At 38.2% G+C, this 72,089-nt stretch overlaps 3 protein-coding genes and 1 long non-coding RNA gene across 7 annotated transcripts; 2 read left to right on the top strand and 2 right to left on the bottom strand.

Annotated features, from left to right (window-relative positions):
- Positions 1–20,898: 20,898 nt before the first annotated feature.
- On the bottom strand, positions 20,899–28,776 carry LOC106171912 (AP-4 complex subunit mu-1). Of its 4 annotated transcripts, none has more exons than XM_087004586.1 (13): positions 28,626–28,776; positions 28,305–28,390; positions 27,538–27,647; positions 27,053–27,149; positions 25,853–25,963; positions 25,558–25,629; positions 24,474–24,539; positions 23,779–23,899; positions 23,057–23,160; positions 22,648–22,730; positions 22,350–22,454; positions 21,568–21,685; positions 20,899–21,294 (listed from the first exon to the last, which is right to left on the bottom strand). In XM_087004586.1, exons 3-13 carry the CDS (start codon positions 27,645–27,647, stop codon positions 21,088–21,090), a joined length of 1,194 nt encoding a protein of 397 aa, XP_086860712.1. In that variant the 5' UTR covers positions 28,305–28,390; positions 28,626–28,776; the 3' UTR covers positions 20,899–21,087. The 4 variants fall into 4 exon arrangements, with proteins under 4 accessions (XP_086860712.1, XP_086860710.1, XP_086860711.1 ...); XM_087004584.1 differs by having other exon boundaries at positions 28,609–28,773; XM_087004585.1 differs by lacking the exon at positions 28,305–28,390 and having other exon boundaries at positions 28,626–28,764.
- Positions 23,425–27,981, top strand: LOC147763398 (uncharacterized). Its single transcript, XR_015332844.1, has 3 exons — positions 23,425–23,626; positions 27,406–27,466; positions 27,936–27,981. It is a non-coding gene; the product is annotated as an uncharacterized LOC147763398 (long non-coding RNA).
- Positions 28,709–44,633, top strand: LOC106171911 (RAC-alpha serine/threonine-protein kinase). The gene is made up of 12 exons (XM_087004583.1): positions 28,709–28,872; positions 30,054–30,122; positions 32,854–32,976; positions 36,900–37,011; positions 37,385–37,487; positions 38,879–39,010; positions 39,880–39,945; positions 40,105–40,296; positions 40,737–40,865; positions 41,535–41,749; positions 41,998–42,085; positions 42,568–44,633. The coding sequence occupies exons 2-12, from the start codon at positions 30,062–30,064 to the stop codon at positions 42,793–42,795; spliced, it is 1,449 nt and encodes a 482-aa protein (XP_086860709.1). The 5' UTR covers positions 28,709–28,872; positions 30,054–30,061; the 3' UTR covers positions 42,796–44,633.
- A 10,744-nt stretch (positions 44,634–55,377) lies between these two features.
- LOC147763397 (uncharacterized) lies at positions 55,378–57,573 on the bottom strand. The gene has a single exon (XM_087007326.1). The coding sequence runs from the start codon at positions 57,571–57,573 to the stop codon at positions 55,378–55,380; it is 2,196 nt and encodes a 731-aa protein (XP_086863452.1).
- Positions 57,574–72,089: the final 14,516 nt, after the last annotated feature.

Raw genomic sequence — 72,089 nt, 5'->3', positions numbered from 1 at the left:
AATGAAATGTCTTTTTTAGCATTTGTGGCACTTTGAATCTCCGTGGATATTGTGGTATGTGGTTAGACAAGCAAAATCTCACATGGAGGGAAATTTTGCATAAACTTCAACTCCTGTATTGATTTTGGTAGACAACTTTCTTTTTCAGGCAACAGCCTAGATGAAATTCAATTTAGATTAGAGGAAAAGGTATGTTGGAAAGTGGAAAAAAAATTACAGAGTTGTTGGAACAATGTAAGTATTTGAAGTGTTGACAACTGCTTTACAGGTGAACGTGCTTCACTGTTGTTAAACAAATGTATATTTAAAGGTTATTATCTTTAGTTCATTTAAAAATAAATGGTTGCTTGTAAAAGGAATATTAGCCAATGTGTTCTAAAGTTAGGTCTGTGGGTGCTGGGACACCACCCACTGGATATTTTGGCTTTATCCAGTTTAAACATTCTTTGCTTTATTTGCATTGGACAGTGTTCCTTATAATTTGAGTCTTATAACAAATAATGTCCTTACTTATTATGGCATTTGTTAAATAGATTGTCTATTTGATAAGATATGGTGAAGAAATATTATTGAAAACTTGAGCAAAGCACGGTCTGTGGGTGTTGGGACACCACCCGCTGGATGTTTTGGCTTCATTCAGTTATTACATTCTTTGCTTTGTTTTTGGATTGAATAGTGTTTCTTAATGAAATGTCTTTTTTTAGCATTAGTGGCACTTTGAATCTCCGTGGATATTGTGGTATGTGGTAAGACAAGCAAAATGTCACATGGAGGGAAATTTTGCATAAACTTCAACTCCTGTATTGATTTTGGTAGACAACTTTCTTTTTCAGGCAACAGCCTAGATGAAATTCAATTTAGATTAGAGGAAAAGGTATGTTGGAAAGTGGAAAAAAATTACAGAGTTGTTGGAACAATGTAGGTATTTGAAGTGTTGACAACTGCTTTGCAGGTGAACGTGCTTCACTGTTGTTAAACAAATGTATATTTAAAGGTTATTATCTTTAGTACATTTAAAAATAAATGGTTGCTTGTAAAAGGAATATTAGCCAATGTGTTCTAAAGTAAGGTCTGTGGGTGCTGGGACACCACCCACTGGATATTTTGGCTTTATCCAGTTTAAACATTCTTTGCTTTATTTGCATTGGACAGTGTTCCTTATAATTTGAGTCTTATAACAAATAATGTCCCTACTAATTATGGCATTTGTTAAATAGATTGTCTATTTGATAAGATATGGTGAAGAAATATTATTGAAAACTTGAGCAAAGCACGGTCTGTGGGTGTTGGGACACCACCCGCTGGATGTTTTGGCTTCATTCAGTTATTACATTCTTTGCTTTGTTTTTGGATTGAATAGTGTTTCTTAATGAAATGTCTTTTTTAGCATTAATGGCACTTTGAATCTCCGTGGATATTGTGGTATGTGGTAAGACAAGCAAAATGTCACATGGAGGGAAATTTTGCATAAACTTCAACTCCTGTATTGATTTTGGTAGACAACTTTCTTTTTCAGGCAACAGCCTAGATGAAATTCAATTTAGATTAGAGGAAAAGGTATGTTGGAAAGTGGAAAAAAATTACAGAGTTGTTGGAACAATGTAAGTATTTGAAGTGTTGACAAATGCTTTGCAGGTGAACGTGCTTCACTGTTGTTAAACAAATGTATGTTTAAAGGTTATTATCTTTAGTTCATTTAAAAATAAATGGTTGCTTGTAAAAGGAATATTAGCCAATGTGTTCTAAAGTACGGTCTGTGGGTGCTGGGACACCACCCACTGGATATTTTGGCTTTATCCAGTTTAAACATTCTTTGCTTTATTTGCATTGGACAGTGTTCCTTATAATTTGAGTCTTATAACAAATAATGTCCTTACTAATTATGGCATTTGTTAAATAGATTGTCTATTTGATAAGATATGGTGAAGAAATATTATTGAAAACTTGAGCAAAGCACGGTCTGTGGGTGTTGGGACACCACCCGCTGGATGTTTTGGCTTCATTCAGTTATTACATTCTTTGCTTTGTTTTTGGATTGAATAGTGTTTCTTAATGAAATGTCTTTTTTAGCATTAATGGCACTTTGAATCTCCGTGGATATTGTGGTATGTGGTAAGACAAGCAAAACGTCACATGGAGGGAAATTTTGCATAAACTTCAACTCCTGTATTGATTTTGGTAGACAACTTTCTTTTTCAGGCAACAGCCTAGATGAAATTCAATTTAGATTAGAGGAAAAGGTATGTTGGAAAGTGGAAAAAAATTACAGAGTTGTTGGAACAATGTAAGTATTTGAAGTGTTGACAACTGCTTTGCAGGTGAACGTGCTTCACTGTTGTTAAAGAAATGTATATTTAAAGGTTATTATCTTTAGTTCATTTAAAAATAAATGGTTGCTTGTAAAAGGAATATTAGCCAATGTGTTCTAAAGTACGGTCTGTGGGTGCTGGGACACCACCCGCTGGATATTTTGGCTTTATCCAGTTTAAACATTCTTTGCTTTATTTGCATTGGACAGTGTTCCTTATAATTTGAGTCTTATAACAAATAATGTCCTTACTAATTATGGCATTTGTTAAATAGATTGTCTATTTGATAAGATATGGTGAAGAAATATTATTGAAAACTTGAGCAAAGCACGGTCTGTGGGTGTTGGGACACCACCCGCTGGATGTTTTGGCTTCATTCAGTTATTACATTCTTTGCTTTGTTTTTGGATTGAATAGTGTTTCTTAATGAAATGTCTTTTTTAGCATTAACGGCACTTTGAATCTCCATGGATATTGTGGTATGTGGTAAGACAAGCAAAACGTCACATGGAGGGAAATTTTGCATAAACTTCAACTCCTGTATTGATTTTGGTAGACAACTTTCTTTTTCAGGCAACAGCCTAGATGAAATTCAATTTAGATTAGAGGAAAAGGTATGTTGGAAAGTGGAAAAAAATTACAGAGTTGTTGGAACAATGTAAGTATTTGAAGTGTTGACAACTGCTTTGCAGGTGAACGTGCTTCACTGTTGTTAAACAAATATATTAAAGGTTATTATCTTTAGTTCATTTAAAAATAAATGGTTGCTTGTAAAAGGAATATTAGCCAATGTGTTCTAAAGTACGGTCTGTGGGTGCTGGGACACCACCCACTGGATATTTTGGCTTTATCCAGTTTAAACATTCTTTGCTTTATTTGCATTGGACAGTATTCCTTATAATTTGAGTCTTATAACAAATAATGTCCTTACTAATTATGGCATTTGTTAAATATATTGTCTATTTGATAAGATATGGTGAAGAAATATTATTGAAAACGTGAGCAAAGCACGGTCTGTGGGTGTTGGGACACCACCCGCTGGATGTTTTGGCTTCATTCAGTTATTACATTCTTTGCTTTGTTTTTGGATTGAATAGTGTTTCTTAATGAAATGTCTTTTTTAGCATTTGTGGCACTTTGAATCTCCGTGGATATTGTGGTATGTGGTTAGACAAGCAAAATCTCACATGGAGGGAAATTTTGCATAAACTTCAACTCCTGTATTGATTTTGGTAGACAACTTTCTTTTTCAGGCAACAGCCTAGATGAAATTCAATTTAGATTAGAGGAAAAGGTATGTTGGAAAGTGGAAAAAAAATTACAGAGTTGTTGGAACAATGTAAGTATTTGAAGTGTTGACAACTGCTTTGCAGGTGAACGTGCTTCACTGTTGTTAAACAAATGTATATTTAAAGGTTATTATCTTTAGTACATTTAAAAATAAATGGTTGCTTGTAAAAGGAATATTAGCCAATGTGTTCTAAAGTAAGGTCTGTGGGTGCTGGGACACCACCCACTGGATATTTTGGCTTTATCCAGTTTAAACATTCTTTGCTTTATTTGCATTGGACAGTGTTCCTTATAATTTGAGTCTTATAACAAATAATGTCCTTACTAATTATGGCATTTGTTAAATAGATTGTCTATTTGATAAGATATGGTGAAGAAATATTATTGAAAACTTGAGCAAAGCACGGTCTGTGGGTGTTGGGACACCACCCGCTGGATGTTTTGGCTTCATTCAGTTATTACATTCTTTGCTTTGTTTTTGGATTGAATAGTGTTTCTTAATGAAATGTCTTTTTTAGCATTAACGGCACTTTGAATCTCTGTGGATATTGTGGTATGTGGTAAGACAAGCAAAACGTCACATGGAGGGAAATTTTGCATAAACTTCAACTCCTGTATTGATTTTGGTAGACAACTTTCTTTTTCAGGCAACAGCCTAGATGAAATTCAATTTAGATTAGAGGAAAAGGTATGTTGGAAAGTGGAAAAAAATTACAGAGTTGTTGGAACAATGTAAGTATTTGAAGTGTTGACAACTGCTTTGCAGGTGAACGTGCTTCACTGTTGTTAAACAAATATATTAAAGGTTATTATCTTTAGTTCATTTAAAAATAAATGGTTGCTTGTAAAAGGAATATTAGCCAATGTGTTCTAAAGTACGGTCTGTGGGTGCTGGGACACCACCCACTGGATATTTTGGCTTTATCCAGTTTAAACATTCTTTGCTTTATTTGCATTGGACAGTATTCCTTATAATTTGAGTCTTATAACAAATAATGTCCTTACTAATTATGGCATTTGTTAAATATATTGTCTATTTGATAAGATATGGTGAAGAAATATTATTGAAAATGTGAGCAAAGCACGGTCTGTGGGTGTTTGGACACCACCCGCTGGATGTTTTGGCTTCATTCAGTTATTACATTCTTTGCTTTGTTTTTGGATTGAATAGTGTTTCTTAATGAAATGTCTTTTTTAGCATTAATGGCACTTTGAATCTCCGTGGATATTGTGGTATGTGGTAAGACAAGCAAAATGTCACATGGAGGGAAATTTTGCATAAACTTCAACTCCTGTATTGATTTTGGTAGACAACTTTCTTTTTCAGGCAACAGCCTAGATGAAATTCAATTTAGATTAGAGGAAAAGGTATGTTGGAAAGTGGAAAAAAAATTACAGAGTTGTTGGAACAATGTAAGTATTTGAAGTGTTGACAACTGCTTTGCAGGTGAACGTGCTTCACTGTTGTTAAAGAAATGTATATTTAAAGGTTATTATCTTTAGTTCATTTAAAAATAAATAGTTGCTTGTAAAAGGAATATTAGCCAATGTGTTCTAAAGTACGGTCTGTGGGTGCTGGGACACCACCCGCTGGATATTTTGGCTTTATCCAGTTTAAACATTCTTTGCTTTATTTGCATTGGACAGTGTTCCTTATAATTTGAGTCTTATAACAAATAATGTCCTTACTAATTATGGCATTTGTTAAATAGATTGTCTATTTTATAAGATATGGTGAAGAAATATTATTGAAAACTTGAGCAAAGCACGGTCTGTGGGTGTTGGGACACCACCCGCTGGATGTTTTGGCTTCATTCAGTTATTACATTCTTTGCTTTGTTTTTGGATTGAATAGTGTTTCTTAATGAAATGTCTTTTTTAGCATTAATGGCACTTTGAATCTCCGTGGATATTGTGGTATGTGGTAAGACAAGCAAAACATCACATGGAGGGAAATTTTGCATAAACTTCAACTCCTGTATTGATTTTGGTGGACAACTTTCTTTTTCAGGCAACAGCCTAGATAAAATTCAATTTAGATTAGAGGAAAAGGTATGTTGGAAAGTGGAAAAAAATTACAGAGTTGTTGGAACAATGTAAGTATTTGAAGTGTTGACAACTGCTTTGCAGGTGAACATGCTTAACTGTTGTTAAACAAATGTATATTTAAAGGTTATTATCTTTAGTTCATTTCAAAATAAATGGTTGTTTGTAAAAGGAATATTAGCCAATGTGTTCTAAAGTACGGTCTGTGGGTGCTGGGACACCACCCGCTGGATATTTTGGCTTTATCCAGTTTAAACATTCTTTGCTTTATTTGCATTGGACAGTGTTTCTTATAATTTGAGTCTTATAACAAATAATGTCCTTACTAAGTATGGCATTTGTTAAATAGATTGTCTATTTGATAAGATATGGTGAAGAAATATTATTGAAAACGTGAGCAAAGCACGGTCTGTGGGTGTTGGGACACCACCCGCTGGATGTTTTGGCTTCATTCAGTTATTACATTCTTTGCTTTGTTTTTGGATTGAATAGTGTTTCTTAATGAAATGTCTTTTTTAGCATTTGTGGCACTTTGAATCTCCGTGGATATTGTGGTATGTGGTAAGACAAGCAAAATCTCACATGGAGGGAAATTTTGCATAATCTTCAACTCCTGTATTGATTTTGGTAGACAACTTTCTTTTTCAGGCAACAGCCTAGATGAAATTCAATTTAGATTAGAGGAAAAGGTATGTTGGAAAGTGGAAAAAAAATTACAGAGTTGTTGGAACAATGTAAGTATTTGAAGTGTTGACAACTGCTTTGCAGGTGAACGTGCTTCACTGTTGTTAAACAAATGTATATTTAAAGGTTATTATCTTTAGTTCATTTAAAAATAAATGGTTGCTTGTAAAAGGAATATTAGCCAATGTGTTCTAAAGTACGGTCTGTGGGTGCTGGGACACCACCCGCTGGATATTTTGGCTTTATCCAGTTTAAACATTCTTTGCTTTATTTGCATTGGACAGTGTTCCTTATAATTTGAGTCTTATAACAAATAATGTCCCTACTAATTATGGCATTTGTTAAATAGATTGTCTATTTGATAAGATATGGTGAAGAAATATTATTGAAAACTTGAGCAAAGCACGGTCTGTGGGTGTTGGGACACCACCCGTTGGATGTTTTGGCTTCATTCAGTTATTACATTCTTTGCTTTGTTTTTGGATTGAATAGTGTTTCTTAATGAAATGTTTTTTTTTAGCATTAATGGCACTTTAAATCTCCATGGATATTGTGGTATGTGGTAAGACAAGCAAAATCTCACATGGAGGGAAATTTTGCATAAACTTCAACTCCTGTATTGATTTTGGTAGACAACTTTGTTTTTCAGGCAACAGCCTAGATGAAATTCAATTTAGATTGGAGGAAAAGGTATGTTGGAAAGTGGAAAAAAATTACAGAGTTGTTGGAACAATGTAAGTATTTGAAGTGTTGACAACTGCTTTGCAGGTGAACGTGCTTCACTGTTGTTAAACAAATGTATATTTAAAGGTTATTATCTTTAGTTCATTTAAAAATAAATGGTTGCTTGTAAAAGGAATATTAGCCAATGTGTTCTAAAGTACGGTCTGTGGGTGCTGGGACACCACCCGCTGGATATTTTGGCTTTATCCAGTTTAAACATTCTTTGCTTTATTTGCATTGGACAGTGTTCCTTATAATTTGAGTCTTATAACAAATAATGTCCTTACTAATTATGGCATTTGTTAAATAGATTGTCTATTTGATAAGATATGGTGAAGAAATATTATTGAAAACTTGAGCAAAGCACGGTCTGTGGGTGTTGGGACACCACCCGCTGGATGTTTTGGCTTCATTCAGTTATTACATTCTTTGCTTTGTTTTTGGATTGAATAGTGTTTCTTAATGAAATGTCTTTTTTAGCATTAATGGCACTTTGAATCTCCGTGGATATTGTGGTATGTGGTAAGACAAGCAAAACGTCACATGGAGGGAAATTTTGCATAAACTTCAACTCCTGTATTGATTTTGGTAGACAACTTTCTTTTTCAGGCAACAGCCTAGATGAAATTCAATTTAGATTAGAGGAAAATTTATGTTGGAAAGTGGAAAAAAATTACAGAGTTGTTGGAATAATGTAAGTATTTGAAGTGTTGACAACTGCTTTGCAGGTGAACGTGCTTCACTGTTGTTAAAGAAATGTATATTTAAAGGTTATTATCTTTAGTTCATTTAAAAATAAATGGTTGCTTGTAAAAGGAATATTATCCAATGTGTTCTAAAGTACTGTCTGTGGGTGCTGGGACACCACCCGCTGGATATTTTGGCTTTATCCAGTTTAAACATTCTTTGCTTTATTTGCATTGGACAGTGTTCCTTATAATTTGAGTCTTATAACAAATAATGTCCTTACTAATTATGGCATTTGTTAAATAGATTGTCTATTTGATAAGATATGGTGAAGAAATATTATTGAAAACTTGAGCAAAGCACGGTCTGTGGGTGTTGGGACACCACCCGCTGGATGATTTGGCTTCATTCAGTTATTACATTCTTTGCTTTGTTTTTGGATTGAACAGTGTTTCTTAATGAAATGTCTTTTTTTAGCATTAATGGCACTTTGAATCTCCGTGGATATTGTGGTATGTGGTAAGACAAGCAAAATGTCACATGGAGGGAAATTTTGCATAAACTTCAACTCCTGTATTGATTTTGGTGGACAACTTTCTTTTTCAGGCAACAGCCTAGATAAAATTCAATTTAGATTAGAGGAAAAGGTATGTTGGAAAGTGGAAAAAAATTACAGAGTTGTTGGAACAATGTAAGTATTTGAAGTGTTGACAACTGCTTTGCAGGTGAACGTGCTTCACTGTTGTTAGACAAATGTATATTTAAAGGTTATTATTTTTAGTTCATTTAAAAATAAATGGTTGCTTGTAAAAGGAATATTAGCCAATGTGTTCTAAAGTTAGGTCTGTGGGTGCTGGGACACCACCCACTGGATATTTTGGCTTTATCCAGTTTAAACATTCTTTGCTTTATTTGCATTGGACAGTGTTCCTTATAATTTGAGTCTTATAACAAATAATGTCCTTACTTATTATGGCATTTGTTAAATAGATTGTCTATTTCATAAGATATGGTGAAGAAATATTATTGAAAACTTGAGCAAAGCACGGTCTGTGGGCGTTGGGACACCACCCGCTGGATGTTTTGGCTTCATTCAGTTATTACATTCTTTGCTTTGTTTTTGGATTGAATAGTGTTTCTTAATGAAATGTCTTTTTTAGCATTAATGGCACTTTGAATCTCCGTGGATATTGTGGTATGTGGTAAGACAAGCAAAATGTCACATGGAGGGAAATTTTGCATAAACTTCAACTCCTGTATTGATTTTGGTAGACAACTTTCTTTTTCAGGCAACAGCCTAGATGAAATTCAATTTAGATTAGAGGAAAAGGTATGTTGGAAAGTGGAAAAAAATTACAGAGTTGTTGGAACAATGTAAGTATTTGAAGTGTTGACAACTGCTTTGCAGGTGAACGTGCTTCACTGTTGTTAAACAAATGTATATTTAAAGGTTATTATCTTTAGTTCATTTAAAAATAAATGGTTGCTTGTAAAAGGAATATTAGCCAATGTGTTCTAAAGTACGGTCTGTGGGTGCTGGGACACCACCCACTGGATATTTTGGCTTTATCCAGTTTAAACATTCTTTGCTTTATTTGCATTGGACAGTGTTCCTTATAATTTGAGTCTTATAACAAATAATGTCCTTACTAATTATGGCATTTGTTAAATAGATTGTCTATTTGATAAGATATGGTGAAGAAATATTATTGAAAACTTGAGCAAAGCACGGTCTGTGGGTGTTGGGACACCACCCGCTGGATGTTTTGGCTTCATTCAGTTATTATATTTTTTGGATTGAATAGTGTTTCTTAATGAAATGTCTTTTTTAGCATTAGTGGCACTTTGAATCTCCATGGATATTGTGGTATGTGGTAAGACAAGCAAAATGTCACATGGAGGGAAATTTTGCATAAACTTCAACTCATGTATTGATTTTGGTAGACAACTTTCTTTTTCAGGCAACAGCCTAGATGAAATTCAATTTAGATTAGAGGAAAAGGTATGTTGGAAAGTGGAAAAAAATTACAGAGTTGTTGGAACAATGTAAGTATTTGAAGTGTTGACAACTGCTTTGCAGGTGAACATGCTTCACTGTTGTTAAACAAATGTATATTTAAAGGTTATTATCTTTAGTTCATTTAAAAATAAATGGTTGCTTGTAAAAGGAATATTAGCCAATGTGTTGTAAAGTTAGGTCTGTGGGTGCTGGGACACCACCCACGGGATATTTTGGCTTTATCCAGTTTAAACATTCTTTGCTTTATTTGCATTGGACAGTGTTCCTTATAATTTGAGTCTTATAACAAATAATGTCCTTACTAAGTATGGCATTTGTTAAATAGATTGTCTATTTTATAAGATATGATGAAGAAATATTATTGAAAACTTGAGCAAAGCACGGTCTGTGGGGGTTAGGACACCACCCGCTGGATGTTTTGGCTTCATTCAGTTATTACATTCTTTGCTTTGTTTTTGGATTGAATAGTGTTTCTTAATGAAATGTCTTTTTTAGCATTAATGGCACTTTGAATCTCCGTGGATATTGTGGTATGTGGTAAGACAAGCAAAAAGTCACATGGAGGGAAATTTTGTATAAACTTCAACTCCTGTATTGATTTTGGTAGACAACTTTCTTTTTCAGGCAACAGCCTAGATGAAATTCAATTTAGATTAGAGGAAAAGGTATGTTGGAAAGTGGAAAAAAATTACAGAGTTGTTGGAACAATGTAAGTATTTGAAGTGTTGACAACTGCTTTGCAGGTGAACGTGCTTCACTGTTGTTAAAGAAATGTATATTTAAAGGTTATTATCTTTAGTTCATTTAAAAATAAATGGTTGCTTGTAAAAGGAATATTAGCCAATGTGTTCTAAAGTACGGTCTGTGGGTGCTGGGACACCACCCGCTGGATATTTTGGCTTTATCCAGTTTAAACATTCTTTTCTTTATTTGCATTGGACAGTGTTCCTTATAATTTGAGTCTTATAACAAATAATGTCCTTACTTATTATGGCATTTGTTTTGGCTTCATTCAGTTATTACATTCTTTGCTTTGTTTTTGGATTGAATAGTGTTTCTTAATGAAATGTCTATTTTAGCATTAGTGGCACTTTGAATCTCCGTGGATATTGTGGTATGTGGTAAGACAAGCAAAACGTCACATGGAGGGAAATTTTGCATAAACTTCAACTCCTGTATTGATTTTGGTAGAAAACTTTCTTTTTCAGGCAACAGCCTAGATAAAATTCAATTTAGATTAGAGGAAAAGGTATGTTGGAAAGTGGAAAAAAAATTACAGAGTTGTTGGAACAATGTAAGTATTTGAAGTGTTGACAACTGCTTTGCAGGTGAACGTGCTTCACTGTTGTTAAAGAAATGTATATTTAAAGGTTATTATCTTTAGTTCATTTAAAAATAAATGGTTGCTTGTAAAAGGAATATTAGCCAATGTGTTCTAAAGTACGGTCTGTGGGTGCTGGGACACCACCCGCTGGATATTTTGGCTTTATCCAGTTTAAACATTCTTTGCTTTATTTGCATTGGACAGTGTTCCTTATAATTTGAGTCTTATAACAAGTAATGTCCTTACTAATTATGGCATTTGTTAAATAGATTGTCTATTTTATAAGATATGGTGAAGAAATATTATTGAAAACTTGAGCAAAGCACGGTCTATGGGTGTTGGGACACCACCCGCTGGATGTTTTGGCTTCATTCAGTTATTACATTCTTTGCTTTGTTTTTGGATTGAATAGTGTTTCTTAATGAAATGTCTTTTTTAGCATTAGTGGCACTTTGAATCTCCGTGGATATTGTGGTATGTGGTAAGACAAGCAAAATCTCACATGGAGGGAAATTTTGCATAAACTTCAACTCCTGTATTGATTTTGTTAGACAACTTTCTTCTTCAGGCAACAGCCTAGATGAAATTCAATTTAGATTAGAGGAAAAGGTATGTTGGAAAGTGGAAAAAAAATTACAGAGTTGTTGGAACAATGTAAGTATTTGAAGTGTTGACAACTGCTTTGCAGGTGAATGTGCTTAACTGTTGTTAAACAAATGTACACCACCCGCTGGATATTTTGGCTTTATCCAGTTTAAACATTCTTTGCTTTATTTGCATTGGACAGTGTTTCTTATAATTTGAGTCTTATAACAAATAATGTCCTTACTAATTATGGCATTTGTTAAATAGATTGTCTATTTGATAAGATATGGTAAAGAAATATTATTGAAAACTTGAGCAAAGCACGGTCTGTGGGTGTTGGGACACCACCCGCTGGATGTTTTGGCTTCATTCAGTTATTACATTCTTTGCTTTGTTTTTGGATTGAATAGTGTTTCTTAATGAAATGTCTTTTTTAGCATTAGTGGCACTTTGAATCTTCGTGGATATTGTGGTATGTGGTAAGACAAGCAAAATGTCACATGGAGGGAAATTTTGCATAAACTTCAACTCCTGTATTGATTTTGGTAGACAACTTTCTTTTTCAGGCAACAGCCTAGATGAAATTCAATTTAGATTAGAGGAAAAGGTATGTTGGAAAGTGGAAAAAAAATTATAGAGTTGTTGGAACAATGTAAGTATTTGAAGTGTTGACAACTGCTTTGCAGGTGAACGTGCTTCACTGTTGTTAAACAAATGTATATTTAAAGGTTATTATCTTTAGTTCATTTAAAAATAAATGGTTGTTTGTAAAAGGAATATTAGCCAATGTGTTCTAAAGTACGGTCTGTGGGTGCTGGGACACCACCCGCTGGATATTTTGGCTTCATTCAGTTATTACATTCTTTGCTTTGTTTTTGGATTGAATAGTGTTTCTTAATGAAATGTCTTTTTTAGCATTAGTGGCACTTTGAATCTCCGTGGATATTGTGGTATGTGGTAAGACAAGCAAAATGTCACATGGAGGGAAATTTTGCATAAACTTCAACTCCTGTATTGATTTTGGTGGACAACTTTCTTTTTCAGGCAACAGCCTAGATAAAAATTCAATTTAGATTAGAGGAAAAGGTATGTTGGAAAGTGGAAAAAAATTACAGAGTTGTTGGAACAATGTAAGTATTTGAAGTGTTGACAACTGCTTTGCAGGTGAACGTGCTTCACTGTTGTTAAAGAAATGTATATTTAAAGGTTATTATCTTTAGTTCATTTAAAAATAAATGGTTGCTTGTAAAAGGAATATTAGCCAATGTGTTCTAAAGTACGGTCTGTGGGTGCTGGGACACCACCCGCTGGATATTTTGGCTTTATCCAGTTTAAACATTCTTTGCTTTATTTGCATTGGACAGTGTTCCTTATAATTTGAGTCTTATAACAAATAATGTCCTTACTAAGTATGGCATTTGTTAAATAGATTGTCTATTTTATAAGATATGGTGAAGAAATATTATTGAAAACTTGAGGGACACCACCCGCTGGATGTTTTGGCTTCATTCAGTTATTACATTCTTTGCTTTGTTTTTGGATTGAATAGTGTTTCTTAATGAAATGTCTATTTTAGCATTAGTGGCACTTTGAATCTCCGTGGATATTGTGGTATGTGGTAAGACAAGCAAAACGTCACATGGAGGGAAATTTTGCATAAACTTCAACTCCTGTATTGATTTTGGTAGAAAACTTTCTTTTTCAGGCAACAGCCTAGATGAAATTCAATTTAGATTAGAGGAAAAGGTATGTTGGAAAGTGGAAAAAAATTACAGAGTTGTTGGAACAATGTAAGTATTTGAAGTGTTGACAACTGCTTTGCAGGTGAACATGCTTCACTGTTGTTAAACAAATGTATATTTAAAGGTTTTTATCTTTAGTTCATTTAAAAATAAATGGTTGCTTGTAAAAGGAATATTAGCCATAGTGTTGTAAAGTACAGTCTGTGGGTGCTGGGACACCACCCGCTGGATATTTTGGCTTTATCCAGTTTAAACATTCTTTGCTTTATTTGCATTGGACAGTGTTCCTTATAATTTGAGTCTTATAACAAATAATGTCCTTACTAAGTATGGCATTTGTTAAATAGATTGTCTATTTTATAAGATATGATGAAGAAATATTATTGAAAACTTGAGCAAAGCACGGTCTGTGGGGGTTAGGACACCACCCGCTGGATGTTTTGGCTTCATTCAGTTATTACATTCTTTGCTTTGTTTTTGGATTGAATAGTGTTTCTTAATGAAATGTCTTTTTTAGCATTAATGGCACTTTGAATCTCCGTGGATATTGTGGTATGTGGTAAGACAAGCAAAAAGTCACATGGAGGGAAATTTTGTATAAACTTCAACTCCTGTATTGATTTTGGTAGACAACTTTCTTTTTCAGGCAACAGCCTAGATGAAATTCAATTTAGATTAGAGGAAAAGGTATGTTGGAAAGTGGAAAAAAATTACAGAGTTGTTGGAACAATGTAAGTATTTGAAGTGTTGACAACTGCTTTGCAGGTGAACGTGCTTCACTGTTGTTAAAGAAATGTATATTTAAAGGTTATTATCTTTAGTTCATTTAAAAATAAATGGTTGCTTGTAAAAGGAATATTAGCCAATGTGTTCTAAAGTACGGTCTGTGGGTGCTGGGACACCACCCGCTGGATATTTTGGCTTTATCCAGTTTAAACATTCTTTGCTTTATTTGCATTGGACAGTGTTCCTTATAATTTGAGTCTTATAACAAATAATGTCCTTACTAATTATGGCATTTGTTAAATAGATTGTCTATTTGATAAGATATGGTGAAGAAATATTATTGAAAACTTGAGCAAAGCACGGTCTGTGGGTGTTGGGACACCACCCGCTGGATGTTTTGGCTTCATTCAGTTATTATATTTTTTGGATTGAATAGTGTTTCTTAATGAAATGTCTTTTTTAGCATTAATGGCACTTTGAATCTCCGTGGATATTGTGGTATGTGGTAAGACAAGCAAAATCTCACATGGAGGGAAATTTTGCATAAACTTCAACTCATGTATTGATTTTGGTAGACAACTTTCTTTTTCAGGCAACAGCCTAGATGAAATTCAATTTAGATTAGAGGAAAAGGTATGTTGGAAAGTGGAAAAAAAATTACAGAGTTGTTGGAACAATGTAAGTATTTGAAGTGTTGACAACTGCTTTGCAGGTGAACGTGCTTCACTGTTGTTAAAGAAATGTATATTTAAAGGTTATTATCTTTAGTTCATTTAAAAATAAAAAGTTGCTTGTAAAAGGAATATTAGCCAATGTGTTCTAAAGTACGGTCTGTGGGTGCTGGGACACCACCCGCTGGATATTTTGGCTTTATCCAGTTTAAACATTCTTTGCTTTATTTGCATTGGACAGTGTTCCTTATAATTTGAGTCTTATAACAAATAATGTCCTTACTAAGTATGGCATTTGTTAAATAGATTGTCTATTTTATAAGATATGGTGAAGAAATATTATTGAAAACTTGAGGGACACCACCCGCTGGATGTTTTGGCTTCATTCAGTTATTACATTCTTTGCTTTGTTTTTGGATTGAATAGTGTTTCTTAATGAAATGTCTATTTTAGCATTAGTGGCACTTTGAATCTCCGTGGATATTGTGGTATGTGGTAAGACAAGCAAAACGTCACATGGAGGGAAATTTTGCATAAACTTCAACTCCTGTATTGATTTTGGTAGAAAACTTTCTTTTTCAGGCAACAGCCTAGATGAAATTCAATTTAGATTAGAGGAAAAGGTATGTTGGAAAGTGGAAAAAAAATTACAGAGTTGTTGGAACAATGTAAGTATTTGAAGTGTTGACAACTGCTTTGCAGGTGAACGTGCTTCACTGTTGTTAAAGAAATGTATATTTAAAGGTTATTATCTTTAGTTCATTTAAAAATAAATGGTTGCTTGTAAAAGGAATATTAGCCAATGTGTTCTAAAGTACGGTCTGTGGGTGCTGGGACACCACCCGCTGGATATTTTGGCTTTATCCAGTTTAAACATTCTTTGCTTTATTTGCATTGGACAGTGTTCCTTATAATTTGAGTCTTATAACAAATAATGTCCTTACTAAGTATGGCATTTGTTAAATAGATTGTCTATTTTATAAGATATGATGAAGAAATATTATTGAAAACTTGAGCAAAGCACGGTCTGTGGGGGTTAGGACACCACCCGCTGGATGTTTTGGCTTCATTCAGTTATTACATTCTTTGCTTTGTTTTTGGATTGAATAGTGTTTCTTAATGAAATGTCTTTTTTAGCATTAATGGCACTTTGAATCTCCGTGGATATTGTGGTATGTGGTAAGACAAGCAAAACGTCACATGGAGGGAAATTTTGCATAAACTTCAACTCCTGTATTGATTTTGGTAGACAACTTTCTTTTTCAGGCAACAGCCTAGATGAAATTCAATTTAGATTAGAGGAAAAGGTATGTTGGAAAGTTGAAAAAAATTACAGAGTTGTTGGAACAATGTAAGTATTTGAAGTGTTGACAACTGCTTTGCAGGTGAACGTGCTTCACTGTTGTTAGACAAATGTATATTTAAAGGTTATTATTTTTAGTTCATTTAAAAATAAATGGTTGCTTGTAAAAGGAATATTACAGTAGGCAATGTGTTCTAAAGTACGGTCTGTGGGTGCTGGGACACCACCCGCTGGATATTTTGGCTTTATCCAGTTTAAACATTCTTTGCTTTATTTGCATTGGACAGTGTTCCTTATAATTTGAGTCTTATAACAAATAATGTCCTTACTTATTATGGCATTTGTTAAATAGATTGTCTATTTCATAAGATATGGTGAAGAAATATTATTGAAAACTTGAGCAAAGCACGGTCTGTGGGTGTTGGGACACCACCCGCTGGATGTTTTGGCTTCATTCAGTTATTACATTCTTTGCTTTGTTTTTGGATTGAATAGTGTTTCTTAATGAAATGTCTTTTTTAGCATTAATGGCACTTTGAATCTCCGTGGATATTGTGGTATGTGGTAAGACAAGCAAAAAGTCACATGGAGGGAAATTTTGTATAAACTTCAACTCCTGTATTGATTTTGGTAGACAACTTTCTTTTTCAGGCAACAGCCTAGATGAAATTCAATTTAGATTAGAGGAAAAGGTATGTTGGAAAGTGGAAAAAAATTACAGAGTTGTTGGAACAATGTAAGTATTTGAAGTGTTGACAACTGCTTTGCAGGTGAACGTGCTTCACTGTTGTTAAAGAAATGTATATTTAAAGGTTATTATCTTTAGTTCATTTAAAAATAAATGGTTGCTTGTAAAAGGAATATTATCCAATGTGTTCTAAAGTACTGTCTGTGGGTGCTGGGACACCACCCGCTGGATATTTTGGCTTTATCCAGTTTAAACATTCTTTGCTTTATTTGCATTGGACAGTGTTCCTTATAATTTGAGTCTTATAACAAGTAATGTCCTTACTAATTATGGCATTTGTTAAATAGATTGTCTATTTCATAAGATATGGTGAAGAAATATTATTGAAAACTTGAGCAAAGCACGGTCTATGGGTGTTGGGACACCACCCGCTGGATGTTTTGGCTTCATTCAGTTATTACATTCTTTGCTTTGTTTTTGGATTGAATAGTGTTTCTTAATGAAATGTCTTTTTTAGCATTAGTGGCACTTTGAATCTCCGTGGATATTGTGGTATGTGGTAAGACAAGCAAAATCTCACATGGAGGGAAATTTTGCATAAACTTCAACTCCTGTATTGATTTTGTTAGACAACTTTCTTCTTCAGGCAACAGCCTAGATGAAATTCAATTTAGATTAGAGGAAAAGGTATGTTGGAAAGTGGAAAAAAAATTACAGAGTTGTTGGAACAATGTAAGTATTTGAAGTCTTGACAACTGCTTTGCAGGTGAACGTGCTTCACTGTTGTTAAACAAATGTACACCACCCACTGGATATTTTGGCTTTATCCAGTTTAAACATTCTTTGCTTTATTTGCATTGGACAGTGTTCCTTATAATTTGAGTCTTATAACAAATAATGTCCTTACTAATTATGGCATTTGTTAAATAGATTGTCTATTTGATAAGATATGGTAAAGAAATATTATTGAAAACTTGAGCAAAGCACGGTCTGTGGGTGTTGGGACACCACCCGCTGGATGTTTTGGCTTCATTCAGTTATTACATTCTTTGCTTTGTTTTTGGATTGAATAGTGTTTCTTAATGAAATGTCTTTTTTAGCATTAGTGGCACTTTGAATCTTCGTGGATATTGTGGTATGTGGTAAGACAAGCAAAATGTCACATGGAGGGAAATTTTGCATAAACTTCAACTCCTGTATTGATTTTGGTAGACAACTTTCTTTTTCAGGCAACAGCCTAGATGAAATTCAATTTAGATTAGAGGAAAAGGTATGTTGGAAAGTGGAAAAAAAATTATAGAGTTGTTGGAACAATGTAAGTATTTGAAGTGTTGACAACTGCTTTGCAGGTGAACGTGCTTCACTGTTGTTAAACAAATGTATATTTAAAGGTTATTATCTTTAGTTCATTTAAAAATAAATGGTTGCTTGTAAAAGGAATATTAGCCAATGTGTTCTAAAGTACGGTCTGTGGGTGTTGGGACACCACCCGCTGGATATTTTGGCTTCATTCAGTTATTACATTCTTTGCTTTGTTTTTGGATTGAATAGTGTTTCTTAAAGGGATAATAACTCTTCGTATGAGATCTATATTTCACAATAAAAACATTGTGAATAACTCATACAAATATAATATATTCTGTTTTACCACAAAAACGGCAGTTATAGCTATTATTCTGATATCTGAGCTTGTCTTTAGACCACGTGACCTCCATTGATGGCTATACTCTGCTAAAATCTCTTAAGAGATTTTAACAAAAAACCAAACTTTTTAGAAAAAAAACAGGGACTAACTTTGAATGTAAAAATGGATTCATTAACCATTGGTAAGTATGGGAAAATTGTTGTTTACTCCAGGAAAATTCATTTTTTGGCCGAAACGAAGAGTTATTATCACTTTAATGAAATGTCTTTTTTAGCATTAGTGGCACTTTGAATCTCCGTGGATATTGTGGTATGTGGTAAGACAAGCAAAATGTCACATGGAGGGAAATTTTGCATAAACTTCAACTCCTGTATTGATTTTGGTGGACAACTTTCTTTTTCAGGCAACAGCCTAGATAAAAATTCAATTTAGATTAGAGGAAAAGGTATGTTGGAAAGTGGAAAAAAATTACAGAGTTGTTGGAACAATGTAAGTATTTGAAGTGTTGACAACTGCTTTGCAGGTGAACATGCTTCACTGTTGTTAAACAAATGTATATTTAAAGGTTTTTATCTTTAGTTCATTTAAAAATAAATGGTTGCTTGTAAAAGGAATATTAGCCATAGTGTTGTAAAGTACAGTCTGTGGGTGCTGGGACACCACCCGCTGGATATTTTGGCTTTATCCAGTTTAAACATTCTTTGCTTTATTTGCATTGGACAGTGTTCCTTATAATTTGAGTCTTATAACAAATAATGCCCTTACTAATTATGGCATTTGTTAAATAGATTGTCTATTTCATAAGATATGGTGAAGAAATATTATTGAAAACTTGAGCAAAGCACGGTCTGTGGGTGTTGGGACACCACCCGCTGGATGTTTTGGCTTCATTCAGTTATTACATTCTTTGCTTTGTTTTTGGATTGAATAGTGTTTCTTAATGAAATGTCTTTTTTAGCATTAGTGGCACTTTGAATCTTCGTGGATATTGTGGTATGTGGTAAGACAAGCAAAATGTCACATGGAGGGAAATTTTGCATAAACTTCAACTCCTGTATTGATTTTGGTAGACAACTTTCTTTTTCAGGCAACAGCCTAGATGAAATTCAATTTAGATTAGAGGAAAAGGTATGTTGGAAAGTGGAAAAAAAATTACAGCGTTGTTGGAACAATGTAAGTATTTGAAGTGTTGACAACTGCTTTGCAGGTGAACGTGCTTCACTGTTGTTAAAGAAATGTATATTTAAAGGTTATTATCTTTAGTTCATTTAAAAATAAATGGTTGCTTGTAAAAGGAATATTAGCCAATGTGTTCTAAAGTACGGTCTGTGGGTGCTGGGACACCACCCGCTGGATATTTTGGCTTTATCCAGTTTAAACATTCTTTGCTTTATTTGCATTGGACAGTGTTCCTTATAATTTGAGTCTTATAACAAATAATGTCCTTACTAATTATGGCATTTGTTAAATAGATTGTCTATTTGATAAGATATGGTGAAGAAATATTATTGAAAACTTGAGCAAAGCAGTCTGTGGGTGTTGGGACACCACCCGCTGGATGTTTTGGCTTCATTCAGTTATTACATTCTTTGCTTTGTTTTTGGATTGAATAGTGTTTCTTAATGAAATGTCTTTTTTAGCATTAGTGGCAATTTGAATCTCCGTGGATATTGTGGTATGTGGTAAGACAAGCAAAATCTCACATGGAGGAAAATTTTGCATAAACTTCAACTCCTGTATTGATTTTGGTAGACAACTTTCTTTTTCAGGCAACAGCCTAGATAAAATTCAATTTAGATTAGAGGAAAAGGTATGTTGGAAAGTGGAAAAAAATTACAGAGTTGTTGGAACAATGTAAGTATTTGAAGTGTTGACAACTGCTTTGCAGGTGAACGTGCTTCACTGTTGTTAAACAAATGTATATTTAAAGGTTATTATCTTTAGTTCATTTAAAAATAAATGGTTGCTTGTAAAAGGAATATTAGCCAATGTGTTCTAAAGTACGGTCTGTGGGTGCTGGGACACCACCCGCTGGATATTTTGGCTTTATCCAGTTTAAACATTCTTTGCTTTATTTGCATTGGACAGTGTTCCTTATAATTTGAGTCTTATAACAAGTAATGTCCTTACTAATTATGGCATTTGTTAAATAGATTGTCTATTTCATAAGATATGGTGAAGAAATATTATTGAAAACTTGAGCAAAGCACGGTCTATGGGTGTTGGGACACCACCCGCTGGATGTTTTGGCTTCATTCAGTTATTACATTCTTTGCTTTGTTTTGGGATTGAATAGTGTTTCTTAATGAAATGTCTTTTTAGCATTAGTGTCTTTTTTAGTATTGTGGTATGTCACATTGCTTTATTTGCATTGGACAGTGTTTGACTTGTAATTATTTTCTTGACAGAAATAAAATTGAAATTCTGTTCTATATAAGACACACCAATGCAAGAATTAAAATCAATTTTTGTCATTTTAAAATCACAAAAGTAGTAAGGTAATTGAAGCACCATACAAATTCTAGCATTTCCCACCATTTGTATCAAAGAAAGACAAGGCTTAGCTTATCTTGCCATCAGTCTTTTACAATTGGAGTACAACATGACAGTTCACTGGAACTTTTTAGTTAAAAGAGTCTTACAGTTATTCTGTTGTAGCGAGTTTAAACAGATAGTTATCTGGGACTGTGATGTATCGAATCCATCTCTGAGGCAGATAGGAATGCTCGCGTTCAAACACTCGAAGGAATCGCACTTGAAGGCCTGAGCAAACATGATTGGATAACTCGAAGTCAAGTGTCGCTGGGCCAACCTCTTCACTGTTCAGCAATTTCTTGTCTTGGGAAATTAACTGTGAAAACAAACTTCAAAGTTTGAGAAATTCAGATTTTGAACAATTGTTTTAATAATAAATGGTTGGATTTAAATGATTTTATGACAAATGGATGGTTTTATTTTGGAAAAATACTAAAATTTTAAAAATCATTTAATTTAATAAGTGTTGGACACTAGTATGAAGAATCAGTATATAGAATGTAAGAGAGTCTACTCCACTCCCTCAACCTTTATTTATGCTTTGGAACTGTAATATCAGCCATAAAGCAATATTATTATGAGTACCTACCATAAATCTCGACGCAGCCTCTGAACCCCCTTCAATCCTTTTAATTTGCCAAAGCATGCATTTTTCCTCTTGTTTAAGTATGGCTGACTGACCTGGGCAACTGAACTGTTGAGTGATTCTGAAAATTATGGCAACCAGATTCTTACTTTTCCATTTTGTCTAACATTGTATAATTTTTCTTCAAAATTTCACACCTAGATTTGTAATACAAATGTGACATATTTTGTGTGATGTGATAAAAAATGTGTCACTGAAAAATGAGATTATCTTTGTATCCACATTCTTCAACATAGGGTGACTTTGTTTTTTTTTTTTTGGTTCAGTTTATTTAAATATAATATTTTCATCATTTGACTAAGATGCTATTATATCACGTAAATATAAGTTACTCTATCATTTCTGTCAATTCGGATACACTACACATAATTTACTGTTTTTAAAGGTCCTGTTTCTCCACATAAAATATATTAAACATACAAAACACAACATGCAACAATCAGCACCTAAACAAACAGGAAAAAAGTTGTTAAAACCAACTATTAAACTAAAAAAAAGTACCTATTCACTGGAAGAATGTTAGTAGAAAACTAGGTATGCTCAAAGTGCACAAATGAAATGAAAGCATAGAAATTGTGGCTATCAACCAGAACTTTTGCCACATGTTGATTAAGCATAGAGCACATGCTGCATGTAGTTGTCACCTTAATGTCAATCTTAGAACATCAAATGTAAAAGTGAGTGACAAAACATAATTCCCTTTCTTCTAGTTCACACATATTTACCTTCCTGTCTCCCGTGGCACATGAATTTTTAGTCCTACGTTAACAGCGTGGGCTGACGGAGCAAGCTCGCAGCGTAGCTTTAGATGTAGCTCAAGATTCCTAGTGCTACAAAAGGATAACACAATTCTTACATCCAGTCTATGTTATGTGTCTATAATACTGAAAAATAATGCCAATGAACATCCCAAAAATGACTGTATTATCTCCTTTCAGTAAAATAAAACAGATAATAGCTTTTTTGGTTCCAGATATCCAGAAAAGAGAGGGGGACAGGAGAAAGAAAGGATGTGACTTTTACCTTGAGAATTCAATGCGATGGGTAAGTCTGAATGGTAAATTTATCAGGTTTTCTCCACCAATGTGATAAGTCATTACCACAAGCTGTAAGGTACAAAACAAACATAATTCTCTTTATTATGTGTGACGCAGAATAAAATATCACTTCATATACTGTCAATCATTTGACATAATCCATGACATAGTTTAATTGTATTTTACCTTCATCTATTTTCTACAATAAAAACAATTATGACCCGACAATACTTTATTGCTTCACAATATTGTCTGGTGTAACCTTTATTCTCGGAGTGGAATAAATTTTCTTCTCCGCACAGATGTAATATATTGGTTATTTTCAATATCAAACTCCTTTCATCAATTATAAAATTTGTGAACTTATCAGTTTATTTAGACAGGAACATATATACCTCTCCTTCTGTGGGCTTGATTCCTAGCACTCGATTGTTATCAAATTCCTTGAGGTCTATACTTGGATGAAAGCTACAATCATCCATCTGAACTTTGTTATAACCTAGGTAAAAGAATATCCACATATGAACATCAAACAATCAGACATACAGATATAAGTATCAGACAATAAATAATTTGGCCACAAAGTAATTGTTAACAGACAGTGAAAGCAACAGACATTTGGCTAGCGAAGTCTCATGTAAATTACATTTGATGCTTACGGCTTTGCATTATAAATGGCAAAACTATTATAAGTTAGTATATGAGACTTAATTGAATCGGGCGTTAAGTTTTTGTTATACTTTCAAATGCCCATTCTGAACCTTGGTGCCACATAGCTGCAAACTTACACATGTTTTGAAAGAAGCATAAAACTTTTCAATTTTTTCCCTAGGCATCCTGTTCTATGGACATGCCTATACAGTACCACAATAAACAAGTCCAAAGAAGATGCAAGTCAAATTAAAACAATACAGCCCACATAAAAACCGTGTCCAATTCACAAGAGGCAATTCTTGCATAATAAGGTAAAAATATAAGAAGTGCTGAAATTATGGGAAAAATTCCTCAAGTCTAAATTTCAACATCTAAGGTGCCTTTTAAAATTACTGTTTAAACAAATCCATCATGAAAAACTCTGCTAAGAACTCGTGCAAATTTCATCCCTTACATTCCATACCTTTCTGCTTTCCCTTTGTTATTGTCAGATCTTCAGATAAACCCATCTTGATCACTGGAGCACCTGCTAAGAAACTTTTCATGTTAACTTGACCACTGACCTCAGCTCTAGACAGGGAGCCCTGAAATACATATAATGTAAATTGTCTATTTGGATGTGCAACATTATGCCCTAAAACCTTCACACACACTCTTTAGATAACATTTAATTGTTCAAAATACTTGCAACATGCAGATTCAAAAGATAATAACTGAAAGCAGATTAAGGGAGAGTATATGTCCTTCCCTTAGCTTCTGAGATCACACCTTTTCCTGCAGACAATATATATATATATATATATATATATATATATATATATATATATATATATATATTTTTTTTTTTTTTTTTTTTTTTCGTCCATGTGCCTTATTCATTATGGTAAAATGGTCCTCAACTACTGTCTGACATTTGCTAAGTGAGCAAAGCAAGTTTCCCACCCTCCATTCTCAGGAAAATCCTGAATCTACCATTTAAAATTTATTCTATGTGAATGAGTAAGATAGGTTTATGCTTAAGTATGTTTACCTTTCTTGATAGCAAAATTATTTTTAAATACATGTATATATATCATCTTGATTACAAATTCACGTTCAGAAGTGACACATATTTTGTCATTAGATCCCACAAAGACTATCCCAATGAACAGAACTTACATCAGCATCAACCACAGCTGTCACCCTTTCCACTATATCCACAAATATTTCATTGTTTCTCTTTTCCTGAAAAAGAAAATAAGATTAATTTGTGTATGGAATAACCTTTGTTGAAGCCTTTTTGGTGTTATTCAACTTATGGGATAATTGACCCTTATTGATGTGACTTACATATCTCAATGTACAAGCACCTGCAAGGCCCTAAGGTGTAGTGAATCAAAATAGTTGGATTGAAGCCATAATGGAGAGTTGAAAATGTCATAATGTAACAGAAATCACAACTGACATTCCTCTAAGGTTTTTATGTTTTTACATACAGATACTAAGTGTCTGTATATATTCTGATCGGTCAGCCATCCAACACATGCCCCATAACTGCCAAACCATATTTTTTTATTTTAAATTTACTGAGTTGCTTTGTTTGATAAAGAAGCAGGTTGCTTCTGAAATCTATGGTAGTTATTCTGTTTTTTTGCACAAATTTGGTGATGTTTGCCCCATAACTGCAAAACCATATTTTTGTTTTACATTAAATTTACTGACTGGCTTTGTTTGGCAAAGAAGCAGGTTCCCCAGCATTACCATATAATATAGAGTGCACTGTTTTGGAATAGGGACATCTCATCTTTTTTTCTTGCGCCATGATGCCACATTGTTTTTTAAAATTTGAAAAATGATAGTATTGTCTAAATAAAAATATTTAATTAATCCAATATGATAACATAAATGTGAGGTATGTAGGTTTCATATCATACTTTCTGGCCCCAAAAAATCAGAAATCTGCTGACAGTTGAAAAAATCCCATTACTGTCGTAAACATCAACACATCAACACCACCCAAAAAGTTGGAAATCTGGCGTGAGCATGTTATAAATAAATAAATATGTTTCAAATCACTCCGACATCTGCCTAGCATAGCTTAACCTGCATTAGGATTTGACTGACTAGGTAATTTAACAGGACTGCTTGTGAAAATTAAGTTATAAGAAAAATTTTCAGAAGATTAACACCATGTAGTTTTTGAATAATCTAAATGTTTCTTTTTAAAATAAAATTTCAATTCCTTCATTGATTTCTCAAATACCTGATCTTGTCTGCTCCGTATGACTGGTTTATCTGCTGCATGGCTGGGTGCTACTCTGCGTTCAAGACCAAACTGAAAAAGTTTGACCAAAACCCTCATCACACCATCCATGCAGGGTATCAACTCCAATGCTTCATACTCAGCTTAATTGTACAACAAATGTTCATTTTTACCAACTTTTCCATTCATTCTGGTCCCTGCCTTGCCTTGTTTCTAAAATTGTCTACTTCCTGAATGTAGTTGGTTAAAAACTATGTAATGTTGGATATGACTTTGAATGGAGACTTGCACTTACCAAACCTGGCACCATAACATCTTGTGTTCCTTCAGATTTTACCAGCACAGGTTCACTTTGTACATATGGCTTCAACTTACTGGCAGACATCAGTTGAGCATAGCCAAAATCCTGAGGGTTTAAAGAATAATAAATTTTGGTTTTGGATAGATTTAAGACAGGAGCTCTTTTAGTAGAGATACATGAGTAATACCAAAATACATGTAGGTATGCCCGCCTAAAAGAGAAATGTCTTGTCAAGAATGAAAAGCAGCAGATTTTGAGTTTGCTGAGCAAAGTTTTATATGAATGAATTTAGAAATAACAGTAATGGAGTAGTAAAAAACAAGGGGTGGTATGTGAAAGGTCTACATACATGTATATGTTACACTTATTAAATATGCAGTCATGCAAAAAGCTACAAAAAAGTCCATCAAAATTATCTTTAAGTCATAATATCTCTCAAATCTTTGTTGAAAAATTCAAATAATTTGTTTGTTCTCCCTTTCAAAATAATTTAGAATGAAGTTTAATTTTATATGGCAGTTATTAGTGGAAAACACATCTGAAATATACATGCAAGGCTTGACATTAAAGGTTGCGTGGTTGTGTTTTGCTCACAGGCAACCAAATCTTGATCAGCATTTGCCAGACTATGCAACTGATTCCATTTTGAATATTTTTCATTTATTGTATGTTTTATAGTATGTTTTATGCCACAGGCTGCTCTTGGTAACATGTACAGTAGTTTTTTGTGTTGATTATAAGATACCAATAAAATATATGCTACATTTTCTGTAATCTCTTTTAATCTCTTTTTGTAAAAATACAGAGAAACTGGCATAACCTTTTATTTGGACTTCTTTTTGATTCTGGAATATCAGTTAAAAATAAAGATTTTTACATTGCATGCTTGATAACCCCTCCACTGAGATATTAAAAAAAAAAAATTTAGTATAGCAACCAAACCAGCAGACCTGGTTTGCATTCCTAAGCAACCAAGTGAAAAAATTTAATGTCAACCCCTGTAATGCTTCAGCAACATACATAGTTTTGGAGGACACATGAATTAAAATTTTTGTTATATGTATGTTCTTCTTAAAAAATAGTCACTGCTATTATGCTTCTCAGTATTTTTTTTTAGTTGATGCATATACCACACATTTCATTATAAAATCATAAAAAACTAATTTTCAACATGTTCTTTTTTACTTAACTTACTAGAACTTCCCCCAGCAATTCATAGATAAGCACCATGTTAGCTTTGATTGTATCAGTGTTTATGACACCGCAGAAATCTTTGCAAAGATGATACACCCTGTAAGCAAATAAAAATAATATTCTGTTGCTAAAAAATTGCTTTACACATGTTTCAGTTCCACTTACATACAAATTTGATATCATATTTTTTAATAAAATATTAAAATATCACCACAAAACTGCCAGACATAATAAGTCAAATATTCATTGTATGAAAAAACAAATATATATACTAATTAATCTAATATGCCAATGCCCACCTCTTGTCCTTGTTGGTTTTTGTTGTTATTAATTTTAACTGATAATATTTTCAGTTACAGTATTGGTCCAGGACTTTTAAACCAATGTTGGTTTGCCAAACTAGTATGAACTGATGTAAGTACAAAATATCTGCTGTATATTAAACAACCATGTCACCAACAATCAAAATCCATTCCTATATGCACCTTGAAAGAATTTCAATTACTAATATAGAAGATACTTCAGTGCCCTTTGTTGTAGCCACAAAGTATACTCCACTTCTTTTGATATAATAATAATGGATATCCCCTTCCATCTGAAAGTAAAGCAATATTTGTAGCTTGATTATGTACACAAGAAAAAGTTGGGCTCAGTGCTGATACCTAGCAACAAATATGTACTCAGTACAAGTTCATTACCTGTAGTATGTGCATTTTACATGCAGTGGCGGACCTGGGAGGGGGGGGTCAGGGGGGTTCTGACCCCCCCCCCCCTTTTGATTTCTGGTCTTCTCCTATAATTAGAAATTTGACTAGCTGAATCATAGTTCTAAACCATACCAAATGGCACCATTCGCCCTCTAAAATACCAAAATTTTTTGCAGCCCTTCAGCAGGTCCTGAACTCCACGCCAAGTTGGGGGGGGGGGGGGATTCACATTAGGGGACCCCCCCCCCCTTCAAATAATCCTGGATCTGCCCCTGTATGTACTAGTAACACTGCTTACACTGGCAACTTCCAGTACAACATTGGCCTGACATGAAGATCACTGGTAGTGTATCCCACAATATGACTGGTTACAGGTATTAATTAGTACAAAATTAATCTTACTAAATGATGTCTACTAATGCATGAACTTTTCATGCCAGCATTCATACAGAAGATGGAGATACCGTTTCAAGGAGCAAATAATTACAGCAGAGTGTTAAGAATACACTGATGTTTCAACTCAGAAATTAAATAAAAACTCTTACAAAGTGAGGGGGTATCCTTGCTGCACTGTCTCCCTTGACTTTTGCAATGAATCCGCCACTAGACGACTTGCACACATCTTGTCTGACTAAGAATGTTAAGGTAAAAATGCTTCACCATTCCCTCTTATATCTACATTATCCAAGAGACCCTTTACACTAAAAGACCCATCCCACCTAAAAAAGATTTTTGGGGGAGTTGGCCAACTTGAGACCAAACTGCGGCTGTAGTGTACTGGTAGTACCGGAATATTTAAAAAAAATTACAACAGTTAAGCTGACAATAGCTATACATTAGTAAAGATACATTGTTTATCAACCAACACCTCGCCTTTCGATGAAACCAGTATGCATTCGGATAACATGTTCACTTATCAACGCCTGTTTTCATGTGTTTTTGGTTCAATAGCTCCCGTGCCCTCCCTTGTTTACATCCTGCAGGTGCTTGGGATCGAGTGCACCCAGACTCTCGCGATCCTGACGAGATCCAGCGCGAAACAGACAGCGTGACGTCATTTCTAGGATGAAATCAACAATTTCATTGCTGAATTGGAATACTGCAAAATAAGAGGTAGTTATTCTTTTTTCTGTTATATTTTGTGTTCCCTTTTCTCCGTTGAGCATCTTGTTGTGTGAATATATACACGAGTCTCATCTTTTAGGACTTAAAGCTTTGTAAATGTGCTGTCAAGAAGGAAATATTACTTCGTCCGGCGCTTTGTCGGCAACAACACTCGGCTTGGTTTGTGATTATGAATAACTTAGTGTTAAGATAACCATGATCTACAAGCCGGTCGTATTGTTAATTAGTTTACTTTGCTTTTGATGTATGCTGTTCCTTGTTGTTCGATTGCTTGTTGTACAGCATTGTGTTACGCGATCCAGACATATTTTGCCAACAGCTATTGTGAGAGAAATTGGGTCAATCAATCCAATCAAATGTTTTTTTCACGCACTTGTTATTTGGTAGCATAGAACAACAAAATGTGTATATTGATTTATTTTACAAGTCATACCGCTTTTTAAGGAATCGTTAAAGGTAAATTTTCTTTTACTTCGTCAGTTTTTTTATTTATTTCAAACTGAAATACCATCGCCCTTAGGTTTTTAGGCTTACGTGTTGCCCTAATTTAGAAAGGTCAACAACCTTTAGTTTGCCCTCTGGAATTCCTGTTGATTTAATAAACACTTTTTAGGTGAAGCATCAATTCTTAATGGCGCCCTTTTGTTATGGTATCAAAAGTTCTTTCCCCAGTTAGATTTATGGCTACTTGGATTTTTAAGAATTGTGCTAAAGAGTCAAAGCAGATGTCTCACATTGAATTAGTATTGCTGCTTGGTTATTGATACATTTGATTAAAAGTTTACCTCATTAAAGGTTTAATTCTTGGATTAAGCTCTTAAAAATAACATGTTCATTCCTTCCTCAGGTGCATCGTATGTCAAGACAGAGGTCATAAAGAGATTTGTTATATATGTGTATGTGTGTGTCAGTGTACAGATAGCAAGTAAATGAAATAAAACGTCTGAATATAAGATGCAACCTGGACCTGTACAGTATGTAGCACCTGGCATTTTTGCTTCATATGGTTGTGTCACATTGCATGATGTTATAAATGAAATGCATTCACCAAGGCTTCATTTTTGACAACCTTTTTTTCATAATTTGGGATATTTTAGATTTGCATCTTAGTCTTGCTACTCTGGTTGTTTATTTCATTCAGTGAGTATCAGAATTCATTATTATTTCAGCATGTACTATGGCTGACAACACAGGTGAAGAACCCAAAGTGATCAAGGAAGGATGGCTCTATAAAAGAGGTAATATATTCACAGTTTATATGTATTTACATGCACTACCATTAAATACAGACATTTATGTATCTGTGTATCTTTTTTGGGTTGTGCTAACTAGTTTTATCAACTAACCTTGTAGCACATGTCAGCTAGATGTTTTAAAATCAGATTGTTACTAGTAATGACATTTGAAAGAACTCATTAAGGCTTGGATGGAGAGCAGTAAGATAACAGACACTTAAATTGTTTTATATATAGCACATACATTCCTGTTATTTTTTTTTCTTAAATCATATTCTTCTATATCTCATAACACTAAGTTTTTAAAGACAGACAGTATGCCATAGAACTTCATATAACGAAAAATAAATCTGCCAGGAAACTAACTTCAACAATTTTCACCTAATCACCAAGGCATACCCTATTTAAAATCACTTAGAAAATAAAGAACCTTAACTCCATTTTTGAATATAGAACTTCTATATTATGATTAAGGTTGGCCTCTTCCAAAATATACAGTTTCCAGAGTGCAAGTGTTGTAATGTCTCACAAGTTACTCATGAATGAACTACAATAGCTGAGACCCAGATTTTGTACTATAAGGTGCAAGAGAAATCTGCCAAGCATGGTACTAAAAGAGGTAGAAAGAAAACTGTAGCCACTCTAGTTACAAAAACTCATAAAATGGTTAAAGACAGGAAAATGTACTAAAACAGTCTTTGTTGTAGGTGAGGTGGAAAAAGCTAAAAATTTTGTGAATATTAGTACCAAAAACCGTTTGCAAAGAAAAATTGAGCAAAAAATGTGCTGCATTCCTTATAAAAAGCATAATTGTGATCCCTGATTGCTTTTCAGTTAAATGTATACAAACAAATCATGGTATTAAATTACAATTATTTGAGATTTAGTTGTAATCTGAATTCACTATCTACATAACTTTACCTCTTTGTTCTGACTGTAACTTTGAGTCTGAATTTTCTCTTTCAGGTGAGTGTCAAAATGCTAAGTACTGTTGTTTTTAAAATTTTGTACATTCTAGAAGCCTTGTTTGAACAGAAATTAATATGAAATTCAGAATAATAAAAAATAATCTCCTGCAACAGAAATATTTTCAAAATTGCAGACAACCTAAATACTAAATACTGTCTACTGCACATTATCTGAATTTAAAACCTCTTTCAAATTATTATTACTAGTATCATTATTTTGGGAGAGAGTTGCATTCTAATACTTTCCATGACATCCTCTGTCATGACTCAGTGCATTCATTTCCTGTACTTGCCCATCATCAGAAATTATCTGCCTACTTCATCATAACCAACATACATCTATCTGATAATTAAGTACCAGACAAGAGGAAGTACAATGTCATAGGCTTAACTACTCATCCTAAAGGTGCATACATAACATGTCTCCCAGTCAGACCCTATTCACAACAGAACTAAGACAAGAAATAGTCTGGGCTCCGTAACTCGAAAGCATTGTGTATTGCGAATAGCGATATCACGTAGAGGCTACGATGTATTATATGGGGCGAGTACGGGCGAGTTACGGAATCGAGGCGCTTGTGCTCGGTCGCAATGCACGATGCTTTTGGGTTACGAGGCCCAGATGACGAGATTACGCAGAGACACAATAAGATCTCACAATTATCTTAATATGAACTAAACATTTCCTTATTTCATTATGCTACTAATGTATTTGTTTGGTCGTAGCCTTTGTAAAATGTGCTAGAACCAATAAAGATTATTATAATTTCAATTTGAAGTCTCCTGTTTAAAGCCTAGGGTATTCATTATTAACAATTGATAATCATAATAATAATAATAATAATAATAATAATAATAATAATAATAATAACAACAAAAAATAAATAAATAAATAAATAAATAAATAAATGAAAAATAATAATAGTAAAATTTCAGGTATTTTGTTGATTGATTGACTTGCCAAGTCAAATACCCCCCCCCCCCCCCTTCCCTACTGAAAAATGGATTTAATGAATGTTTTTTTTTTTTTTTTTTTGTCCTGAATTTGAGTTTGTAGACAAAACTGGAATGTACACTGATGCATGTTTGAGCAGAAATGTTTATTATCAGGCGAAGCTATTAAGATATGATATATGCTGCATATACTGAAACCTTTCAGATCAATTTTCAAATAAGTTGACAAGGTAGATCAATGAAATGTAACTAAAGTCTGACAAATTGTAAGCACCAATCACAGAATCCAGTCTAAGATTCCATGTAAATGATCCTTGTTTAATGAAGCATTGGTTATTTATAGTGCCTTCCACTCCCCCCACCTGCCCCCTCCACCCCCCTTTTCTACGCCTCACAGGTCTGTATGCCCTTGGGAGGACTGGGCTATATTTTACACACAGGAAGACAACTGTTTTTGAGTTGGTAAACATTAAGACAGTGCTACCAGTGGTACATTTATTGTTATATACATGCAGCAAGTTTAAACAGAAGGCTCCCGTAGAAAATAGTGTTTAAAAATCATTATCTGTATCTGAACTTGCTGTTAAAAAGATGTTCTGTGGTTTTGGTTGGATGATTTGTCAAGTAATAGTACAAGGTTGGGAAATTTTATCCATTTGAAGATTTTCTGTCTTTTTGTGCTCAACAGAGTTGAGAAATTTGCACATATTTCATATTGAAAGGCATTGTGAGGGTATATGATTTTGTGACTCTTCCTTGTACATTATGTTTTTTATTTTTTGTCATTTCGAAATTGTTTGTTTTTTTTTTAGGAGAACACATCAAGAATTGGCGACCTAGGTATTTTATTCTAAGGGAGGATGGCTCATTTTTGGGATTCAAGCAGAAGCCTGACCATAATCTAGCTGATCCACTTAACAATTTCACAGTCAAAGGTGAGTTCATCTTCATAGCACCTTTGTTGCACCTGGCATACAGTTACACCAAGCTATCATGTAAAACAGTCTTCCACAGCCGCCAGTCTCATCCAACATCCTGCCATGGGTGACACACTCGAGGATGTCTACGCCAGTCTAAGTCACCGGTCTACAGCAATTGACTGGTAGCTTTGATGTCAGACTTGCAAACGGATTAGATTTTCTTCAGGCATCTTGATAATAGGAAGTTTTGATTTCTAGTTTTTTTCAGGTCTACACAGGTGAACAGAAAGCACAAAGACCACTGCTTATATTTGTGCCTTTCATGCACGAGCAGGCACACACACACACACACACACACACACACACCATATTTATGTGTATGTCAGTATTTTAGAGAGAGAGAGAGAAGAACTCCCCTGATACTTGGGTTGATTAAGTGCAGATGATATCATGGGTAGTCCAGATATAAGACATGCTGAAGTTGACTGTTTCTCTGACAGTGACTCCCAAATATGACTGCATATTTTAAAGTTATTTTTGATTTAAAGTTATTTTACTGAACAAGAAAATATTTAACTGCAACAAGGGTATAAGAAATGTTAAAAAGGACATTAAGATATTAACTTGAATTGGACAAAATCTATAAAAAAGGTTGTATCTGTTGCAGGTGCTCACTCCCATTGCCCTCTGTTATCACAGGTCTGATAACAAGTTTACTTGACGACCTCATCAAGTCCAAGCCCGATATATTATGTGGTCAGCACTTCAATCCCTCTAACCCTTACACGTCAGAACTCTCTTCATTACTTTTTTCAAATATTTATTTCTGGCAGGCTGGTTATAATATATGCGACAGAATTCAGAGTAATTTGCATATCACTTATACAGTAGTTTGTAACAGTTGGCTAACTGCTTTGTAATTTAGTTTTATCTCTGAGCTTAAACACATAAATGAATATGTGAGTATTTGCACGTCACCAGTAAATAAATAGCTTTGTAATTTATTTTCATCCTGATTCCATATGCTAAAACATACAAGTGAATAATTATATATGTAAGTTAAACATCTTACCTTATAATTGCATATATGGGGACCCTGGAGTTTGAACAGGTTTGGAGACGCTGAAATAGAAAATACAGAATGCAATAAAGCCCAACAGTTCTCTGTTTTTCCCCTGTCACAGTGTTCTCCTTTGTGGTGTAATTATACCCAAGAGGGACGAAAACAATGTGGGAATGATGTTTTTTTTTGTTTTTTTTTTTTTTTTGGAAAGTTATATGTGAACAATTTCGAAGGAGATGATAATTTCACTATTTTCTCTTCAGGTAATTTTCCTCAAGGCTATTCACAGTAATCTTCTTCACTTATCAGTATAAAATCAATGGTCCTTTGCTAATTGATAAGCAACTGGCTCCATTTTAGGGATTTGACTATCATGTACACTAATAAACATGTCATGGAATTCAGTGGGGGTTATTTAAACTACCTCCACCTGAAGTTGTGTCTGCTACTGCATAACCCCATAACAGAAAAACATCAGCAGATTGTTGTTTTGCAGAAGATAAACAGCTTTGTGTGAAGTAGGTCACTGGATTTAAGGTCAAGCACATATTATATATTTATTAATGGCATCAAAATACAAGTTTGACCTTGGAATGTGACTTTGTACCACATAACCTTTTTGGATGTGAGGTATGGTCCAGTGGTGGTTTTGATAATGACATCAATTGGGTTTGTCTCGACCACATTTGCATGCGAAGTGCTTGGCCAGTGGTGATTACATGCAATATGTCTGGCCTTAGTTGAACTTGTTCAGATGTTTTTTTCCCCTTTCTGTGTGATTTTATTCATGTATTTATTTATTTATTTATTTATTTATTTATTTATTTATTTATTTTAGACTTGACACCTGGGAAATATGCTTTTCACATGAACTGTGCATCTATATTTTTAGTGAAGGTTTTAGTTTAGCGACTATTTTAAAAAGTTCTTCAGATGTCATTCAAATGTAATGTGTAAATGTTTTAGGATGGTTTGTATTGTTTTCCTACATGTAAGATTCATTGCATTGAAATAATATCTAATCCCAAAAGAACATGATGGAGATAATTCATTGTACGTACCACCGGTGTAAGACAGTAAACATGGGTTTTGTCTTGACCTATCTTGTCAGTCACCTCCTCAAGGTCCAGTGCTGGCTCTGCTGCACAGTCACCGATACTGCTTCTTCTCCTACACTACCTGGATCTATGGTCCCATCTCTTGGACATGGGTCACATGAACCCCCTAGATTTTGGTCACTGTCTGTGCATTGGCCTAATTGTGACACTCTTCGTAATGCACCCATGTCAAAATTTTTGTTAATTAAATGCTAAATATCTTCCAAATTGAAGGAACTATGGAAAAAGTTTCTACTGAAGTCTGACCATAAGTCATATGTGAAGTTTTCAAATATGCCCTTGGATTTACCTTTGACCTTAATTTCAGTGTCAAATGGGCCAAAATTTTGTAAATGTCTTCATTTTTTGCAAAAAGAAATATTTGTTTGTGACAATTTTCAACATCTACAAAAACCCATTTTTCTCCATTTTGTTTAGGAGATGTAATATTTCAAAAACTGCAATGTCGCAGTGTTCAATGGTGCAAGCAAAATGTTAAAAACCTCCAAAAATTGGTAGAGATACACCCATAGTTACTATTGAACATGAATAGGAAGTCATAACTTACTGATCTTGAACTTGACCTTAAACCTATTTTCCCTTGAACTGAACTTACTGAATTTTATACCTCCAAAACTGGTAGAGATAAATCCATAGTTACTGTTGAACTTGAATGGGAAGTCATATATTGGTAATCTTTATGTGACCTTGAATTTGACCTTTGACCTTCCTTTTACCATGAATTGAACTTTGCACATTTTCCACCCATAGTACTATTGAACTTGAATAGGGAATCATACATTGGTCATCTTAATGTGACCTTGAATTTTGCCTTGACCTACTTTCCCTTTTAAAATGCACTTTGCATATTTATCAGACCTTATTGCTCCACAGCTAAAACAGATGCATCCATAGCTACCATACTTGGCAGTGGTATTGAAACTCTCATCCTCTAGTTGGATTGTAGACAGAAAGGAAAACCAATGTTATGTTTTCTGACATCTTGACCCGCAAGATACAGATACCATCAATGGATATAGCATGAAATGCATTCTTAATTTTGCTAAAGTCATTCTTATAATAAGGAGCACTGTTCTTGTTTTTACTCTAATTAAAATAGGATTTTTTGCATAAAGTACTCGTGTTTACAAAAAGAAACACGCGGCAGAAGCCTTTGGGGCACTACTGCAGGTTATTTGAAAGGAAAACAGAAAGATTATTTAAAATGAAGAATCCACAAATAGCTATCTGAACTTCACAGAATTGCATAAGCCTGTCAGTGTGACTCAAGGTTATGTCAGGGTGACCAGAAGAACTTATTGGTATGTTTTCATGTTATGTTATGTTGTACACTGGTTGTCATAGGCTTAGTACACAAAATAAGCAATCATGTTGTAAGTGGTCTCACTTTAGCCTATAGCCTTTGATTGTGAATCAGCCTTCTTGTGTTTACTATTCCAGCTGTTTTAGATTAAAAACAGATTGGCTATTCATGTTTATCTGTTTTGCAATATATGTCAAATCCATGGTTTACTTTTTTAAAATCCTAAGTTACTTAGCTGTTTCTCTTGTTTTGCCCTTCATATCACTGAGAAATTTTGGTTTAGATAAAAATATACTTGAATGATCAGTTAACGCAATAAATAAAAATTTGACAAAAATTAAAAATAAAAATAAAATAAATTGTGCTTAATTGTTGTTTCAAAACAGTGTGGATTTCACATCTGCAGTAAGTATATTCAGTATCCTGCTTTACACACATGCTGTTGTTGTTACAGAATGCCAGTTATACAGGTCAGAAAAGCCCAAACCAAATACTATCCTCATACGTGGACTGCAGTGGACCACAGTGGTGGAGCGTATGTTTTATGTGGAAACTGCTGAGGAAAGGTAAGCAAAAATAAAGGGTAATTTTACAAAGGGTCCCTCCCCCCCCCTCCACTCACACACACGCGCGCACATCAGCTTGCAAATATTGCATATATATAGGAATAGCTATGACATAAAATTAGAAGATAATAAGTTCTTGCATTTAACTGTTGAATTTAAAAAAGGAAGGTGCAACTAAAATTTTGAATGTTTACATTTATTAGAAATTGAATGCTACCTATCAGTACAAGTCACAATATATATATTATATAATATTTCAGGTTACATATTGGTAAATATTTTTCTTTTTTATATTTTTTCTATAGGGCTTCACATTTAAAAAGCAGATATAAATGGTGCTGTGAAAATGTGTCATATATTCTGTTCATTTCAGGGAAGAATGGGTCCATGCCATTCAGTCAGTTTCTGCAGGACTTAAGACTAGTGAAAACCCAGGCTCTTCACAGCTGCATACCAAGAAACCTCAAAAGAAAGTGGTACGTCATGCAGTCATTTCTAAGAAATGGCTCTGTCAGTGATTTTTTTTTAACTTGAGCCTGACTACTTTGATTTATTCTGTGCCATATTTAGATATGTTGTCTTTGCCAAAATGTTGATTAGAAGTATGTTTAAAGAGTTTTTAAGTATATCCTTAATGATTAAATTAAGTTTTGTGGACAGACTTTTGCCAGCCAACAGGTGTTTGCAACTGCACAGCTACACTTTCATTTAGATAAGAACAATGGTGCGCATGTTTAAGGATACTATAAACGTTTGCCAAAAACTCCTTATTCACTGCCTTACATCCATTCTTTTGGATAACAGATAAATCTTCTTTGTTCAGTGACCAAATGAATTAACATTTATACACGTCATCTTACAGGTGACTTCATAATTGTGATTTTGGGGTAAAAATGGAGAAATTAATTTCTCAAATTTCTCCTTTACCTGAGAACCCATAAAACATAGTTTCAACGCCAATTTAATGACATCATTAAGTACTCCAAAACACGGCAGCAATTTTTCTTAAAAGCCTTAGTTCAGATTTTATTGTTGACAAAGAAAAATAATGCCTTTGTTTAAAGAAAATCTATAATAAGGGGCTCATAACTCCGTAACAAAAAATGTTTGAGCCAAAATGACATTACAGGATTGAAGCCCATAGTAGTCAACTATACCAATTATTTGTGATAAAATCTTGTTCTGGGATGAAGTTACGAGCCACATAGATTGCTATCTCACCTCAAAATAGAAAGGTGTTGAATTGATGATAAAAGCTTTGAGTGGCCTATGCCAACTTAAAGCATACGTCAGAATTTGTTAAATATTTGTCACTGAAAACACTTCATTTCTGTAACTACACAAACAATCTTTCTGTCTAGATTTTTTTTTTTGACTATTTACTTTTTCAGCCAGTATGGTATTTGGTAGGAAGTAAAGCACTCACAACAGGGTCAAAAGTAGAACATGTTTTCTGTGGTCACTAATTTGACAGACCCTATTACAAAGTGCAGTCTCTTTTACTCTAACACGGATTTATTACAACCTATTTGAGACTTACTTGGGAAGTAGCAAAAATGATATGTTTTGAATCACTAACTGTTTTATTTCTTGATACATTTAGTTGTGAAGCATCTGTTGACGGATAATACTTGTTAATAAAACCTCAAAATAATGAAAAAAGAATATTATTTACTTGCTACTTTAAATGATATCAAGTAAAAGGGAATTCCTTCAAAAAGTGAACAAATGAGTAAATAGATAAATAAAAAAAAAAATCACTGATTCCGAATAACTTGCATGAAAGTTTTAATGAATTCCTATTGTGAAAAAATGTTTAAAATCTGAATTTTGCATTTAATTTTTTTTATTTGTGATGATCTTTTAGGGCCTTGAAGACTTTGAGTTCTTGAAGGTGCTGGGAAAAGGAACATTTGGTAAAGTCATTTTGTGCAGAGAGCGTGCCACAAACAACCTGTTTGCAATCAAGATACTGAAGAAATCTGTTATAATTGCAAAGGTAATATTACTGCATTACTGTAAAATTGCATCATTATTTGCTTTAATGTCTGTACATTTACAGTTTTACCCCTTTTTTCGATTTCAAACATTTTACAAGTTATTTTTTGATTACACAGTCACATATTATTTTTTGTGTTGTGTGCAGTTGAATGAGAAACAACTGTACTACTTTATTTTGACATTCAGCAGAGCTGAATGATTACCCTTCAAAGGTGACATTGAGTGTGAAACCTATGCTTTCATATTGATTAATGCTGGATCTGATATTGTGATCTCCTGAGAAAAATATCTTTTCCAGTAATCATTTGCAACAGGCAATGTTATGAAAGCTTTTCAGTAATCAATTAAAACAGGCACATGTTACGAAAGCATCATGAATATCAGGAAGTGCATATGCGCCAATGTTTAGAAGTAGATCAGTTATATTTTGTGATGAAAACATGGTGTATTTTTTGTTTATCTTCCTTGTTTGATTTTGTGATTTTGTGAGAATTTAGCCCTCAGCTAACAGTTTTGTGACAGTTTAATCACTATTCAGACATGACTAATCTTCCTTTTTATGTACAGACACAGATGTGTCTGGACATATAGCTGCCGCCTGTGTCTGTCCTTGCTGCTGTTGCGGTCGTTGCTGTGCGCTTTCAGCAATAACACTGTAAATGGAAATCCATTTTACATTTTGTCTTCAAATATACGGAACTGATGAATATTATAAAATATAGGTCAAGTTTGAAAATCAGCATGATCGGGCCATTTTTTCAAAATTTGAACATTTGAGGATCACGTAGTCATTGTCTTTTGTTAATCAAAATGGCACATAGTGATTAGTCCATGTCATTTGTTTTTTTTTTTCTATCATTTTAACAGGATGAAGTAGCTCACACTTTAACTGAGAATCGAGTTTTACAGACCACAAGACATCCATTTCTCACTGTAAGTATATCAACAACATACTTTCATCTTTGATGTTTATGAAAATCTTAACCACTCAGATCAAATGGCATCATTTTGAATTATAAAATATGACTTCATAATTGTTAGTTGTTATATGAATGAATGTATGTATAACCTATTCATGCCTTTTCTCCCCAGCAACTAAAATATTCATTCCAAACCCAAGACAGGCTGTGTTTTGTAATGGAATATGTGAATGGTGGAGAGCTGTTTTTTCACCTGTCCAGAGAGAGGGTTTTCTCAGAGGAAAGAACTAGATTTTATGGTGCAGAAATTATATCTGCACTGGGATATTTACATGAGAATGACATAGTATACAGAGATCTAAAGGTTTGTATTTTTTTTTCATGCCACAGAAAATGTATAGGACACAAAATGTTTTTAAAGATTTTGGAATTATAATTATTAAATTACACAATATGATTTTACACTAATATATACCCAGGTTAAGATTTTGCTATCTTCATGAGGAAAAAAGGAAGGTTTTAATATTATTGTAGCTTCCACAATTATGAAATATATAAACATAATTTTTAAAAAAGTTCTTTTTTATGTTGGCAAAAAGGTAAAAAAACCATTTGAAATGACGTAGCAGAGTCATCCTCTCGCTACTGGAGGATCATCCTTTCATTACTTATTATTTTCATCACAACTAGCTTTTGAACATAATTTGCTTTAAATATTAAACTTGCCTTTTAGCAGCTGGTCTTGTGATGTTAACCATATACAAGAATGATTAACATTATCTTGATCTGTTTTTTCTCCATCAGTTAGAGAACCTATTGTTGGACAAGGATGGACACATTAAGATTGCAGACTTTGGGTTGTGCAAGGAAGAGATGTCATTTGGAGCCAGCACAAAGACATTTTGTGGGACCCCAGAATATTTGGCACCAGAGGTACAGACTTACTTGCATTCAGGGTTATCAGCTTTGGTCTACAAATGAGTGGTGTTGAAAACTAAGAATTTACTAGCAAGTTTCATTTTTTCTTTCTGTTTCATTATTAGTTGCATTTCACAGATGTGTCATACCGGAAGGAAAAGTTTGATTTTTGGACCATCCAAAAATGTAATAAATGGAAAATTTAGAGTTACTAGTACTAGACCAATTGGATTAATGAAAATTTTAGCAGTTGTTTTTACAACAATTTTATCAGTATCTGAGATTGTAGACATTGTTTATAAGCTAGTTGTTACCACTGGGTTTTCATATAGTTTAGAACACGTAAGTGTGCAAGGAAGAGATGTGCATAAAAAGTGTGCATAAAAAGTAAGTTTTAGATAATAGTTGTTATAGCATAAGAGAAATACTGGAGTAGGTATTTATTTTGATATGCAGGAGTACTGTCTATTTAAACTGTTCTTTGCAAGTGTAGAACAGTGCTTATTGCAATTTGTATTACAGAAGAGTGAGCTAAACTCCAGTGATGTCAGTAGCTATTGATAACCCCTCCTAAATGTGCAGAAATATTTAAAGTGACTGGTAAACATAATTTTATTCTTTTAGGCTCTAAGAAGTGATATTTTGTGTTAAGATTTGAATTGATCTGAAATCTTTCTTTGAAAGGTGTTAGAGGACAATGATTACGGTCGTGCAGTGGATTGGTGGGGTACAGGTGTGGTGATGTACGAGATGATGTGTGGAAGACTGCCCTTCTACCATCGTGACCATGAAGCACTATTTGAACAGATCTTAATGGATGACATTCGCTTTCCAAAAACTTTATCACCAGAAGCCAGATCATTGCTTGGAGGATTTTTAGTTAAAGATCCAGCAAGAAGGTATGTCGCATTATGGTTAGAATGGTCATTGATTTTTAGACAGATTTTAAATGGTGTCTCAAACTAATCTATTCTTCATATGGAAACACAACTTCTGTTTCTTTTACTTCACAGTATTCTTCAAGTCATACTTGATAAGTTAAATTGTTCTATGTATGGAATTTTAGTATAAGGTAAATTCATTGAAGTGAAAATGATTTTTTGAAAATGTTAGTGCACAAAACAAGTCATGTACTTTTTGTTTTCAGATTAGGGGGGAGTGAGGATGACATTAAAGAGATCATGGTACATCCATTTTTCAAGGACATCCCGTGGGAGGATCTTGTCAACAAAAAGGTAAGGTTACTGCAGATTAAGATGCTTTGCCTTGACCAATGTATTGCAATACCTTGAATGCTTCCATTGATCTCATGGTCTTGTCAGCTTGTTAAATTGTATTTGCATACTTTGTCTGGATTGTAAGTAAACAGCACTATTTTTGTTATGGCATTTCAAGTCTTCCCTTTAATAATTCATCCGATTTTCTCCATCCTTTATGTGGCACTCTGCCATAGCAACCCCTCCTAGACTGTGATGACAGTCAGATTTAGCTTTGGTTTGTAAACATGTGTTTTTGTTAAAGTTTAAGGTCTGATGTGATTTGTAGAAATTTTATTGTGTGTTTAAAATTCATTTCCCATCATTTGTAATTTCATAGTTGGATCTGTGAATTTTGATTGGGACTGGTAGTTTTCCTAGGTGTGCTAGTTAAATTGACCAGTGGGATGTAAAGTATTAGATGCAGACTGCTCAATTGTGTATGTGTTTATTTTCATCAGGTGGAGCCTCCATTCAAACCCCAGGTGACCTCCGAGACAGACACACGTTACTTCGAACAGCAGTTTACAGGAGAGGATGTCCAGCTTACGCCTCCAGAGCAAGGTGCTATGGACGCCGAGAACATGGAGGAGGATCTGCCATATTTTGAACAATTTAGCTTTCATGGAAGTCATGGTAGTTTATTTGCCTCTTCTGGTCATAGCTTAATGAGCCTGGCCAGGTCATGAATATTCAGTAGGGTCATGAATATTTTAAGTAGGGTTATGAACTCTGGTTGATTATTGACTGAACTAATGGCATTTCTATCCTGAAATGGATGGAATACAATTTTATTATTACTATTATTATTATAGTGTCCAATATGTTGTAGACCAATTAAGTGTTATGTGACAAGCTTGGCATACATTGCTGTAAAAGTTTACCATAATTTCTCTTCTGAATCTAGTAACAATATATTTGAATTGAAGAAGGATATGTTGTCACTGTCAATATCCTAAATAAATGGAGAAAGATGACCAAATTTTAGTTGTTGTCGGTATCACAAAGTTAGGTGTAATGTTTTGTATCAGATGAAATCTGGAGTCTCAGACTACACTAGGGTGAAGAATGATACCACAACAGTCGCACACACTTGTGCCTTGCTATTGTTGAATCTGTTTAAGAAAAAAGTGAAGATGTATCTTACCATTTTTACTTCTCTAAGTGTGTATTATTATAGGTATAAATATTACTACTGTATCCACTACCATCATGCTATCAGAATTGTAAATTTATCTCAAAACATTAACTGTTGTAAACAATACTGAAAGAGTTAACTGTAACACAAGTTCTGGTGTTTCAGATCCTCCCCCTTCCACAAAATTAGTATTGTAGCCAAACGTTGATCTTAACGTGTGGCCATTTCCTGTGAACCAGGACGAAATTAATGTAAAAGTAAGTGACTGATGTGAAGTGTTATTACATTTTAGTTACATTTTAACAATTTGTTAGGCAGGCTAAGTTGCTGCTTTAGTGGACTAGTGCCAAATTATCTGTGGTCAGAATAAACAATGTCTTAAAAGTTAAGACCAAAATTGAAAGCTCATTTGTGAAACGGGGCCTGGCACATTGAACATGTCGTGTTTTGATAAAAAGTGAAAAAAGGTATGGCTTTTAGAGTAACTGGTTAGTTAGGCTGAACTGCTTTTATTGAAATAGATTACAAAGCCACATCCATGTGGATGTTTAGGTGTGCCCTTCATGAGGAATACAAAATGTGTAAGGTGCATTTTTTTTTTTGGGGGGGGGGGCAAGGCTTAGGAAGTTCTTGTCCTGGCATGCTGGAAAGTTGCTTTTATTACCAGCATTATTGCACTGTTGGAAAACCTAATGTTAGTAAGAAAGAAGTAACTAATTATTATAACTCTGAAACCCTTTAGTAGCAGCACCATACTAGTATTCAAGAAAATAAGAGATGCCTAGAATTGAAAAACAAGAATTCTTCTTGGATATTAGGTAAATAAGAGAGGCCCAATTCCTGAAATGGGATACTGTCACTTAAAAGGAAAACCCATCCCTTATCTAGATACTGCCATTTTTCGACTTAATTTTAGTTGCGTAGACAGAACTCTTCTCCCGTATAAACAACATTCTCATAAGGAACTAATTTCCTGAAGGTCTGTGGGTTATCTTTACCACTTTGTCCTACATTAGATTTTCAGTGCAAATTTACTTATTAAAAGAACTGACTTGTGAAGTCCTTGCAAGGATTTGCTGCAAACAAGTTTGCTTACAGTTCCAATGGAGAGCAGGTTGGATACAGATTTCGACAAGCACATTCAGTGACATTGGCAATCTAACCCTACACTTTATGGTGTGTATGTCATCCACATCATTGCTTAACTATAATGTATGCCTCACACCATTTCTGTAGTTATTATTTCTGTAAAACAAAAACTGTGACTGATTTTAACAAGGGCAGTGTCTGTCTTGAAAGCTAAAATACCAGTAGAGCAGTTGCGAGACGGCAGTAGATAATGTAATGACAGCAAGTCTGTTCAATAAACATTCTGATATTTACTTTGTATATTGTGTTATTGACAGTTATTTATGTTTACAATAATATTTAAACATGTCAATTTAGACTGTTAAAAAACCTCCAAATACTTCGGATGAAACTAAAACACATCAACTCAGTATCATGAGTTTTACATGAGAGTACATTTCAAAGTCCCACTCTCCTTTCCCCTGTCCTTACACAGTTGTTCATTCATTAGTAAAACTGGACATGAAATCGATTTTACTCCCGTTTTCTCAAGAGGATCGTGCCGCAAACGAAATGAAATATATCAGTGACTTGACTCATTTTGTGTAATTGCATAATTTTGACCTCTCAAATTATTATCGTTTTTTCATGGTATAGTGCCCAACAGTATGGAAAGAAGTCGACAGTGTTTTTAAAGTTATATAAATATTGGTTGTGCAAGTATTACACAAAAATGTGTGTCAGCAACATGACTCAAATATCTACATTTTGTGGAATGACGCCAGAATTCGATCTAAGACCCATTCCCATAGACACCATCGGTCTTCGTGGATCGACCCTTACAATGCTCTCATGAGATATCCCAATCTGTGTTTTGATTGTGCTCTTGAAAAGGAGTTAAACATAATCTGGCTTATGCAGTCTGATTTACTAAACCTTTTATCTTTTATTTGCGGTTTTTTTTATCCGTCCAAATGAACCTGTCAATAGTTCTCGCGGCAGTTAGCAGGAAGGGTGGAGAGCAATAGATGTAACCGCCTGTGTTACACCATGGCGGTGTCAGACAACAGGGTTATACTGGTTTATGGCTTCAATCTGGGGCTTTTATTTTATGCTTTTCCTCTGGAAGGCCAACAGCTTACTACTGACGACCTGATCTGTGACTTTGGGCCCTAGGTGTTTAGTGGTTATACATTTTCTCCTCACCTGTCAGGTGTGGTAGGGCCTAGATTACCAGCGAAAAAACCGCCATAGGAGACGCTAGTTGAAGACACTATCGGTAAGCTAATTGTCACTGTAGCAAACGTTGTAAATATATAAAACAAATACTGCTTATTATCCACAAAACTTAGTTGCGCACTTCTGATACTTGTTTAAATCAGATCCACGGGTAGTAAACGCACGAAAATACGACGCACTGAGCAACAATAGTGAAAAGCAATGGTCATTGCCCAACAACCACAATACTAACGTAGTAGTTACTCGAAATGCGACAGTTGCGGGACGGGGCCTACACCGGTCACATTCAGGCGTCGGACAAATGCACTGCCTGTCTTTTAGCCAGACTATCCTCTCTACTTCTTATGTCTTTTCTAACACGTGTCGGTGTGTAAATAATGAACTAAATGTAGGTCGTATTTTGAAAAATATTAATATTTTAACCACTTCATAGATTTACTACAAATACCCACATTTTCATAACCCACGGACTTACGGTCACAAATCGGCAGTTTATTTGTTATACACATTTTTGAGATTAGCATTAGATATATAGCTCAGTAACAAATAATCGTTGCCAAATAGGCTTTCCATAAAATAAACTGATTTTGGTTGAGTTTTCGATCCTTATAGGCTTATATGTTTAATGATTAACGTTTACTTCTCCCTTTTTTCTCCTTTTTTTTTAGAATTGCGTTTAAAAGAAACATATTTCAGCAAGCTCCGATCTCTCGCAAGTGTAAGCCATCGTCTGTTATTTCGAATTTTGATATATTTTTTCAACTGCCAGTGGCGGATTTAGAGGGGGGGGGGTCGGAGGGGGGGAGCTGACCCCCCCTTTGGTTTCTGAAAAATATATCACACCAATATTCCCCTCTTGAAATTGGAATTTTGACTAGCTGGATCATAGTTCTAAACCGTATACCGTACCAAGAAAACCCAAGCCAACCCACGCCAACCCCACGCCAAGGGGTGAGAGGAAGGGTCGGCTTTGCATCCGCGGAACCCCCCTTCAAATAATCCTGGATCCGCCCCTGACTGCTGAAAGTAAAGTTATACTCTAGGCGTACGCGTTAAAAATTTTGAAATTTCTCAAATTAATATTTTCATGTGTACATATCATGCAAAGCTACTAATCTTTCCCAATTCTGACCTTTAAAACTATATAAAGCCGTCAAATAAAACGTTGCGTTGATATAAAGTTCCTCCTTCTGAAATGTACTGGAAGACATGGCGTTCTGAGTGACTGGTCAGTCATTTAGAAATAAATCAATAAATTAAAAATAGAATAAAAACATTGAATCCAGAAGGCTCGTCTCCTTTGCTTCCAATTTAGGGACATATAACTGAACAACGTAATGTTTTATTTGGTAGTGATTTTAGTAACGCACAGAACAAATTCAGAATGCCTACTTAATTACTAAGCCAAATCAAATACAACTTAAAGCAGTAAATGCACTCAAGAGGGTATTTTCGTCTTCACGATTTTATATTGTAAAAATTTCATTTTCTGCTTTCTTTTCTATCTTTCCTCAGAACAAATGCTAATTTACATATGTGAGTAGGCCCTATGCTTCGTCACTGCAAGTCCATCCTAAATTTTCATTTTAACACAAGGGCCATAAACTCTCCTCTCATTTGTTTAGCTGTTAAGACGAAAGTCGCCACCCATTATAGTGCTGATTCCATATTACATATAACTTAAGTAATATTTTATCCGCAGGTCCGTTGATCTGAGACCTGTAATCCAACTTTGCCTTTTCTCGTTTTGGTTGACTACTCCGCAGTTACTATGCGCGAAGGTTAGTTTTGTTTCGTTGGTAAGATCAAGTAGCTCTTTAAGTATGGGCACACAACACAATGGTCTGGGGTCTACTGAAGACACCACGGCGGAAGGCTCTCAAAGTACTTTCTCCTGAGTAATTATTGTATATAGAGGCTGTACCTGACAGCGTAAGCGTTACCGTCAACAAAGCGGTTTGAGGTATTGTTTTCCGAAACAGTGCTCTGGTCCCTCCGCCCTTAAAGTCAACACAAGACAACACAGCAGGCCAGCAAGAGTAAACTACTTCAAGGAAATATTTTCATTTGTGCTGTTAGATTAATCTGCAAGACATATTTAAATTTAAAGACCTGCTTAGGACATTAAATAAGGTTATAAAACAAGAGAAAGGACTGTTTATAAACCATAAAATATTCTTGTGTAAATGCAGTGTCAGTATATTCCACATTTCATAACCATAAAAATGAGTAAAACGAAAAGGAATCGGCAAAAGTAAATCTGTTTCCCCATCTCTTTTTATTTATTTTTATTTCTCTGTTTCTAAAAATATTTTTATATTTTTGTATTCACCTAGCTTTCGCCAATTTGTCATTTGTTGTTTACATTAGCCTTTGTTGCGCAAGTTGGTTATTTACAACTATTTTCAATCAAATCAACATATAAATGATAATGCTGCATTGATTTTCTTCGAGTGTTGTTATGGCTTTTCATGTTTTGCTTTTGCAGACGATTGACTCGAAGCCACTGTGAAGTTGAACTCGCAAAATGCCGCAAAAGGACCTCAGTTGTGTTACATAATGATTAAGTTGACAATGTTCGCCCATGTGTGGATTGCGCCTGTTTTTCACTGAATACACAAGTTTAATATTAGAATGATATCGTATGTTTCTGTCCGCATTGCCCGCTTTATATATTCATAATGGCACTACAAAAACATCGTGCTCTGTCAAAGCTAGAGGTAAACCCTTCTTAGCCCCGAAATGGATAAGACCGTCGTTCTGTGGCCCTGCCACGGCCACGCGCCGACATTGACCGGTCGGACTTACCTGGGTAGATCTATCTTATACTTAACTGTCACAACACACCGTTTGATTATGATCACTTGACCATTAAAACTTGGCCCAACTGCACGAGACCTACCTTGAATACAATTACAATTAAAAGTAATATCTAGCAGCTCATTTTTTTTTTATTTTATGCTTTCTGTATTACGTAAAAGTTTTAACACATAAATAGTCATAGTTGGTTTATTTCTATGAAATGGGCTTGGGCTCTTTGCCCATTATCCCCCCCCCCCCTCTCTCTCTCTCTCTCTCTCTCTCTCCCCCCCCCCCCCCCCCCCCAATAACCATAATAAAAGATTTATTAATATATTCTACTCGCTTTCTCGTTTTAGCGGAGTAGTTCCCCTCACATTAAGCAAATGTGAGCAAACTATCCATCAGCAATGTCAAGTCCTGCACATGAACTGAACAGCTTCATAAGATCATGGTCAGTTTAACAGATCGTAACATGGGTCTTTCACTTAACTACAATTGAGATTCATATCAGGATATGTATATAATGGTTCAGGTGCAATACAAGACCCACTTCAGGCTTTCACGCGCAACTTTCGTCGCAGTACTAACCGTTGTGTCCTGTACCACTTGATTAAGACTTATGTACACAAGTATTGGTCTCTTTCGGGATTAGCAAAGTTATAGAACAGACTTAGGAAAAAGGTAGCATGTGCCCCACCTGGGTGTGGCACTGTGTGGAGAAGAAAAATAAAAACATAAAATTTTGGATGTTTTAAATAATTTTGAATACGATTGAGTTGGAGAAAGTACTAATAAACTGCAATCAACACAACGACTGCATTCTGGAAATCAGAATGACGTTAATGATGGTGCTACGGGTGACTGTCCTCAATCTGGTCCGATCGATTTCGTGATTTTTTTCATGGTCCCGCAAGCTTTTATTACCTCAACGGGTAGGGCACTGTCAGTAATGTTACAAGTATACATGGGAGGGGCGCATCATGCTGTAATGCAAACGAACGAAGGGTCAAAGTAAAAATCCAGCTGCAGGGCAAACGTTGTCCACATCGATGCCGACAGAACTGAATCCTGAATGTGAAGTCAGAAATGTTTGCTTGTCTTTCACTTCAGTTGCATACGTTATATCATCACTACCTTATGGTCCCACAGGCTGGTCGTTCACGGTTGGAGCCCGCTGTAATCACACTTTAATAGCACATGGCAGTCAGTCGACTCATGACAAATTAACTGAAATCAGACAGTCTGCACCATTCATTAAAATTGTTTCACTTGACGAATCGGATCATTCGGGGACGTTGATACAAAAAAATAAATCACTGTTTTAGTGAGAATAAAGCTAGTGTACATTGGATAACTGTTGCAGTTTTACAAACTGGATTTGAAAGGAAAAGAAGATAATGTCATTGCGACAGAAAGAACGGTAAGTAAATAAAATTGAATACATTTACTTTGAGAGATAGAGCGAGAGAGAGAGGGGGTGGGGGAAGAGACAAAGCAACATGACAAAAGTAAAATGATTTGGGTGTCAAAATTTACCATTCATCTATATAATAATATATAATAAAATTAAAAATGCACATCAAATCAATAGTAGTGTAACCTGTCGGTGGTTTAACCAGTACACATGGAATTGATATATGCATAAATAAATAATGTGTAGGTCTATATATCACTTTGCACGGAAATAGCGAAAATTCGATTTGGACTCTTAATCTTTGTCCCTTTCTTTTAGTTACCTAAGAGGCTCTAATACGTGATAATAATAATCATAATAACAATGAAGTTATACACATATTTAGAGATTAAAATCCATAAAATATGTTCTGTAGACTTAACAAATAAAATGAAAAGTTATAAGGATTCTTTGAATTTGAAAAGTAAAGGCATTAACAGTAAAGAGAAAATGTGCAATAATAATGTTCTTTAAAGTATAAAATGTTCCCTCAAAAATATTTTCAAAAGATAAGTTTTCAGTCCTTTTTTTTTTTAATCATCTGCTGAGCTTATATGACTTAGTGTTGAATCCGAGTTTTAATTTCTAAGTTATCTTCGAAAAACTGTCGACTTGAAATCTAAAGGGTTGAACCCGACCCCCACCACGAGTTAGAGGGCCTGAGGATAGAGGGCCTTAGGTATGTAAAAGTAGCGGATTGAACAAAGAATGCCATACTTGTGTAGAAGAGAGGTCGCCAGAGTGTACACCCTTCTTCCTTTAAAAAACGTACTTGAAAAGCTTGCACTTGACGGGTTTCTACCATGATTTCACTTGTGAACGATATCTTGCAGCTTTTGTATTTCTCTTCTCTTTTGTATTTTTTTTTCAAATAACTGGCTGGTAGGACACGAAAGGGTTGCAAATATCGCAGATTGTAGAAACATCGTCGTTCACGGGATTGAGCATCATTGGTTTGCTTCATGTTTATCGTCTATGCGATTTTGCTGTTTTATAATAATTGTCTTCGCGTTTCAGTTGTTGAAGCACTTGTAAGAAACGAGATGGTTTGCATTGCTTGGTGGTTGTAATGTTTTCCTGGTATGTTTTTCTGTCAACAATACTTTATTTAAAAGACGACTGCGGCTATGTAAATTTTCTTCTACTTCAAACAAACACCCGTAAAGTAACGTTTTCAAGGTATTGAAGTGAATCCACTCCGTACAATACGGTTCGCGAGTCGAGGCTACGCACACGTGCAACTTTACCTTTTTGCTAAATATTGTTAAATATTTGAACGATAGTGACAGAAATCTAAACAACCCCACTCCAAACGGAGCACAATCTTATCAAAATAACAATCAAGTATCCAATTTATAGATGGTTATGACTTTTGTCATTGAATCAGTTAAACAAACAATTCAATTAAACTGGTCAGGTGAGCAAGTCAACACCGAAACTAAGTCATTTTATTGTTGTGGTCTGTTATCCTAAACGTTTTGGTCGTGATTTCCCCGGCCTGAAAACGCCGTGTTCATTTAGCTAGTTTGAACCAGTGAGACAGGAATGCATGTCCTGGGAAAATATGGACACGCGTTCCCTAGGGTGTATTATCCCACCAAGAGCTAGATTCCCAGCTGTATTTAAACACACCTAGGACATATATTTCTGTCAGACATAACTTCCTTTCACAAATACATAGAGAGGCAAATCCTACATAATTAATGTCTGTAGAGTTATTATAAACACGTAGAAATAAGTATAGGTAATTTTCGGCCGGTTGGCAGCTGCGTGTAGCTCATTTGTGTCTTTGAATCCATAAAAGCGATTTCACTCTCTGTATTAAGATATTATTATTTATAATTTTGCGTTTTTAGGAATGGTGGTGGTGGTGGTGGTGGTGGGGGGGGGGGGGGGGGGGGGGGGGGGGACAGAAGACGTGCATTTCCAGGACTTTGTGTCCATACGACCCTTCCCTTCACACCGGAAACCTTAGTTGTTCGTACAACTGCACTGAGAAGCAGGGGAGGGCGAAATTAAAGCGCGCAGATTGTTTGTAGGAAATTAAAACTAGCTTGATAAGGATCACATTATTTGAATATTCAACATTAACATATAAAAATTTTCGAGTCAAAATTCAGAAACTAATGTAAAAACGCTTTTGGATACAGTGCTTTAAATGAAAGCGAAAAGACTTAGAGAAAAAGAGTCATAAACATGAGATTAAAATAAGAGCGCTTCTTGTCAATAATGCACCCACTTCCTCTAAACATCATGCATATTTGGATATGTTGGGGCGTATGAATATATAACAAAAGGTGGTGTGTGTTTTTTCCGAAATACGAGAAGCATTCGGAAAGGGAGACGATAACCGCTTGTGAGAAATATGCCAAGATTATTTGCTTAACATATCAACTGTCAAAAGATCACCCATGGTTGTCAACTTGCAAGTCAGTTTGATGAATAAATTGTACATTGGTAGCAGTTAATCTACGTTTTTAAATATAAAAAGGCTGTGAAAAATGTCCAAAATCGAATGGCAAATAAACGTTTCATGAGGGTGTGCCCAAATCCCCTTGTAGATTTTAATTAATCGGATTAGGAAACCGCCTTGGGTTATTTTATATGATAAATAGCAATATGAACGTAGGCATTCATCTACTGCTGTGCAATATTCCATATAGAATTTTGAACTTTTATTTAAATAAAAACATGATATATTTATATAAGAGTGTATAAATTCTAACAATGCACAACATTCGTACATGCATTTATCTGAATTGTTTTAGCCCAGGGACAACGGAAAAGATTGCTGTCGTTTAGATTACATAAGCAAAGATATGCTTCGGTTAAAAAAACGGCAGCAAAAAATCTTTTTAAAAAATACATGTTGTATGATAAATTTGCTCAGAGGCACTACATGGCAGCATCAATAATAAAAAAGTATGTTCTTTGAAACACTTTTTCTTGTAACCAAATTGGTTCATATTTTATGCGTTTTCCAGTGCACCTTGCATAAGGTCCACTCATTTTAATTCCACAGTATAACATGTTTCTTATACCCCCACTTTTGCGAACTAAGGCCCCATATCCTTAAATCAACAATTGAGCTAAAGGTTTTGAGTACAGTGTCGTATTCTAGACTATCATGTAATACCATGCTTTTGAGATTTAGCGAAATAAAAGAGCCTCGACGTTAACTAAAGTGGACTTCGCAAAAGCAGAGACGCTGCCCTGAGTTGTCCGTTTTAGTAAAATAGGATTGTTTGAAGCCACCTTTGTGGGTTATTGCCAACACTTTTTAACTTCAATCGTAACATAAAATGATGATGGTGACAATAATTTATCAATTTCACGGCGGTCTAATCACGGACTGTTTGAATCACGTCATACCGGTCAGTTAGCCCCCTATACGAAAATGAAGTAAGTTTCCCATGTAAACGCCTTGAAGTACATTTTTATACATTTTTAATTTATTATTATATTATATACATTTTTAATTTATTATTATATTATATACATTTTTAATTTATTATAATATCTTTTAATAAAATTTGTTTTGTTTTAATTAAGAATAAATTAATAATGGTATAAAACAGGTTTTAATGAATGAAAACGAATGATAAATTTCCGTTTTAAAAGAAAGTAACAAATTCAGTTTAAACTGGTAATTATTTGACAAACCATTTTGTTTCAACAATGGTCTGTAGCTCTGTTGTGCACAAAGGATTGTGGTCAATATGAGGGTACAACTTGCCCCGAGCAGGGAATTATATCGGATATAATTCCCTGCCCCGAGTGCACATATTTCATTTGAAATGATTGCAGCCATTTATGATGCTAGAATGAACAGCGATGATACATTTCTGTAAATTTGAAACAATGAGCTTCAGTTTGATGTGCTATATATATACTATATTCGATCAAAAGCTTATGAAAACAGATTTTCAAGTCTCTTTAATAAAGTTACTTTAAGATGCTAAATTCTTTCATTTGGACTTAGCACTATTGGATGCGGTCACTTTACTAAATGATGTGATCATTTTTTACCCCAGAGTTACTTTTTCATAAATTGATGGGGGGGGGCCAACTTACCCCGGGGTCCAACTAGCCCCGGTCTCCCCTATGCTACAGCATTAAGCATTTAACTATGTAATCCCACTTACCGGAACTAAAAGCTCAACAAAACAAATTTTAGTAGTGTTTCTATTTATAGTTGGAGGACTTGACTCTACATAAGGGATGTACACAGTCCATCTCATTATAATAAATCACAGAAAATCTTATGACACCTGACTGATCCCAATCATGGTGGCAATAATATCAATACATTAGTCTTGTATTTATTGCTTAATAATAATAATAATAATAATAATAATAATAATAATAATAATAATAACAATAATTATACATCAGAAATTGGATGAACTGCCCTAGCTCTTAGAAGTGATATCAAAGTGAAGTAATAGTAATGACAACAATGATAACAATAATCAAGTTTGAGATATGAAAATAAAACTATTGATAACATAGTGTGTTAAAAGATAATTAGACAAATTTAGAGTTAACACGAAAAACAGCTACATATACCTGGGCAATGTCCGCATACTGCGATGAAAGTGAGAAAAACTATCTAGGTAGGCTGGTAATCTACATTATTTATTGTTAATATGAAGTATCAAAGAGTATAGATAAGCTTGTTGGGGACAACATAAATAACACAGGTTATGTTACTACATCTGTTGCGGACGAGACGGTGATAGAAGCAACAAGAACGAAGTAAATAAATAAATAAATAATTTAATAGCGAATAAATGGTTACAAAAATTGAATGAAAATAAAATTAAACCAAATCGAAATGGATCGCTGTCGGTTGGACTACTATCGAGAGATACCACTGTCGTAAGCCGCCGGGATGACTGCTGGGTCGTGGGCAGTGAGTGGCGCAGGAGTCGAGTAGACCGATATCGAGCCGCCGGGGTGACCGTCGAGTCTTGGGCCGATGATTGGAGCAGGAGTAGACCGCTGTCGAGCCGCCTGGGTGACCGCAGAATCGTGGGCCGGTGCGAGGTGCTGTAGAGAACCGCTGCTGTCGAGCCGCCGGGGTGACCGCGGAGTCGTAGGCCGGTGCGAGACGCTGGAGAGAACCGCTGCTGTCGAGCCGCCGGGGTGACCGCGGAGTCGTAGGCCGGTTCGAGGCGCTGGAGAGAACCGCTGCTGTCGAGCCGCCGGGGTGACCGCGGAGTCGTAGGCCGGTGCGAGGCGCTGGAGAGAACCGCTGCTGTCGAGCCGCCGGGGTGACCGCGGAGTCGTAGGCCGGTGCGAGGCGCTGGAGAGAACCGCTGCTGTCGAGCCGCCGGTCGTTGCTACAAGCTGTGGTCGTCGGAGTGTGTCGATGCCGCACTGCATACCGCTGTAGAAAACGTCCAGCTTATATAGCAGCTGGACGCAAAAACTGCTCAGGTACGGTGTTGAATGCGTTCACTATTGGCAGAGTTCATTAAGTAGGGAAGTTGAGTAACTGTCGCTGACATACCCCCTCGCAGTAACACGATTAACTGGAAGCGACAGTGTCAAAAATTAAATATATAATTAATCATTAGTGTCCCATATGAAACCGAGTACCCGCTGGGAAGGCATGGCATCCATAGAGAGGTCAAAGTTCTTGATGGCAACTTCTGATGCAGGGAGGGAGGACAATACATCTCTGGAGTTGGATACCCACTTCGTCAAACGAAATCCACCAATGCTCAGTAGATCCACCAATTCATGGGATAAGGATATGGCGAGGTCCACAGATGGTTGACTGGTACATAAATCATCCATGTAGAAGTTCCGCAGTGTAGTTTCAACTGCTAGGGAAGAAAACTTGTCGGCGTTGTCAGTTGCTGTACAGCGCAAAGCATAGTTGGCACACGTGGGAGACGACTTGGCACCAAATGGATGAACGCACATCTGATACTTGTCAGGCTGTTCAATGCGTAGATCATCAGACCACAGGAAACGTAAACAGTATCTGTCAGTTTTCAAACACAGCACTCTGTGAAACATGGACTCAATGTCTGCAGATAAACCAATGGATCCCCGTCGGAAGTTCAGTAGAACTTCTGTCAAACTGTTGAGGAGGTCTGGACCTGTAAGTAACTTGTCGTTCAGCGACGTCCCTGCATATCTGGCTGCACAGTCTTGAACGACTCTGGTCTTATTCGAAGTGTAAACGTCATGATGCGGCAAATACCGGGTGATGGGGCTCTGTGTCTGGACTTCACTGTCCGTCATCTTTCTGGCATAACCTTTCTCCAGCCATGTGTTGATGATTTCAGAGTAGCTGCGGGATCGCTCTGGATTGGTTCTCAACTTGCGGCACAGGAACTGGTAACGCTTGAGAGCCATTACGTAGTTTGAGGGTAAAACTGTATTTTCGTTTTTCCACAGCATTGGAACCGAGTAACGTCCAGATTTATAGTTGGTTTTCTGGTCAAGCTGGCTCTGGGCATGTCTGTCATCTACGGAAGTTGCTGCATTGCCTTCAAACTTGCAACCAAATGATTCTGTCGTGAAAAATTTCTCAAGTTGATCAGCATCCCCTCTGTCAATGGACTTGAAACTAGCGTGGAGGACGTGAAGACGGTGCTGTTTCGTAGTCGGGTCTGCCAATCTTCCAAGAAGTGGCCAACCAAGACCAGTCTTTATACCTATGGGAGTTCCCGGAGGACCACGTCTGATGTCTGTCTGGACCATGATGTCAGGTACATCACCACCGATTAACAAGCCAATATCAGGGCAGTCTGGTAAAACATCTTTCAGATCTCGGAGGTGTGGCAAATTGTTGATCTTGACGGAGCGTTGCGGGGGTATGTTCAACTTGTCTACCGCCCATGCCTGCTGGACTGGGAAAGAAGCATCATCGTCTTCAATGGCTGAGGAAATGGTGAAACTGACTAGCTGTGCTCGCTGGCAATCTTCATCTCGAGTTACTGTTCCCATCTGTAGGATCTCCATTGGACCAGACAAGTTGAGCTGACTGGCTAAATCACGGCGTATCATAGTTAGTTGACTTCCACAGTCTAGTAAGGCACTAGTGTTGATCTTCTCACCGGTGGGTGACGCCACGATCACAGGAACAACTTGCAGATAAACTTCAGAATTAGGATTTTGCGTAGCAAAGGATCTCTTGGGTTGAGCTTTTTCAGTTGCTGACGGGGCCTGTACTTCTGCCTGCACTGCACTGGAAGATACACACGTGGACCGAGGGTGGTAAACTTCCTGTGGGACGTCATGGAGAGTTGTGTGATGTCTCTTGTTGCAATTATCAGCTCTGCAGCGCCCAGGGGAGGTACAATCAGATGCAATGTGTCCTGGCCGTAGACAATGCCTGCAAAGTCGATGGGAATTGACGCATTCAAACCGTTTCTTTGTTGTCATTGCTAGATAAAGTTCACACTTGTAAAGTGCATGGAGACATCCACAAACAACACAGGTGGACTGCGAAGAGGGTCTCGAAGATGACGTCTTGGAGAATGGATGGTCAACAGGTTTTCTCTCCTCAGGAACAGGCTGAGTAGTGTGAAAGGAGGACGCTTTACGACTTCTGGGTTGAACCGTCTCATAAACATCTTCTGCGAGGAGTGGATCAAATAGTGAAGTTACTCTGTCTGATAACCAGCCTTCCAAATCTTCTAGAGTTGGTTCGTGGGTTGCTCGCAGAATACGGCAGCACTCAGCCCAACGTTCTCTCATACGTAGTGCGAGGCGAAGTGTACAACGTCGTACCGTGTCCAAATTCATGACGTCTGCTTGATAATTCATCCGCTTTAGAACAAAAATACAGTCTCGGATGTTGACATAAAACGATTCAAGTTGTACCCGGTCCCATGTCCTTGATTGTTGGGCCATCTGTCACTCGTTCCAAAAATGCTCGGGCCACCAGCGATCTATGTCCGAATCTGTGTTTTAGAGCTTTCAAGGCTATGGCATATGCTGCACCATCGATTCCATATCCCGCGATATGTTGTTTTGCTTGACCAGTTACACTGCTCTGTAGTAACCACATGCGTCGGGTATCCTTAAAATAGGGTTGCTTGTGCACTTCTTCGTAAAATAGTTCAGCAAACCTTGGCCAGTCTAGTGCAGACCCGTTGAATGGCGATATGGAGGCTCGCGGAGCATCCTTCTCGAACATGCACTTCAGAAGTAATTCTTCATAGGACTTCTCTGAATCATTGGGTGTGGCTAAAACAGTCTCACTATATGGAACAAGTTCATCAATCCATGCGTCTATTGGTGCTGGGGTAGGAGCGACGGGAACATCATGGACTTGAGGCTCTTGGGATTGAGGCTGTTGAATTGGCTGCGGCTGTTCCTTGGTCACTTGTATAACCTCGGAGATTTCTCCCAAACAATCTGCGCAGGTTTCTTCAACGTCAGCAAACCAGATCTGGGCGTCTGTGATGGCCGTTTCATCTTCCAGAATGTCGATGTATTTCAAGTTAGAAGTTTCGCATTCATTTTTTAGAGTAGTTATTTCGTCTTTCATCTCCGATAACCGATGTTTTCTAGTGGATTCATCATGGATGAGCTGTCTTGCTTTCAGCACACGTTTAGTGAAGGCAGCCAGGCGTCCGGTTCTTGCGGCTTTCAATCTCCGTTCATCCATGCCGTAGGTGTTGAAATCCGGCTCGCGAGACCAATGTTGCGGACGAGACGGTGACAGAAGCAACAAGAACGAAGTAAATAAATAAATAAATAATTTAATAGCGAATAAATGGTTACAAAAATTGAATGAAAATAAAATTAAACCAAATCGAAATGGATCGCTGTCGGTTGGACTACTATCGAGAGATACCACTGTCGTAAGCCGCCGGGATGACTGCTGGGTCGTGGGCAGTGAGTGGCGCAGGAGTCGAGTAGACCGATATCGAGCCGCCGGGGTGACCGTCGAGTCTTGGGCCGATGATTGGAGCAGGAGTAGACCGCTGTCGAGCCGCCTGGGTGACCGCAGAATCGTGGGCCGGTGCGAGGTGCTGTAGAGAACCGCTGCTGTCGAGCCGCCGGGGTGACCGCGGAGTCGTAGGCCGGTGCGAGACGCTGGAGAGAACCGCTGCTGTCGAGCCGCCGGGGTGACCGCGGAGTCGTAGGCCGGTTCGAGGCGCTGGAGAGAACCGCTGCTGTCGAGCCGCCGGGGTGACCGCGGAGTCGTAGGCCGGTTCGAGGCGCTGGAGAGAACCGCTGCTGTCGAGCCACCGGGGTGACCGCGGAATCGTAGGCCGGTGCGAGGCGCTGGAGAGAACCGCTGCTGTCGAGCCGCCGGTCGTTGCTACAAGCTGTGGTCGTCGGAGTGTGTCGATGCCGCACTGCATACCGCTGTAGAAAACGTCCAGCTTATATAGCAGCTGGACGCAAAAACTGCTCAGGTACGGTGTTGAATGCGTTCACTATTGGCAGAGTTCATTAAGTAGGGAAGTTGAGTAACTGTCGCTGACAACATCACTGTGGGTTTTTTCGAAACCTTACGTTCCTGTATTTGAGATTATGCCATACTCCCATTTTTCGTCCAGTGTTAACAAAGGTGACCTATGTACTACTTATCTACTTCTTTGGTCCAGCCCACATGTGAGAAGCCTGGTTGAAGGCAACAGGTCAACTAATCCTAGTACTACAGGTCCGTAGCCAGAAATTTCAGGGGAGTGGGGGCTTTTGCTGAAAAAGTAGACCTTTCACGATCAAACCTTCTTGTACCTAGATCAAAATGTGAAAAATGAAGTTGATTTTTCTTTGCAAAGATATCTAAAAATTAGACACCAAACTGGGGGCTTGATGTATAATTTATACATTAGGATTATGTGAATACATTGTCATTGTACACTCAACCAAAAAAGTTCCGAAACATTGTTATGAGATATGAGTTAACCAAATGTTGATGGATAATGCACCCATCATTCGTCACTTTTTTGTATACGCTGAAAGATTTCACACTACATTCAAAAACAGTTTCATGTTTCTGAACTGCATAAAGACATGCAAGTCAAGCACTAATTAATCATTTGTTAATTAAATTTTACAATCCTAATTTTATTCCTGTTTCAGTTAAAGAATAAATTCAACAGACCTCAATGCCATGCATGCTGGACTATTAATCAAGCCATGAAGTCAAGAAAAGCTCAACAGCATTTCACTTACAGAGCAGTTGTTCGGACAAAATCATTTCATTTTCTTATAGTATATCTGATATGGGCATCAAATGCCGTGACAAATGCAGTTGCTGATACAACAGAGACTAGCTTTTCACAAACAGTAAATTTAGACATTTCTACAACAGGGGAAAAATTTGTCAGTGAAGTCACAACACATACATCTGAAAATGGTAGGACAACTAGCATAGAGCAAACAACTAATGTGCCAAATACAGTATCACATATTGTAACTACAGTAGCAAACACAGTTTTACAAGACGCAACAACTCAAGCACAAATTCGAAGTGGAACAACTGATTCACAAATAACAACAACAACTGCTGTTACTGATGCAAGCACCACAGCAGCTGCAGATGTTACAACACAAGCCTCTGGTGTGACTGCACAAGAGACTACAACTGTCGCAGGTGATGTAACTTCACAGGCAACAACAATTCAAGCCCAGACTACTGCTGCTGCCGATGTAACCACACAGGCACAAACAGCTGCTGTTACTGATGTAAGCACCACAGCAGCTGCAGATGTTACAACACAAGCCTCTGGTGTGACTGCACAAGAGACTACAACTGTCCCAGGTGATGTAACTTCACAGGCAGCAACAACTCAAGCCCAGACTACTGCTGCTTCCATTGTTACCACACAGGCACAGACAGCTGCTGTTACTGATGCAAGCACCACAGCAGCTGCAGATGTTACAACACAAGCCTCTGGTGTGACTGAACAAGAGACTACAACTGTGGCAGGTGATGTAACTTCACAGGCAGGAATAACTCAAGCCCAGACTACTGCTGCTGTCGATGTAACCACACAGGCACAAACAGCTGCTGTTACTGATGCAAGCACCACAGCAGCTGCAGATGTTACAACACAAGCCTCTGGTGTGACTGCACATGAGACTACAACTGTCGCAGGTGATGCAACTTCACAGGCAGCAACAACTCAAGCCCAGACTACTGCTGCTGCCGATGTAACGACTAAGGCACAGACAGCTGCTGTTACTGATGCAAGCACCACAGCAGCTGCAGATGTTACAACACAAGCCTCTGGTGTGACTGCACAAGAGACTACAACTGTCGCAGGTGATGCAACTTCACAGGCAGCAACAACTAGAGCCCTGACTACTGCTGCTGCCGATGTAACCACACAGGCACAGACAGCTGCTGTTACTGAAGCAAGCACCACAGCAGCTGCAGATGTTACAACACAAGCCTCTGGTGTGACTGCACAAGAGACTACAACTGTCGCAGGTGATATAACTTCACAGGCAGCAACAACTCAAGCACAGACTACTGCTGCTGCTGATATAACCACACAGGCACAGACAGCTGCTGTTACTGATGCAAGCACCACAGCAGCTGCAGATGTTACAACACAAGCCTCTGGTGTGACTGCACAAGAGACTACAACTGTCGCAGGTGATGTAACTTCACAGGCAGCAACAACTCAAGCCCAGACTACTGCTGCTTCTATTGTTACCACACAGGCACAGACAGCTGCTGTTACTGATGCAAGCACCACAGCAGCTGCAGATGTTACAACACAAGCCTCTGGTGTGACTGCACAAGAGACTACAACTGTCCCAGGTGATGTAACTTCACAGGCAGGAACAACTCAAGCCCAGACTACTGCTGCTGCCGATGTAACCACACAGGCACAGACAGCTGCTGTTACTGATGCAAGCACCACAGCAGCTGCAGATGTTACAACACAAGCCTCTGGTGTAACTGCACATGAGACTACAACTGTCGCAGGTGATGCAACTTCACAGGCAGCAACAAATCAAGCCCTGACTACTGCTGCTACCGATGTTACGACTAAGGCACAGACAGCTGCTGTTACTGAAGCAAGCACCACAGCAGCTGCAGATGTTACAACACAAGCCTCTGGTGTGACTGCACAAGAGACTACAACTGTTGCAGGTGATGCAACTTCACAGGCAGCAACAACTCAAGCCCTGACTACTGCTGCTGCTGATGTAACCACACAGGCACAGACAGCTGCTGTTACTGAAGCAAGCACCACAGCAGCTGCAGATGTTACAACACAAGCCTCTGGTGTGACTGCACAAGAGACTACAACTGTCGCAGGTGATGTAACTTCACAGGCAACAACAATTCAAGCCCAGACTACTGCTGCTGCCGATGTAACCACACAGGCACAGACAGCTGCTGTTACTGATGCAAGCACCACAGCAGCTGCAGATGTTACAACACAAGCCTCTGGTGTGACTACTGCTGCTGCTGATGTAACCACACAGGCACAGACAGCTGCTGTTACTGAAGCAAGCACCACAGCAGCTGCAGATGTTACAACACAAGCCTCTGGTGTGACTGCACAAGAGACTACAACTGTCGCAGGTGATATAACTTCACAGGCAGCAACAACTCAAGCACAGACTACTGCTGCTGCTGATATAACCACACAGGCACAGACAGCTGCTGTTACTGATGCAAGCATCACAGCAGCTGCAGATGTTACAACACAAGCCTCTGGTGTGACTGCACAAGAGACTACAACTGTCGCAGGTGATGTAACTTCACAGGCAGCAACAACTCAAGCCCAGACTACTGCTGCTTCTATTGTTACCACACAGGCACAGACAGCTGCTGTTACTGATGCAAGCACCACAGCAGCTGCAGATGTTACAACACAAGCCTCTGGTGTGACTGCACAAGAGACTACAACTGTCCCAGGTGATGTAACTTCACAGGCAGGAACAACTCAAGCCCAGACTACTGCTGCTGCCGATGTAACCACACAGGCACAGACAGCTGCTGTTACTGATGCAAGCACCACAGCAGCTGCAGATGTTACAACACAAGCCTCTGGTGTGACTGCACAAGAGACTACAACTGTCGCAGGTGATATAACTTCACAGGCAGCAACAACTCAAGCACAGACTACTGCTGCTGCCGATGTAACCACACAGGCACAGACAGCTGCTGTTACTGATGGGAGCACCACAGCAGCTGCAGATGTTACAACACAAGCCTCTGGTGTGACTGCACATGAGACTACAACTGTCGCAGGTGATGCAACTTCACAGGCAGCAACAACTCAAGCCCAGACTACTGCTGCTGCCGATGTAACGACTAAGGCACAGACAGCTGCTGTTACTGATGCAAGCACCACAGCAGCTGCAGATGTTACAACACAAGCCTCTGGTGTGACTGCACAAGAGACTACAACTGTCGCAGGTGATGCAACTTCACAGGCAGCAACAACTAGAGCCCTGACTACTGCTGCTGCCGATGTAACCACACAGGCACAGACAGCTGCTGTTACTGAAGCAAGCACCACAGCAGCTGCAGATGTTACAACACAAGCCTCTGGTGTGACTGCACAAGAGACTACAACTGTCGCAGGTGATATAACTTCACAGGCAGCAACAACTCAAGCACAGACTACTGCTGCTGCTGATATAACCACACAGGCACAGACAGCTGCTGTTACTGATGCAAGCACCACAGCAGCTGCAGATGTTACAACACAAGCCTCTGGTGTGACTGCACAAGAGACTACAACTGTCGCAGGTGATGTAACTTCACAGGCAGCAACAACTCAAGCCCAGACTACTGCTGCTTCTATTGTTACCACACAGGCACAGACAGCTGCTGTTACTGATGCAAGCACCACAGCAGCTGCAGATGTTACAACACAAGCCTCTGGTGTGACTGCACAAGAGACTACAACTGTCCCAGGTGATGTAACTTCACAGGCAGGAACAACTCAAGCCCAGACTACTGCTGCTGCCGATGTAACCACACAGGCACAGACAGCTGCTGTTACTGATGCAAGCACCACAGCAGCTGCAGATGTTACAACACAAGCCTCTGGTGTAACTGCACATGAGACTACAACTGTCGCAGGTGATGCAACTTCACAGGCAGCAACAAATCAAGCCCTGACTACTGCTGCTACCGATGTTACGACTAAGGCACAGACAGCTGCTGTTACTGAAGCAAGCACCACAGCAGCTGCAGATGTTACAACACAAGCCTCTGGTGTGACTGCACAAGAGACTACAACTGTCGCAGGTGATGCAACTTCACAGGCAGCAACAACTCAAGCCCTGACTACTGCTGCTGCTGATGTAACCACACAGGCACAGACAGCTGCTGTTACTGAAGCAAGCACCACAGCAGCTGCAGATGTTACAACACAAGCCTCTGGTGTGACTGCACAAGAGACTACAACTGTCGCAGGTGATGTAACTTCACAGGCAACAACAATTCAAGCCCAGACTACTGCTGCTGCCGATGTAACCACACAGGCACAGACAGCTGCTGTTACTGATGCAAGCACCACAGCAGCTGCAGATGTTATAACACAAGCCTCTGGTGTGACTACTGCTGCTGCTGATGTAACCACACAGGCACAGACAGCTGCTGTTACTGAAGCAAGCACCACAGCAGCTGCAGATGTTACAACACAAGCCTCTGGTGTGACTGCACAAGAGACTACAACTGTCGCAGGTGATATAACTTCACAGGCAGCAACAACTCAAGCACAGACTACTGCTGCTGCTGATATAACCACACAGGCACAGACAGCTGCTGTTACTGATGCAAGCATCACAGCAGCTGCAGATGTTACAACACAAGCCTCTGGTGTGACTGCACAAGAGACTACAACTGTCGCAGGTGATGTAACTTCACAGGCAGCAACAACTCAAGCCCAGACTACTGCTGCTTCTATTGTTACCACACAGGCACAGACAGCTGCTGTTACTGATGCAAGCACCACAGCAGCTGCAGATGTTACAACACAAGCCTCTGGTGTGACTGCACAAGAGACTACAACTGTCCCAGGTGATGTAACTTCACAGGCAGGAACAACTCAAGCCCAGACTACTGCTGCTGCCGATGTAACCACACAGGCACAGACAGCTGCTGTTACTGATGCAAGCACCACAGCAGCTGCAGATGTTACAACACAAGCCTCTGGTGTGACTGCACAAGAGACTACAACTGTCGCAGGTGATATAACTTCACAGGCAGCAACAACTCAAGCACAGACTACTGCTGCTGCCGATGTAACCACACAGGCACAGACAGCTGCTGTTACTGATGGGAGCACCACAGCAGCTGCAGATGTTACAACACAAGCCTCTGGTGTGACTGCACAAGAGACTACAACTGTGGCAGGTGATGTAACTTCACAGGAAGCAACAACTCAAGCCCAGACTACTGCTGCTTCCATTGTTACCACACAGGCACAGACAGCTGCTGTTACTGATGCAAGCACCACAGCAGCTGCAGATGTTACAACACAAGCCTCTGGTGTGACTGCACAAGAGACTACAACTGTCCCAGGTGATGTAACTTCACAGGCAGGAACAACTCAAGCCAAGACTACTGCTGCTGCCGATGTAACCACACAGGCACAGACAGCTGCTGTTACTGATGCAAGCACCACAGCAGCTGCAGATGTTACAACACAAGCCTCTGGTGTGACTGCACATGAGACTACAACTGTCGCAGGTGATGCAACTTCACAGGCAGCAACAACTCAAGCCCAGACTACTGCTGCTGCCGATGTAACGACTAAGGCACAGACAGCTGCTGTTACTGATGCAAGCACCACAGCAGCTGCAGATGTTACAACACAAGCCTCTGGTGTGACTGCACAAGAGACTACAACTGTCGCAGGTGATGCAACTTCACAGGCAGCAACAACTCAAGCCCTGACTACTGCTGCTGCCGATGTAACCACACAGGCACAGACAGCTGCTGTTACTGAAGCAAGCACCACAGCAGCTGCAGATGTTACAACACAAGCCTCTGGTGTGACTGCACAAGAGACTACAACTGTCGCAGGTGATATAACTTCACAGGCAGCAACAACTCAAGCACAGACTACTGCTGCTTCTATTGTTACCACACAGGCACAAACAGCTGCTGTTACTGATGCAAGCACCACAGCAGCTGCAGATGTTACAACACAAACCTATGGTGTGACTATCGCAGGTGATGTAACTTCACAGGCAGCAACAACTCAAGCACAGACTACTGCTGCTGCCGATGTAACCACACAGGCACAGACAGCTGCTGTTACTGATGCAAGCACCACAGCAGCTGCAGATGTTACAACACAAGCCTCTGGTGTGACTGCACAAGAGACTACAACTGTGACAGGTGATATAACTTCACAGGCAGCAACAACTCAAGCCCAGACTACTGCTGCTGCCGATGGAACCACACAGGCACAGACAGCTGCTGTTACTGATGCAAGCACCACAGCAGCTGCAGATGTAACAACACAATCCTCTGGTGTGACTGCACAAGAGACTACAACTGTCGCAGGTGATGTAAATTCACAGGCAGCAACAACTCAAGCCCAGACTACTGCTACTGCCGATCTTACCACACAGGCACAGACAGCTGCTGTTACTGATGCAAGCACCACAGCAGCTGCAGATGTTACAACACAAGCCTTTGGTGTGACTGCACAAGAGACTACAACTGTCGCAGGTGATGTAACTTCACAGGCAGCAACAACTCAAGCCCAGACTACTGCTGCTGCCGATGTAACCACACAGGCACAGACAGCTGCTGTTACTGATGCAAGCACCACAGCAGCTGCAGATGTTACAACACAAGCCTCTGGTGTGACTGCACAAGAGACTACAACTGTCGCAGGTGATGTAACTTCACAGGCAGCAACAACTCAAGCCCAGACTACTGCTGCTGCCGATGTAACCACACAGGCACAGACAGCTGATGTTACTGATGCAAGCACCACAGCAGCTGCAGATGTTACAACACAAGCCTCTGGTGTGACTGCACAAGAGACTACAACTGTCGCAGGTGATGTAACTTCACAGGCAGCAACAACTCAAGCACAGACTACTGCTGCTGCCGATGTAACCACACAGGCACAGACAGCTGCTGTTACTGATGCAAGCACCACAGCAGCTGCAGATGTTACAACAAAAGCCTCTGGTGTGACTACACAAGAGACTACAACTGTCACAGGTGATGTAACTTCACAGGCAGCAACAACTCAAGCCCAGACTACTGCTGCGGCCGATGTAACCACACAGGCACAGACAGCTGCTGTTACTGATGCAAGCACCACAGCAGCTGCAGATGTTACAACACAAGCCTCTGGTGTGACTGCACAAGAGACTACAACTGTCGCAGGTGATGTAACTTCACAGGCAGCAACAACTCAAGCCCAGACTACTGCTGCTGCCGATGTAACCACACATGCACAGACAGCTGCTGTTACTGATGCAAGCACCACAGCAGCTGCAGATGTTACAACACAAGCCTCTGGTGTGACTGCACAAGAGACTACAACTGTCGCAGGTGATGTAACTTCACAGGCAGCAACAACTCAAGCCCAGACTACTGCTGCGGCTGATGTAACCACACAGGCACAGACAGCTGCTGTTACTGATGCAAGCACCACAGCAGCTGCAGATGTTACAACACAAGCCTCTGGAGTGACTGCACAAGAGACTACAACTGTGGCAGGTGATGTAACTTCACAGGCAGCAACAACTCAAGCCCAGACTACTGCTGCTGCCGGTGTAACCACACAGGCACAGACAGCTTCTGTTACTGATGCAAGCACCACAGCAGCTCCAGATGTTACAACACAAGCCTCTGGTGTGACTGCACAAGAGACTACAACTGTCGCAGGTGATGTAACTTCACAGGCAGCAACAACTCAAGCCCAGACTACTGCTGCTGCGGATGTAACCACACAAGCACAGACAGCTGCTGTTACTGATGCAAGCACCACAGCAGCTGCAGATGTTACAACACAAGCCTCTGGTGTGACTGCACAAGAGACTACAACTGTCGCAGGTGATGTAACTTCACAGGCAGCAACAACTCAAGCCCAGACTACTGCTGCGGCCGATGTAACCACACAGGCACAGACAGCTGCTGTAACTGATGCAAGCACCACAGCAGCTGCAGATGTTACAACACAAGCCTCTGGTGTGACTGCACAAGAGACTACAACTGTCGCAGGTGATGTAACTTCACAGGCAGCAACAACTCAAGCCCAGACTACTGCTGCTGCCGATGTAACCACACAGGCACAGACAGCTGCTGTTACTGATGCAAGCACCACAGCAGCTGCAGATGTTACAACACAAGCCTCTGGTGTGACTGCACAAGAGACTACAACTGTAGCAGGTGATGTAACTTCACAGGCAGCAACAACTCAAGCCCAGACTACTGTTGCTGCCGATGTAACCACACAGGCACAGACAGCTGCTGTTACTGATGCAAGCACCACAGCAGCTGCAGATGTTACAACACAAGCCTCTGGTGTGACTGCACAAGAGACTACAACTGTGGCAGGTGATGTAACTTCACAGGCAGCAACAACTCAAGCCCAGACTACTGCTGCTGCGGATGTAACCACACAAGCACAGACAGCTGCTGTTACTGATGCAAGCACCACAGCAGCTGCAGATGTTACAACACAAGCCTCTGGTGTGACTGCACAAGAGACTACAACTGTCGCAGGTGATGTAACTTCACAGGCAGCAACAACTCAAGCCCATACTACTGCTGCGGCCGATGTAACCACACAGGCACAGACAGCTGCTGTTACTGATGCAAGCACCACAGCAGCTGCAGATGTTACAACACAAGCCTCTGGTGTGACTGCACAAGAGACTACAACTGTCGCAGGTGATGTAATTTCACAGGCAGCAACAACTCAAGCCCAGACTACTGCTGCTGCGGATGTAACCACACAGGCACAGACAGCTGCTGTTACTGATGCAAGCACCACAGCAGCTGCAGATGTTACAACACAAGCCTCTGGTGTGACTGCACAAGAGACTACAGCTGTCGCAGGTGATGTAACTTCACAGGCAGCAACAACTCAAGCCCAGACTACTGCTGCTGCCGATGTAACCACACAGGCACAGACAGCTGCTGTAACTGATGCAAGCACCACAGCAGCTGCAGATGTTACAACACAAGCCTCTGGTGTGACTGCACAAGAGACTACAACTGTGGCAGGTGATGTAACTTCACAGGCAGCAACAACTCAAGCCCAGACTGCTGCTGCTGCCGATATAACCACACATGCACAGACAGCTGCTGTTACTGATGCAAGCACCACAGCAGCTGCAGATGTTACAACACAAGCCTCTGGTGTGACTGCACAAGAGACTACAACTGTCGCAGGTGATGTAACTTCACAGGCAGCAACAACTCAAGCCCAGACTACTGCTGCTGCGGATGTAACCACACAAGCACAGACAGCTGCTGTTACTGATGCAAGCACCACAGCAGCTGCAGATGTTACAACACAAGCCTCTGGTGTGACTGCACAAGAGACTACAACTGTCGCAGGTGATGTAACTTCACAGGCAGCAACAACTCAAGCCCAGACTACTGCTGCTGCCGATGTAACCACACATGCACAGCCAGCTGCTGTTACTGATGCAAGCACCACAGCAGCTGCAGATGTTACAACACAAGCCTCTGGTGTGACTGCACAAGAGACTACAACTGTGGCAGGTGATGTAACTTCACAGGCAGCAACAACTCAAGCCCAGACTACTGCTGCTGCGGATGTAACCACACAAGCACAGACAGCTGCTGTTACTGATGCAAGCACCACAGCAGCTGCAGATGTTACAACACAAGCCTCTGGTGTGACTGCACAAGAGACTACAACTGTCGCAGGTGATGTAACTTCACAGGCAGCAACAACTCAAGCCCATACTACTGCTGCGGCCGATGTAACCACACAGGCACAGACAGCTGCTGTTACTGTAGCAAGCACCACAGCAGCTGCAGATGTTACAACACAAGCCTCTGGTGTGACTGCACAAGAGACTACAACTGTCGCAGGTGATGTAACTTCACAGGCAGCAACAACTCAAGCCCAGACTACTGCTGCTGCGGATGTAACCACACAGGCACAGACAGCTGCTGTTACTGATGCAAGCACCACAGCAGCTGCAGATGTTACAACACAAGCCTCTGGTGTGACTGCACAAGAGACTACAGCTGTCGCAGGTGATGTAACTTCACAGGCAGCAACAACTCAAGCCCAGACTACTGCTGCTGCCGATGTAACCACACAGGCACAGACAGCTGCTGTAACTGATGCAAGCACCACAGCAGCTGCAGATGTTACAACACAAGCCTCTGGTGTGACTGCACAAGAGACTACAACTGTCGCAGGTGATGTAACTTCACAGGCAGCAACAACTCAAGCCCATACTACTGCTGCGGCCGATGTAACCACACAGGCACAGACAGCTGCTGTTACTGATGCAAGCACCACAGCAGCTGCAGATGTTACAACACAAGCCTCTGGTGTGACTGCACAAGAGACTACAACTGTCGCAGGTGATGTAACTTCACAGGCAGCAACAACTCAAGCCCAGACTACTGCTGCTGCGGATGTAACCACACAGGCACAGACAGCTGCTGTTACTGATGCAAGCACCACAGCAGCTGCAGATGTTACAACACAAGCCTCTGGTGTGACTGCACAAGAGACTACAGCTGTCGCAGGTGATGTAACTTCACAGGCAGCAACAACTCAAGCCCAGACTACTGCTGCTGCCGATGTAACCACACAGGCACAGACAGCTGCTGTAACTGATGCAAGCACCACAGCAGCTGCAGATGTTACAACACAAGCCTCTGGTGTGACTGCACAAGAGACTACAACTGTGGCAGGTGATGTAACTTCACAGGCAGCAACAACTCAAGCCCAGACTACTGCTGCTGCCGATATAACCACACATGCACAGACAGCTGCTGTTACTGATGCAAGCACCACAGCAGCTGCAGATGTTACAACACAAGCCTCTGGTGTGACTGCACAAGAGACTACAACTGTCGCAGGTGATGTAACTTCACAGGCAGCAACAACTCAAGCCCAGACTACTGCTGCTGCGGATGTAACCACACAAGCACAGACAGCTGCTGTTACTGATGCAAGCACCACAGCAGCTGCAGATGTTACAACACAAGCCTCTGGTGTGACTGCACAAGAGACTACAACTGTCGCAGGTGATGTAACTTCACAGGCAGCAACAACTCAAGCCCAGACTACTGCTGCTGCTGATGTAACCACACATGCACAGACAGCTGCTGTTACTGATGCAAGCACCACAGCAGCTGCAGATGTTACAACACAAGCCTCTGGTGTGACTGCACAAGAGACTACAACTGTCGCAGGTGATGTAACTTCACAGGCAGCAACAACTCAAGCCCAGACTACTGCTGCTGCAGATGTAACCACACAAGCACAGACAGCTGCTGTTACTGATGCAAGCACCACAGCAGCTGCAGATGTTACAACACAAGCCTCTGGTGTGACTGCACAAGAGACTACAACTGTCGCAGGTGATGTAACTTCACAGGCAGCAACAACTCAAGCCCAGACTACTGCTGCGGCCGATGTAACCACACAGGCACAGACAGCTGCTGTAACTGATGCAAGCACCACAGCAGCTGCAGATGTTACAACACAAGCCTCTGGTGTGACTGCACAAGAGACTACAACTGTCGCAGGTGATGTAACTTCACAGGCAGCAACAACTCAAGCCCAGACTACTGCTGCTGCCGATGTAACCACACAGGCACAGACAGCTGCTGTTACTGATGCAAGCACCACAGCAGCTGCAGATGTTACAACACAAGCCTCTGGTGTGACTGCACAAGAGACTACAACTGTGGCAGGTGATGTAACTTCACAGGCAGCAACAACTCAAGCCCAGACTACTGCTGCTGCCGATGTAACCACACAGGCACAGACAGCTTCTGTTACTGATGCAAGCACCACAGCAGCTGCAGATGTTACAACACAAGCCTCTGGTGTGACTGCACAAGAGACTACAACTGTCGCAGGTGATGTAACTTCACAGGCAGCAACAACTGAAGCCCAGACTACTGCTGCGGCCGATGTAACCACACAGGCACAGACAGCTGCTGTTACTGATGCAAGCACGACAGCAGCTGCAGATGTTACAACACAAGCCTCTGGTGTGACTGCACAAGAGACTACAACTGTGGCAGGTGATGTAACTTCACAGGCAGCAACAACTCAAGCCCAGACTACTGCTGCGGCCGATGTAACCACACAGGCACAGACAGCTGCTGTTACTGATGC

This window comes from Lingula anatina, chromosome 2 (genome assembly GCF_051362555.1).
Source record: "Lingula anatina isolate TDL-2025a chromosome 2, LinAna3.0, whole genome shotgun sequence".
Classification (NCBI taxonomy): domain Eukaryota; kingdom Metazoa; phylum Brachiopoda; class Lingulata; order Lingulida; family Lingulidae; genus Lingula; species Lingula anatina.
This window is presented reverse-complemented; position numbering and strand designations above follow the sequence as displayed.

Coding starts and splice junctions, on each gene's coding strand:
- LOC106171911 (XM_087004583.1), top strand. CDS start 30,062: ATGGCTGACAACACAGGTGAAGAACCCAAAGTGATCAAGGAAGGATGG. Junction 32,977..36,899: donor TAACAATTTCACAGTCAAAG/GTGAGTTCATCT, acceptor TTGTTGTTACAG/AATGCCAGTTATACAGGTCA. Junction 40,866..41,534: donor CAGAATATTTGGCACCAGAG/GTACAGACTTAC, acceptor TTTCTTTGAAAG/GTGTTAGAGGACAATGATTA.
- LOC106171912 (XM_087004584.1), bottom strand. CDS start 28,666: ATGTTATCCGAATGCATACTGGTTTCATCGAAAGGCGAGGTGTTGGTT. Junction 22,731..23,056: donor TCAAGCCCACAGAAGGAGAG/GTATATATGTTC, acceptor TGTACCTTACAG/CTTGTGGTAATGACTTATCA. Junction 21,686..22,349: donor GTGCCACGGGAGACAGGAAG/GTAAATATGTGT, acceptor CATAATTTTCAG/AATCACTCAACAGTTCAGTT.
- LOC147763397 (XM_087007326.1), bottom strand. CDS start 57,573: ATGAATTTGGACACGGTACGACGTTGTACACTTCGCCTCGCACTACGT.